This window comes from Scleropages formosus, chromosome 1 (assembly GCF_900964775.1).
Source record: "Scleropages formosus chromosome 1, fSclFor1.1, whole genome shotgun sequence".
NCBI classification, from domain to species: Eukaryota; Metazoa; Chordata; class Actinopteri; order Osteoglossiformes; family Osteoglossidae; genus Scleropages; species Scleropages formosus.
Window position 1 is genome coordinate 53,944,646 of NC_041806.1, and position 70,455 is coordinate 54,015,100.

The 70,455-nt window shown below is 50.7% G+C and overlaps 2 protein-coding genes and 2 long non-coding RNA genes across 6 annotated transcripts in view; 2 read left to right on the forward strand and 2 right to left on the reverse strand.

Annotated features, from left to right (window-relative positions):
* Positions 1-213: 213 nt before the first annotated feature.
* Positions 214-5,115, forward strand: haus3 (HAUS augmin-like complex, subunit 3). Of its 2 annotated transcripts, XM_018729922.2 has the most exons (6): positions 214-292; positions 803-870; positions 1,251-2,333; positions 2,724-3,139; positions 3,437-3,713; positions 4,410-5,115. In XM_018729922.2, exons 3-6 carry the CDS (start codon positions 1,383-1,385, stop codon positions 4,635-4,637), a joined length of 1,872 nt encoding a protein of 623 aa, XP_018585438.2. In that variant the 5' UTR covers positions 214-292; positions 803-870; positions 1,251-1,382; the 3' UTR covers positions 4,638-5,115. The 2 variants fall into 2 exon arrangements, with proteins under 2 accessions (XP_018585438.2, XP_018585446.2); XM_018729930.2 differs by lacking the exon at positions 214-292 and having other exon boundaries at positions 797-870.
* A 14,018-nt stretch (positions 5,116-19,133) lies between these two features.
* On the reverse strand, positions 19,134-29,169 carry LOC108932922 (uncharacterized). Of its 2 annotated transcripts, none has more exons than XR_001966029.2 (4): positions 28,559-29,169; positions 23,393-23,547; positions 21,113-21,232; positions 19,134-20,219 (listed from the first exon to the last, which is right to left on the reverse strand). It is a non-coding gene; the product is annotated as an uncharacterized LOC108932922 (long non-coding RNA). The 2 variants fall into 2 exon arrangements; XR_001966028.2 differs by having other exon boundaries at positions 23,095-23,547.
* A 24,002-nt stretch (positions 29,170-53,171) lies between these two features.
* Positions 53,172-68,611, reverse strand: nat8l (N-acetyltransferase 8-like). Its single transcript, XM_018749649.2, has 3 exons — positions 67,135-68,611; positions 65,777-65,941; positions 53,172-59,413 (listed from the first exon to the last, which is right to left on the reverse strand). The coding sequence occupies exons 1-3, from the start codon at positions 67,481-67,483 to the stop codon at positions 59,046-59,048; spliced, it is 882 nt and encodes a 293-aa protein (XP_018605165.1). The 5' UTR covers positions 67,484-68,611; the 3' UTR covers positions 53,172-59,045.
* LOC114910449 (uncharacterized) overlaps positions 67,340-70,455 on the forward strand; it is a 4,792-nt gene continuing 1,676 nt past the window's right edge. The window contains exons 1-2 of the long non-coding RNA XR_003797641.1: positions 67,340-67,416; positions 68,869-70,455. The exon at positions 68,869-70,455 is cut by the window's right edge and continues 1,676 nt beyond it. This is a non-coding gene — a long non-coding RNA (uncharacterized LOC114910449). The remainder of the gene's footprint in view (positions 67,417-68,868) is intronic.

Consider the following 70,455-nt stretch of genomic DNA (forward strand, 5'->3'; position numbering starts at 1 on the left):
TTTACACTAGTCTAGTAAGTCCTTCAAAAAAACACTTTAACAGATATTGTGATCAAAATTGTGATCTGTAGTGGTATTTCCCTGGCTTTTGTATTTTTGCATGATTGTTCTCTTTTCATTGTTTCTAAGGTCGTTCTCAATACTCTACCGCATGAACAATTAGAAAAGATCACAAAAGGAAAAGGTTTACGTGGCGCTCTTTGATGACGTCACCGACATTCGCTCACTGTGGCAAATTAGCAGTAGTTGAAAACGGCGTCGGGGCAACTACCGGCTTCCTAACGATTTTAAGGTATGTCGGCGCGTTCCGTATTTATCTAAACGTCAGTGACCTTTGCATCGTTTGTCCCTGAAGTTTTGAACAGTTTAATTTCTTAAAATGGGACCTAAAAAGGCATCTTATGCTATTTGCTTCATCATGTCATGAGCAGTCCAGTGAGTGGCGCTAACACAGCTTAACTTCGTTATAACTTATACTCCGGCGTTAGCTAATGTCTGAGGAAATTCAAAATGATACCATAATAATGAGACACTGTTTGTTCATATTTAAATTTAAGTACACAACCTTCTCGGTTAACCCAGAATTGACTTTAATTGAATAAAATACAGTATCCGTTTAGATTTTTTTTAATGTTACGCGCCACTGCTGTCCAGCCAATGAAAAAAGCGCACGTTCCGGGGCGTGAACATGTGCCGGATGACGTCTGTGGCGCTCGTGGCGCTCGTGGCCCTCGTGGAGGAACGTGACAGTACCGTAGTCACATTCGCGTAGCGTCTGACGTCACGATCTACGTTTTTCCAGCCAATGACTGCAGCCGTGGGCTCAAAGGCGGGAAGATCCGGCCGTCGTGGAGCTCGGAGGCAGTGAAGGTAGAACACAGCGGAAAATATTAAGTGTTATTATCAGCCTTTATATCTTTACATTTTGTTTCTTTACGCGTGAGTGCTGTCCAGTCATCCGATTCCCTGCCGATATTATTTGAACCTTATGTTAAACTTAATGGTTCTTCAGATTAAAAAAAAACAAAAAAACATTCTACGTTACATTTCATCTGAAGTCTGATCATCATTTTTTTTAAAATAACGTTTTCTTCTGGATGTACAGTACAGCACCAATGATTTTGAGAAAGACGAAGTTTCTTCGCAGTCGGCTGTTTTTTCACTTCAGCTAATTGTAAATACTAAGTTCAGTTACAATCTTTCTTATTTGTTTGCCGAAATTTTAATATAACCTTTTTTGCCTTCTTTAGAAACCTTGGTCTGTGGTGCGTTTTGGTAGGCTCTCTCAGCCTGTCTGTGTGACTCTCTCCCTCTGGCTCTCTGGAGAGAGAGAGAGAACTGACAAGAGCCCTTCGCTCTGTGTCTGTGGTGCCTGCGAGGGGATGTTGGACGGCTGCCGCTTCGTGGAGGCTGTGGCCCATCTGGGCTACCCTGGTGCCTCCACTCTGAAGGGTGAGGATTTCGACTGGCTCTTCGATACACCCGAGCACCAGCAGTTCCTGCGCTTCTTCTGCAGCGGTTTGACCAGGAGCAATGTACTCAGTCCGGAGGAGGCGCGGTCCTTCCGTGCCCTACGCGATGCTGGGAAACCCATCCTGGATGAGGCATCCCTGGGGAAGGTGCTGAAGACTTGCCAGACGGCCTCTGCCACGGACGTGCGCGCTCTGCCTGCGGGGCTGGACGAGGTCAACGTGGCGCAGCTGGAACAGGAGCTGCAAGCGTTGCGCAGGGAGAGGAATCTGAAGGTGCGACGGCACCGGAAGCTCCAGGTCTTGCTGACTGCACGCACCGATGCAGCTATGCGTCTGTCCTTGCGGCGGGACGAGGCCTCTCGGCAGCTGAAGGATGCTGTTGCTTCCCTGGGAGCTGAGAATGCAGAGATGAATGCTGGGCTGCAGATGTTGACTGAGGAGGTGAAGCGGCTCGCAACGTTCCTCCGTGTTGCGCCTTGCAGGTCTGAACAGGACCTTTCTGAGCCCCCTTGCACCTTGCCCCCGGGACACGCTGTCTTCCTTTCCCAGTTGTCTCTGAGGCCCTACCTATGCCAGGAGGAAGCCAACACCAAAGCCCTTGCGCTCCTCACTCAGAAGCAGTTCTTCCAAGGCATTTCAGATATTGTTGAGAGCTCAACTGCAGACAACTTCCAGCTGCTAGAGCTTAGCACCTGTGAAGAGGAAGATGAACAGGTAGTGGAAGCCCGCCGAACAGAGATGGCACGGCTGCAGTGGGCCCACATTGTGGCCCAGCACGAGCTCTTCCTCGCCCGTGCCGAGGAGCGTGCAGCCTGTGCCGGCCTGCAGTGTATCGCAGAAAACATGCGCAGCAAGGCCAAGGTGAGGGATTGTGTTGCCAGTATGGGATTCTCCATTTCCTTAGATAATTCTATATTAGATTGCACAGAGCACAGTAGTTAATGAACTGGACTTTTGTTAAATGATTGCTGGTTGAAATCCCACTTTTACCCATAACATCATGTGAGTTAATAAAAAAAATCTGTTACATGGAAGAGATTTAAATTTTTCATTTAAACTACTTTGAATAAAAACTTTACATGTGCTACATAAGTCTGTTTTAAATATATCAGTGAGTCCTTCAAAAACATGATTAATCCCCCCCCCCCCCCCCCCCCATATTCCCTGACCTATGTCATTTCCATTGCTATCCTGCTCACTCAAACTCTACACTCCCTGGATGTTTTTGGCTCTTGATCTCTGGCTCTTCAGCAATGCAGGGTGGAACTGGAGCCGGAGTTGCGTGGGCTGGTGGCCGAGCTACAAGCTCTGCTCTGCAAACGTGTTCCGAGTGCCCTGCGGGAGAGTGCTCAGTTGCTTAATGTATCTGTGGTGCGTGGTGACTTCAACCTGCAAGTGGCTCGGCAGGACTACTACACCTCTCGTCAGGACCAGGTGTGCAGCTACCTGTTGCGACAGAAGGCCAGCTTTGAGCTGCTGCAGTTGGCCCATGAGCTGGAGCTTCGGAAGGAGCGCCACCTGCAGCGGCAGTTGGGGGACGCGGTCGGGCATCTGAATAATGCCCGAACCATTCTGAATCAGCGCCTCCATACCTTCTCTCAGCCTAAGGTGGCTCTGATTCCCAGGCCATGTGACATCATTGGGCCCAGTGATTCTGCCTTAAGCAGGTGGGTCCTCGGGGTGGTGATGTAGTTCTTTGTATACCTTGTCTCACATTTAACTTTTGGTTATGCTTAAATAGAGGTTTATGTAAGGTGATTACTGCGGGTAAACAGAATTTATATTTCTCCCAATTCTGTGGTCCTCTGTTTTTGTCTCCAATCTAATTTAAATCCATTGCCTCCCATATATGTGTGATGCGGCAGCAGGAACATTATAGAAGATGGTTAGCCTGAATATAACCTGTAACATGGGAGCCATATTGTTATAGTTCAGTCATTTTATGTGCTGTGTTTTTCCTCCAGGCTGTACCGGGTTCTAGAGTCTGTTGGTGGTCTTGAGCAGGAGCAGCCTTACCAGACATATGAGGGCTTGATGCAGGCTGCTCAGAGCCTTCAGGATTTGTTGCGCTCAACACTGGAGGCGTTGGCAGCTGCCTCTCAAGAAGAGGCCTTCAGCTCTGCCTGCCTGGAAGGCGAATGCAGTGTACTTCGTGGGGCCACACACTGTGGGCTGCAGCAGCCAGTTTTGGCACCACAGATATGTGCCACTCTTGGCCAGGAACTCTGCCCCAGCTCACAGGTAAGTTCCCCTTTTCATGGTCCCATTTTGGGCCTCCTTTCTATATGTGCATATTTGTGAAATCCAGGTAGAGCTGAGCCCTTTTGATCAACCACAATTAAATGGTAAAGTATTGGCACAAATTTCGTGGCTAATCCATTAGTAACAGTTGAATTCCTTTTTTTGGTTTCACTAAAAGGACAGCCACTCCTAAAACAAGTTTGAAACTCCTTTGTTTCTTTTCAGTTTTTATTGTTGGCATAAGCTTTCTCACCAACCATTCAGTGTTTGCAGTGATATGCAGTGTTTGTGTGGTCTTATCTCCAGTTTAGCAGTAATGTGCTTTTATTCCCACTTACTGTTTTATTTGGTGGCAGCATTCTTTTTACTTTCTGGTTTGTAGTGATATCTTAATTTGTTTAAAATATTTTACTTTTTTGGGGATTATGCAAGGGCCTTCATGTGAAAACTAATGAGGCTTTGTGTTTTTTTTTTTTTTTGCCACGTGTGTAATTAACTAAGTACATTCATGAATTGAAGTTTGACACATTCTTGGATTTTTCTGTTCATAGTTCATGCAAAGCTGAAAAATATGTATTGTAGATGATTTTATCATTTATGAAAGTGTAGAACTACTTGGTAATTAAAAGAGGCAGTATTCTAGATTCAGTGTTCCATACCTCCTGGTGACTCATCTCACCCTGGTACTTCTCACAGGAGCTCAGAGGTGGGTTGCAGGGCCTGGAGGCCCAGCTGGACTGCTTCAACAAGATGATGAAGGAAATCCTGATGGACATCCGAGGCAAGCGAGCCCAGCTGGAGCGAAGCCCGACCCTGAGATGCGAGCGGGAGTTCTACGTTTACTTCCATCTTGATGTTAAGCTGCTGAGGAAGATGGTGGAAGATTTGGAGGCCCGGGTGGGCAGTTTAGAAAGCCGGCCATAGGAGACAAGCAAGTCAAACATCCCCTCTCTCAGTACTCTGGAATGTTCCTGGTTCGGCCCTGACAAGTGACATCCTGCGGATGTGCTCGACTCTTTGTGGTTGTATGACATCCCAGAGATCTACTCGCCTTGATAACAGCACTCTGAGCTTTCTCCATTGCACATGCACTTACTTTAACAACGCTCTGGCGTCCACTTACTTTGCTGTTTGACATCAGCCGGGGGGGTGTTCTCTCTGCATTTTCTGTGCCCATAACTTAATGTGTGGTGACTTCTGCGACCAAGAGTTCTGAATCTTCAGCCTAGCATAGGATGGCCTTTGGAGCTACAAAGGATTTTATTCGTCGCTGAATTCTCTCAAATGTTGACAGACCAGGATGTAATGTGTCCGAAAAGCACCAATGCACTCCTGACAAAATCCTTGCATGACAAAGTAACTGCTTATTGGAGCCACATATGGTAAAATCACTGAAGCTGCCACAGGGACTTGTTACACAGTAAAATACTGAACTTGAAGATGGTTATGATATTTTTCCAAAGTACAGCATAATTTGGCAATATTCTTTGTGGTCTTTATTTTTTATTGTTGCATTTCTTTGTCTTTTAATTACTTGTTGACTTCTGCAACCAAGAGTTCTGAGTCTTCAGCCTAACAGAGGATGGCCTTTGGAGCTACAAAGGATTTTTTTTTCTTTGAATGTGGTAACATCATTCCCCTGTGTGTTCATGTGTTGTTTTGGAAATTTGCTAGCACTTACAGTTGTGCATTTTGAATTTAGGATTAATGCACATAAATATGACTGTAGCTTAGTGGTTCTGCTTTTCAAAAGAGCATGTCATTTAACTTCCATATACAAGCAGTAATATGAATTTTGTCAGCTGGCTTTTAGTGGGTTTTTTTTTTTTTTTTTTAAATTTTTTTAAAATTTCATAATGTAGTACCCTGCCACACTAATTTACTTTTTCAGCCAGTGTTTTGAATTACTGACTATCTGGGTAGAAAATAGTTTCTATATTTTTCTAATTAACAAATTAACTGAATGGCACAATAAGTGGGCCTTCTTATTATTTTTCAAGATACCTGAATTTGTATTATTTCTCCTTAAACAGGTTAAAGTGGTTGCTTTCCATTCAGAATAAGTGCAAAATAACTTGACACAATCACTTTCATTTCTTTCCAAAACAGTTTTAAATCTGATGCATGTGCTACAGGGCATTGTTTAACAATAAAGTACAAATGATATGTTGCAAGCCCAGCCTATTTGTAGCAAGAGCTCAGATTTAAATAGCCAGTGTTCGAAGTTATTGACTGTATTACTTAGAACTTGATAGAAATGGCATTTTTATTTTCAGAAGGTACATTCTGATTTATGGAAATCAGGTACATGTAAATGTGGAAATAGAAAGGTATTATCTTTCTTTAGGAATGAAGCAGAGGAAGGTATGTTTTCCATCAGCTTCTCCCTCAAGAGACTCCAAGGAGATCAGGCTGTGCTCAGGAGGAGCATCCCCACAGCTGCAAGGGGTCACCAGATCTACCAGGCTGAGGGCGGCAATGAGGGACCCAGGGTTGTGAGAGGACAGTGGTGTAAGCAGATTGAAAGCAATAATGAGGTACCCTTAGCTGTGAGAAGTCCATGGTGCTCACAGGCTGAGAGATGAAATAAAGGATCAATGGCTGTTGGGTGGCCCCAAGTTGAGAAGGGCCTTGCTGGTGGGATTGAAACAGAACTCCAGAGCTTCAGGATAATACTTCCACAGCATGCTGACTATGATGCAAGCTTTAACAGTCTCTGCAGACACAGGATGGACAAAGAGGAGGAATGGATCGTGGAAATGCAGGAGAAAGTTGATGCTTATGAAGTGGTGCCCAGTGCGCCTCTTAAGTACCAGATGGGGCTGGAGCTGAGAGCCTTTCACTTTTTCACTTACTTACATGTGCACTTGAGATATTCAGTGTTAGAAAGAACCTTTGAGCAGTCTTGAAGACACAAATGAACAGGCATATTAAAATGTGTGGAACCCCTTATGGTTGACAAGCTTCCGCTAGATTTTTCCATTTGTCCTTTGGCTTCTAAACAAGAAAAAACTTTCTTGTTGTGTAGGTACAATTATATATGGTGCTAATGAGTTTGAATGTTTTGTCTGTTACTGCAGTGTCTTCAGTCCTTCTTAGCCTTGCTTGAGGCTCAGGAAAGCAGTATTGTCATTGGCTGACAAGTTTGTTTGCAGAACACAGACACATCTTGACCTCATAGCCAATCAGTGTGCTACTCCTGCTATGCATCCTGTCCTGCTTGGTTACAGCCTGCCTCCTCTGACATTACTGTATCTTTGTGCTCTGATTACACTGCTGTGTTTGAGATGTTTTTGGAGCATGGAAGCATCTGAGAAATAGCTCTGAGAGGGATGTATTACAACTGTTCCATCTTCCACATTCACATGACAAAGTTTTACGCAGCTTTGCTATTCACTATTTCAGAGAAAACATGATTCAAGAAAGGGAATAAGTCTCTGGGCAACTGACAGCTGAAGCATGGTTAGTTGTGTGGGGAAAGGGCTGCAATCTTCTAGTCCATTAGTTGTAATCCTTGAGTACCAGGCTAACAGGACCAAAAAAATGTGTGTGTGGGAAGCAGGAACTACCCGGGTGCTGATTCTACGTGGCAGGATTTCTACTGCTGGATTGTTCTAGCTTTTGAAACCACTGCCTACTCATTTTCCTGTGCATGTAACATGTTTCACAACGCATTTACTCCACTTGTGCAGAGATTCCTCAGAGCAGTCTTATACTGCTTGCGTGGAAATAGACGCAGTATGAGAGTTTTACTGTTGGTTCAATGACAGTGCATAGGATGGGGATCAAGCACCAAGTGACAATGCAGTGGAAGGTTCATGTCAGAAATTCTCACATAGGTTTCCTTCTCCTTTAACCAAATTTGTATGAAACCTGCTCACCTGTCGCCACTCTGCGTACGATGTATTAAGTATTACCATTGGTTTTTGGAGTTCATCTGCATACACACTTGCATTTGAATTGATGCTCTCTTGATGAAAGTATTTCGTTTGGAGAAAATTGGTGAATCGAGGCACTTTTAATAACGTTTGTTGTAGTTAACTTCATATATTAAAATAACACTCTGTGTACTGGGGGAAAAAACAATGGAAATGCAAAACATATAAATATTAGTAAGCTTCAGTGTGACACAAGATGCCAGAGACCTCAGGTGTGTGTGTTCTTGTGTCTGTTTATTGGTCCCCTGAGACAGACCGACAGGACCCTGGGTCATGGGGAAGGAAGGGGAGGAAAGGGGGAAACCGGGAAGTGGTGTGGCGGGGAATCTACATTTACATTGATTCATTTAGCAGACGTTTTTGTCCAAATGGACGTACATCTCAGCAAAAGTACAATTTATGCATTACATTAAGAGAAGGAGACATAGCTGCAGACATGAAAGTCTCAAGCAAACCTAGTTTCGGGTTTGTTTGGGGCTGGGTGAGGTGTCGCTGTCTCGTGCTCGGTGCACGTGCTCTATGTCTCCTCCTCCGTCTCTCTCCCTCACTGTCGGGCACGGGTAGAAATAGGGTTCATTATTATCCCCAGGTGTGGCAACTCCTTCCCCGTCCGCCCCAGCGTGTCACACTCAGTACTTGGGAGGTGGTTTATATATGTGTTTCTGACCTTACCATAAAGGTTTGTGATATTTCAATCACTTTATCAGAGAGACGGTGCGAGGCATTTAACTATATCCATTCTTGAATCCATTTAACTGTGTGCATTTTGGTGTTATTTTGAAATTAGTCTTTGCACCACAATGTGTATCTAGTCATTTAAAATGGATTCGTACTTCTTGGCTGTCATATGAAGAGCAATCATCAGACGCAATAACCTCTGTGCAATGGCTGCACGTACCGCTGCGGCTCTTCTGCTGTGTTACAGAGTGGAACAGCGTGTGTTGAAACAATTTGGATCTCTTCAAATGTGAACCCACCCAGATACAGGTGAAAAAAGGATGAAGATGACTAATCAGACCATTTGGGTTCTTCTGCTGCTCAGAGCTCCTGGTTGTGCTCTTATTCATCCAGGGAGGTTTGCATTTTTTCATATTGTCTTTTGATGTAATATCAGTTTTTCTTGACATTCAGTCACGGAGGTATAAATCCCTTCGTAAATTTTTGATGGCCCTTTTGTGGTTTTATTCCTTTCCAGTGCATTTCCCTGGTTAAGATTATGTTGTCTGTGTTTTACACTCTTCCCTTTTCCACATATAATTATTTTGCATTTGTGTGATGGATGCACATGCACTTCAGCTGCAAACTATTTGGCCTCTTTCAAACTGTTGGGTGCATCTGGTTGCATTAGTCAATGTAATAACTTGCAAGTGTATATATGTATATCTGACTGATATAAGTGCTGAATGTCATAACTTACAGCTGATGCATGCTTGTAATTAGTATTAAATTTATGTTGTTCACTTGTGCAGCTACCCGCTTCAAAATTAAGGGCTTTTTTCATGTTGAATTTAAATCCCCTCTGTGGTGACAGTATTAGTAAAGTGGCTGCTCCTTTGACATGTAAAGCTGTTTTAATTATGAGAAATGTTTGCAGCTTGAACTCAGCTCCTCTTTGGTAGTTGTCTGTCTTTTCACGGTAACATCCACTGAACTGACCGTTATGCTGACCGGGAACAGATGTGTCGGGGCAGTGCTCCGGGGACGGCCGCGACGTCTGGGGACTCGAGACCGGGGGCAGGGTCATGATCTGGGGCTGGGATAGGGTCTGGGAATGTCCTTGTCGGTTTCCGTCTCTCTGTCTCTCTCCTCCTCCTCTCTTTCTTCGCTGGCGGACCCGGGGGAAGAAATAGAGGCAGCAATTAGTCCCAGCTGTGGCTGTCTTACCTCGGACTCCGCCCCCCTTCCTCGCCGCCTCGGCATGCTACAGCAGTTCAGCAGCTCCCTGACTGAGCAGTGTGAGACCCACGCACACACGCAAATGCAAAAGCCCTGTCCAGTCCCAGGTTTACACATCCTCCCAAGTGCATTTTTCTGTCAGGCACGTATGTGTGCGCACTCCTCTTTTCTCTGTCTCTCACACACACACAGACACACGCACACAGCTGAAAGGAAGCCTACTGACTCCTCATGGTCTGCCCTGTTGTAATGTATGTCATTAGGAGCAGGGAGAGGGGAGGAAGAGATAGACAAGCAACAGTGCAAGCTCTTTTGTCTCCGAATGGCCATGCTCGAATAAGGCCAACACCTAAAGGTGCTCTCCAGACTTTCGTGTGAAGGGTTACACACGTCTTGGAATGATTTCTTTTGAGGGCTTGGTATTCTGAAATGGCGAAAGTCTCATAGTCACATATGGGTGATGTTGCTTGAAGAAGAGTTCCACTATGTTGTGCCAACAAGGTGCTGTAGGGCACTGGGTTTCCATTCTGGGGTTCAGCTACTGAAAGGCAGTTCCAGGTTTGGGATTGTCCTCACTGGGTCTTTTTCAAATCCAATTTTATAAGTGGGTGATGTACTGAGAGTTACACTTGTGAACTGTGACACAAGTTTTTTATTGTCACTGCACTTGCAGTTTCTTGCCAGATTCGTTCACTTTGTTGCCTGTTTATACAACTGGTTGTATAGCTGGTTGTTGTCATTGTGAGGGAGGTGAATGGACTTTGTTCAAGGATGTGGCAGATGGTCCTCTCCTGCCATTTGACCAGTGTTTCAGCTCCTTGTCCTTAACCGCAATACTTCCACCTGTGTGGTATGTCCCAGAACCCTGGTGGGGAAGGTTCTTCTCCAGCTTGCAGAAGCCATGCGACAGGAACCCCCTGCTTCAGCTGCCCAGGAGAAAAGCCCTCTTCTCTGGGTTTGCAATGAGTAGTTAAAAATTGCCAGCTCTTTCTTTTACTTCTCTTTCTTTTGAAGTTCTGCTGAAACATTGCTTTCTTTAGATTTAAAAGAAGTTAGATTTTGCTGAGAAATTGAAATTTACATGTGTTGAAATTTATAGGGGTGCTTGATACCTATACTGTGATATAAAGAAAATGAAAAGAAGTTGCTGTTCTTCCTTTTCACTGTAGTAAACTGTGTGGTGTGAAGTGCCCTGGGGATAGCTGGGAGAGTATAGATTATACTACAGACTGTTACATAAACAATGTATTGAGAGGATGTGCTGCTCTTTTTGAAGTTTATTTTGCACCAAATGAAGTTAGTCTACTACTCCTACCCTTCTGGGTTGATGGAAACAGTGAGGAGAGATGTTCTATCTAAACCATCTCAGGGTGGTTCCTTTTTCCCACCCAGGGGTGGCAAGAGTGGCCCCTGAAAGGGCTGTTTCCACGAGACATGTGAGATGACACTGCACTGAGGGATAAAGAATTGCATTAACCTCTGACAGCAAGAGGCATCACTTTGTGTAATGATGCAGAAATACAGCACGGAACAGCCTTTGCTAGATAATCATTGCAGCTTTTGTTTCAACAGAAGGTTGACTGAAACACGTAACAGCTATGGTATTCCGACATTAACTGAAAATAAAGGGCCTCGTATCTTCATCTGCCTTCTGAAAAGGGGAAAATGTGGAGAAGTGTGTAATGTGACTCTTAATGGATAAGTGTTGTGTGTCATTCAGCGCAGTGTGACTGTTCTCTCTGTTCAGACCATTCGTGGGAGCAGCAGAGAACGGGACTCCAGGGGTGTAGCTACGTGGTGGCCATGGGTGGCCAGTGCCACCCCTGACTGAAGCTCGGCCACCCCTCTGGCTACCCCTGTTGTGCACTCTGACCACACTGACAGGTGACTTTTTTCGCCGCTCAAAGTTGTCCGACGCACATGTTCCGTGTGGCGCTATTAGGCTGAAGAGCCATGAACCGCCCGCACGGCACAAACCTTTGTGCGTAGGAAGGGGGAGTAGGAGCGGGAAAACTGAGTTTCCAGAGCGTTACTCCAGCCAAGTCCAGCGCAAGTGAGCAACGCAAGGGGATACGTGTTCAGGAGAGTAAAATTGGTGTCGTTTACCTACGTTTAATTTCGTGAAAATTTGTTAAAGTAGAGGTACTGCGATGTTTCATCATGACAAACAAATGTTAGCTTACCAGTATATCGCATAACTTAGCTAGTAGGCTAATGGTAGCTAAAGTTACTGCCGCTGCTAGGCTAGCTAATTTTTAAAAATAATGTTACCGCACATAACGCTACCACATCATAATACGCTTAGATTATGAGTCTGTCACTGTTTTTTGTAAGTAGCTATTCAGTTTAATAATAATAAGTATTTCTTGATAGGTGTGTTTGTCTAAGCTGTAGAGAGCGAAAGGAAAGCAGACTTCATTGAAGAGGAAGTACACTGCACCTTCTCAAAAGACTTCTCCTGTTAATCAGAATCAGAATCGGAACGAGCTTTATTGCCAAGTATGTTCACACATACAAGGAATTTGTCTTGGTGACAGAAACTTCCACAGCACAGACAGACTGACAGTGACAAGACAGATGAGAAGATAGATAGAATATGTGAATAAAGGATAAAAAATATAAAGTACACAATATACAAAAATAGTCACTAGATACAAAAGCAAGGGAGTGTGAGTAAGAGATATGATGTGATAAATAGTTATAAATATAAATAGCATTGTGTATTGCACTGGTTTACTCTCTAGGCGGGGGGGGGGGGAGATTTAGCTGTTCATGAGGTAGATGGCCTGAGGAAAGAAACTTTTCTTGTGCAGGAACTTTTCTTGTGCTGGTAAGATGGTAGGGAGATGGATGCCTCTGCCTTTCCAAGCAATTCAAAGACCAGGGCAAAGGCAGGGGGAGAGCATAAATGTACCTCAAGTTCCCAAACCTCTGGAAACATTGGAGAATGTCCAGAAGGCCCAGTCTGCCCTCGTTGCTGATGGTGAGCCAGGAGGGGGAAGCACAACATCCGAATGCTGGGATTCAGCAGAGCAGGATGAGCCACGTGGGCCCAGTCACCACGAAGGAGCACAGAGGCCTGGAACAGCCATATCTACAACATCCAGTCTCTGGAAAAGTGTTCATTTAGGGCAGCACCAAAGAGAAAGGGCTGCAAGCCAAAAGCAGTGCCCAAAACCCTTCAAGTTTCTGACCTCGGATGCCCAGGTGCAAGAATGGGGTCGACTCAGCAAAGAGGAGCAGTCTCAGGTTCTTGTTGAGCTCTCCCAGGTGCCCATTCTGATCCTCACTGTTGTATATTTATTTATTTATTATTTTTATAGAGCGCTCTTCTCACGCAGTGACACAGAGCGCTTTAACACAGGCATAAAGCAAGAAAAATTGATACAAACAAAGAAGACGGTCAACTAATAGCTACCATAATGAAGAACTTATTACAGAGCTATAAGTATACCTACTGGCCACCGGGGAAAGGAACAAAAACTCCCAACTGAAGGTTGAGGGAGAAAAAAAATCTCTGGGGGTCCACAGGCCAGTGGTTGCCCACCCCTCCTGGGCATTCTAGAAAGTAACAATTTGTAAGCCAGTGTGTAACAAGTAATAATGGTAATGTTGGTAAATGGCATCTTGGATCTCCAGCTCGGCATGGAACGTCTCGATCGTCACGGCAGATGGACATCATCCTGTGCCAGCACGGGATTCGTCTGTCACCACTGGCCGGCCTCCTCAGGTCTTATGTAGCGAGGTAGTGCTCAACGAGAAGATAGAACAGAGTTAGTAATTTGTTAAAGTAAATTTAAAATGCATTTTTGTAAAGGTGATAAATTAAACAACCAAGGCAGGTTGAATTACATTACGAGGTGGAATGCCTGAGTGAACATATTGTAGCGTCCCCCCATAGAGCTACTGGAAACTGGCTCGACAGACGGGGTAAAAGGAACATGCTCTTTATTGAAAGCGTACATGTCTCCAACAGCAGTCTTAACAAAGATGCTTCAGACAGTACAAGACACAGAACGCCTCAGAATCCCCCTGGGTCACTCCCAGCCCCCCAGCTGCACCCTATGGTTAAGGGGTTCCCCCCGGGACTCCCCAGAATCCCACTCTCAAACACTGAACATAAGTAGGACGACAACCAATCGGAAACCACACACAACTATGTACACACACATAAACACTAATGCCAACTATTTACACATTTACTCCCCTCAACGATGTTACATTGCCCCTCCTTTAGCAGTCGGCCGTCCCGGCGACTGTCGACCCCGAAAGTACAAAGTCCCTGAGGTGCAGAGGCAACCGGCGCACCCTCCTGGGTCTGTGCGGGGACGGTGAGCCCGCTGGACCTGGTGGACTCTCTCCGGGAGGCCCCGGTGCGGGTTCCTTGGGATGGTAGGGGGCGAGTCTGTCACGGTGTAGAACCACCGGCCGACGCCCTGGCCCCATCCGCACCCTGTAGACGACATCCAACAGCCGACCCAAAATCACGCAGGGACCCACCCAGCTGTCTGTGAGCTTAGGGCAGAGCCCGCGTTTCCTCCGGGGATTGTATACCCACACCCAGTCTCCTGGGGCCAGTGGGCACCCGTGACACTGCGTGTCGTATGCGCGCTTCTGCCGCCCGCCGGCCTCCGTCAGATGGCGCCTGGCAAAAGCGTGCGCGGACTCCAAACGTCGCCGCAGTTGCCGAAGGTACTCCGGACCCACTTCACCCCCCACCTCGGGCTCCGGCGGGCTGCCGAAAGCCAAGTCCACCGGAGTCCTCAGTTCGCGTCCGAACATGAGCAGGGCAGGGGTGCAGCCCGTGGACTCCTGGACAGCAGAGCGGCACGCCCACAGGACCAGGGGCACATGTCTGTCCCAGTCGCGCTGATGTCGGGAGGTAAGCACAGAGAGCTGCGTGGTGAGTGTCCGGTTGAAACGCTCCACCAGCCCGTCGCTCTGTGGATGAAGGGGCGTGGTGCGCGTCTTCCGCACCCCCAGCCGGTCGCACACCTCTTTCATAACTTGTGACTCAAAGTTCCTGCCCTGGTCACTGTGCAGGTTCTCTGGCGCCCCAAAACGGCAGAATATCTACTCCACCAACCGCTCCGCTGTGGTCGCGGCACTCTGGTCCGGTACCGCGTACGCCTCGGGCCACTTGGTGAAGTAGTCCATGGCCACGAGCACGTAGCGGTTTCCCCGATCAGTGCGGGGAAAGGGTCCAAGCACATCCACGCCCACGCTCTCCATTGGGGCGCCCGACTGAAGTCGTTGCAGGGGGGCATGCGACCGGTCACTGGGACCCTTACGCACCGTGCAGGCATCGCAGCAGTGCACGAACAGCTCCACGTCTTGGCGACACCCCGCCCAGTGAAACCGCTGGCGCAGCCGGTGCAGCGTCTTCGCCACACCGAAGTGCCCAATGCCAGCAGGACCATGCACTCCCTGCAACACGTCTTCCTTGAGGCTACGGGGGACGAGAAGCTGCCACAGGACTTGGCCGGGCACTGGCCCCTCCCAACGCCGATACAGCAGCCCCCCCCTCACCTCAAGGCTGTCCCACTGTGAGCAGTACGACTTGACGGTGGGTCCGTGTGGGACCACAGCAGTCCAGGGTGGGTGCTGCCCCGACTGCAGGAAGCCCCGCACCACCGCCAGCTCTGGATCGGCTTCCTGGGACCGGCGGAACAGCTCTGTGTCGTCAGCGGATCCCCCATCGCTCGCCGCATCTGCCGCCAGCACAGCGCAGGTCTCTTCTGCAGTCGCTCGCCGCTCCTCCAGCCGAACGCAGTGCCTGCACGAGCCTGCACTGCAAGGGCGCCGAGAAAGTGCGTCGGCGTTGGCGTGCAGGCGTCCTGGCCGGTGTTGGACCTCAAAGTCATACCCCTGCAGCAGCTCCAGCCACCGTGCTATCTGCCCCTCTGGCTCCTTGAAGTTTAGGAGCCATGTGAGCGAGGTGTGGTCAGTCCGCAACAGGAACCTGGTCCCGTAGAGGTAGGGATGAAAATGTTTAATCCCTGTCGCCATGGCCAGGAGCTCTCGCCGCGTGACACAGTAGTTCTTCTCTGGGCGACTCAGCTGGCGGCTGTAGAATGCAACCACCCTCTCACCTCCATCTCCCGCCTGCGACAACACAGCTCCGAGGCCTTGATCGCTGGCGTCCGTGTCCACGATGAAAGTCCTCCCAGGGATCGGGAGAGCCAGGACGGGGGCAGACGCCAGAGCCTCCCTCAGGCGGTGAAAGGCGGCTGTGCACTCAGGGGTCCACTCGAACGGGGTGCCCTTAGCAGTGAGGCGGTGCAGTGGTGCTGCGATGTCTGCAAAACCACGCACAAAGCGGCGATAATACGACGCCAGCCCCAGGAAACTCTGCAACTCCGACACGTTCTCTGGGGCTGGCCAGTCTCGCACCTGCCGCACCTTGTCAGGGTCCGTGGACACTCCATTCGCGTCCACAACGTGGCCCAGGAATTTCACCTGCCGCTGGAGGAGGTTGCACTTCGCGGGGTGCAGTTTCAGCCCGGCCGCACGGATGGCAGCAAACACCTCCTTCAGATTTGCCAGCGCAGACTCAAAGGAGGAGGCGTGTACCAGCAGGTCGTCCAGGTAGACGATGCACCGGCTCCTGGGCACATCTGACAGGACCCGCTCCATCAGCCGTTCAAAGGTGGCGGCCGCGTTACACAGGCCAAAAGGCATGACCGTGAAGTGCCAGAGGCCCCGCCCCAGGGTGAATGCTGTCTTCTCCCGGGCCTCCGGCGCCAAAGCGACTTGCCAGTAGCCACTCCTCAGATCTAGAGAGCTGAACCACTGTGACCCCGCGATGCAGTCCAACGCATCGTCAATGCGTGGCAGGGGATAGGAGTCCTGTTTGGTTACCGCATTCAGGCGACGATAATCCACGCAGAACCGCCAGCTGCCGTCCTTCTTTTGCACCAGGACCGCCGGCGCTGACCAGGGGCTGCTGGAGGGCTCAATGATGCCAGCTGCCGCCATCTCTCTCACCTTTTCCTCCGCAATCTGCCTCTTCGCCAGCGCTAGGCGATGCGGCCGCAGGCGGATGGGGGCTGCGCCACCTGTCTCAGTGTGGTGCCGCACCAGGTCCGTTTTGGTGCAGTCTTCATCCCGGGCTGCGAAGATGTCCATGAAGGCGTTCAGGAGCTCCCTCAACTGCTCTCGCTGACCCTCTTCTAACTCTGCCCCGCTGCGCTGCCACAGCATCTGCACCGCTTCACGAGTCGTTGCCGAGGGCTGCGTGACGCACCCTGCACCAGAGGAGCCCCCGCTGTGTGCCTCGGGCTCTCCCTCAACTGCCATTTGGTGCACAGCCCCAGTCCCCTCTACTCATGAACTGGCGGAGAGGGCGCGTGTTTTGAGGTTCTTTTGCCGCCGCCGCATGTGAGTGAGTGCAATGTTCTCACCTGCCAGCTGTAGCGACCGTCTACCCAGGTCCAGCACCGCCCCCGCCTTGGCCAGGAGATCCATTCCTACGATGCACGGATCCTGGATCTCCGCGAGCCAGAACTCGTGCTCCAGCAGCTGGTTGCCCACAGCCACGCGCAAACGTCTTTTTCCCCACATCGCCACGGTCTCTCCTGTGACCGTGCGCAGGCTCGCTGACGCCTCGGTCCATCCCTTGGGCGGATGGCGCGCCGTTCCAGGCAGCACCCCGGTGCGGACGATCGAGACTGTAGACCCCGTGTCCACAAGGGCTTCGCAGGGCACGCCCTCTATTAGGCAGGGCAGCCGCAGGCAGCGGAGTTTCCCCAGGCGTCCCACCGGGAACGAGGGTACGCCCCAAGAAGGGGCGGACTCACAGGGCGAAACCCCCCTCACGGCGTCGCCCCTCTGCCGTTTCCCTGAGGTGACGCGGGGGTGGGCTCTCTGCAGTGGCGCGCCTGGTGACCTTGCTTCCGACAACGCCAGCAGATAATAGGGGGCCGTTGGCGCGCAGGCGGTGCCTCGACTTGGCGCGCAGCTTCTCCCTCCACCTCGTCATCAGTGACGTCCTCCAGGGAGCGGCAAGAATGCGCGGGCTCCTTCGCCTCCCGTAGGACGACTTCTGCTGCGCCGCCTCCAGGTTAGCCAGGGCAGCAAGCCTAACGTGCTGCTGCAGGCGTTCTGGGGCGAGCGCTCGGAGGAATGCCTGCAGTGCCAAGTCTTCTTGGATAGCTGCGGGGTATTGCGGGTACGCCCGCTGCGCCAGGAGCTGGATATCCGCGGCCAGCGCTCCCAGGGCTTCGCCTTTGCCGCGTCATCTCGCTGTGAGCTGTCTGCGATAATAGTCCGCTGTTTCGTGTTGGCTGAAACGGCGTCTCAGGGCGTGCTCCGTCCCACTTCTGACACCAATGTAGCGTTCCCCCATAGAGCTACTGGAAACTGGCTCGACAGACGGGGTAAAAGGAACGTGCTCTTTATTGAAAGCGTACATGTCTCCAACAGCAGTCTTAACAAAGATGCTTCAGACAGTACAAGACACAGAACGCCTCAGAATCCCCCTGGGTCACTCCCAGCCCCCCAGCTGCACCCTATGGTTAAGGGGTTCCCCCCGGGACTCCCCAGAATCCCACTCTCAAACACTGAACATAAGTAGGACGACAACCAATCGGAAACCACACACAACTATGTACACACACATAAACACTAATGCCAACTATTTACACATTTACTCCCCTCAACGATGTTACATTATAAGTCTTAAATCGGGATTTGAAAACAGAAACAGACGGGCATTTCTGACAGTAACTGGTAGACTATTCCACAGTTTAGGTGCTCTGTAACTAAAGGCGTGACCTCCTACTGAGGTCTTATTGATCACAGGTACTTTAAGGTAACCTGCATCTAATGAACGGATATATCGTCCTGGGATATAAAAATTAATGATCTCACAAAGGTAAGTCAGAGCAATGCCATGCATTGCCTTATAGGTCAAAATGAGGATTTTATAATCAGGATGGAACCACACAGTTGGACCCAGATCAGCCAAGCAATGTCCCATTCTAGTACACCTTTTTTTCACTGCCCACTGTTGCTTGCTTTAATGAAGTTACATTTCCACGTATTTAGTTAGAAGACGCTTTTCTCCAAAGCGACATACATCTCATAGAAAATACAATTTGTGCATTAGATTAGGCGAAAGAGACCAAGCTGCAGATGTGATTAAGTACGGTTAGTTTCCTTCAGCCTGTGCACCTATGTTCATCATGCAAGGAGCTGTGTAAAACTATTACAGAATGTTGCCGATTCCTAATCACCTTCCTAGTAGTTTTTTTTTAAAAGATATATATATATATATATAAACATTTATGTTACATTGCAGGAGTGGCTGATGTAAAGGATTGATCTGAGCATGCTCATGTATACCTTACGGACATGAACATTTCTACCTTATTTATAACCTTGAATTGTCATAGTGCTAGTGTTTTTTGTGTTAGCATTCCAGTCATGCAGTGGCTGCTCACACACATTGACTGAAACCACTTGTCCCAAGTGGGGTCATGGCAAGCTGGAGCCTAGCCTGGCAACACAGGGCGCAAGGCTGGAGGGGGAGGGGAAACACCAAGGGCAGGATTCCAGTCTGCTGCAAGGCACCCCCAATGGGACTCAAACCCCAGACCCACCAGAGAGCAGGCACAGGCCAAACCTGCTGTGCCACCACACCCTCTTTGTGTTGGCATCTGTAGTTTTCAATTGTGTTGTTCTAAACTGTACAGAACTGTTCCGTCTTTGTCCGTCACCCAGCAGGCATTGCGCCTGGCCCCTATACCTCACCTTATGGCTGTGTGCATCAACCAGTTGCCAAGTGCGTCTCCTATAACGAACAACACCATGTTGAAGCACAAAGTAGTTTACAGGTATGTTTGGAATCACGGAACTCAGAACTCTTTAGACACTTTGTAAACATACAGAAATTGGTTATGGTTTGTTGCCAAACATAAAAATACACAGAGTGATAGCAATATACAAAGCAATAAATAAGAAGACAAACTATATGAGCAGTGCAAACACGAGCGATGCACAAACAAGTGCAATACTTGCGTAAATATGCACTGTAGGTCATATTATCAGATGTAGTGTAAGATGACCAGTAGCGGCTGATGTAAGGGGGTGGCACCTGTGTGAGTAATGTACCTTACTACAGCACCCTATATCCAAATTTGACATGGTGTAGAAAGGGTCAGTTCCAGATGAGGGACAGAGCAGGCGGAATGGCCAAGTTGACCACTGGCTTAGTGCAGTAGCTTCAGTATCGCAGACGTTGTATCGAACTGTAGTGGTGAAGCAGGAGATGAATTCTTGGAGAGACCTTGCAATTTATCTCTCAGTCTGCAGTCCTATCGTCATCTATGGTCTAAAACTTTGGGTACTGACTGAAAGACCAAGATTAAAGGTAAGAGGCGGTTACTCCAGCGGGTTGTGGGATTTATACGCCAAGTGGAGACTCGGCAGTTAGGTAGGCCGCTTGGAATAGAGTCCCTGACTTCTAGATCGAGAAGAGCCAGTTAAGGTGGGTTGAGCATCTGCTTAAAATGCCCATATAATGCATGGGGGTAATAGACATGTCCTACTGCTGGGAGATCGAGGACATGGGGGGGGAATCTCCCAACTCACATGTGCCAGCTGGCCTTGTAGACTCTTGTGTCACAAAAGGAAGTGTAGTGCATCCTTCTCAGCATGTGGACCCTGTAGCCTTTACCAGGACAAGCAGCAAGAAGATGGATATGAATGGATGGTTTTGACAGTGACAGGGTCAGTGGCTTCATTTGTTTTGCACTGCAGCATTGGCAGAAAAAGCTAATAAATCCAGCGTATGATTGACAGCTAAAATTCTCAAGCAGGAGGTTGACGAGACAATACACTATGGACTGTCTCTAGTGAGTCTCTGTCATTGATGGTTTTGTGTGTATGTCAGTCAGCGTTGCTGTTTTTGTAGATATTGGTGTCAGTTTTAATCACAGTTAATGTTGGTGCTTGTTTCAGTGTAAGCATAACAGTTGAGCATAATGCCAATCACGGTGACGCCGGCTTTCATGGAGATTTTAACGCTTAAACTTTTATGCAGCTACTCGTGTGATGTATACTGGTTCATATGGTAGAATGTGACAAATTGACTGTACTCTAGAATCATGCATCTGTATCCAAAATTGCTCCTTCCGTTAATATGATGCAGTTCAACACCAGCTGAAACCTGGTGCTCAGAGCTTAGCGCACTTGAGAAGAGTCTTTGCAGTTATTCTTGCCTCTCCCACAAGACCAGAGTCGTGCCCTTTTTAAAGAGGCATCATCCCACATAAGAAGTCTCACACCAACGGACACACACACTGGCAAGAGGTACGTGTGTCCTGTGTGGTCACTCACCCTCTGGCCTTCTGCTAGGAGTGGAACGTCTGGACTGATTGAGCACTGTGCACTGTGACAGCAGCACACAAAACACACTCAAAATAGTCTTATAAACACACACACACACACACACACACATATATGTGGACACATACACATAACAGCACATGCATGAGCTGTCCTCCAATTTTGTGTGTCGACAAGTCAACAGCCAGAGGACAAAAAATGCCGCTGTGGACTGACCTGTAAATATGAGCAACGCTGGTCCAGCTCACCAGTTCCAGCTGCATCAAACACCATACTTCCTTGGCTTTTGGTGCTGTTCTACTCCTTCTGATTCGAAGATATTTTCTTGATATGGTTCTGTTTGAATTTTTGTATAAAGGCAGAATATCACCAGCATGTGCAGTATTATCACTAGTAATGGGCAAATCATATTTTATCAACCTTTCATGAGTGGATCAAAGTTTTAGATGTAATGACCCTCAACCCTTTAGGAGATCCTTGTTTACAATCAGATACAATTTGTACCTTAAGTTTGATTTTGAAGCTATTTCTTGCAATCATTACAAAGCCTTAAGAGCAAAAAGAAAATTATAACTGGAAGGCTGTGCTCTTTCGTGATGTTGCAGGAACTGATAAAAAGTATGGACAGCAAGAGCACGCTTTCAGAACACGGAGGAAGAGGCAAATGTAGGGCCCACACACAGCGCTCCTTAACCATACACAGGACACAAGCCACTCTGTTAAAAAAAAATAAGCGAAAGATTTTGTGTGTTTTCATTTATTGTCTTAATTAGATTTTCCACCGATTCTTCTTCAGCAACGCTCGAGCCAGAGTCCACACCCACAAAAAGGGCCAAATAGCTTATTTAAATAAGTCAGAGGCTGGTTTTAACCAATGTGCACATGAAGAGGAGGTGAGGTGAACTTCAGAAAATGCAAGACAGCGAAGAAGCATCACTGGCAGCAGTGGCATTAAGATTTCTTTTTGGTTTGTGTTTGGAAATCTAAGTTCATGTGTTTATTTGTATTTCATCTTATTGTGTAAAGTTTTGTTTTTATTATAGTTTCACTGCGCTCCAGATCTCCTGCAGGATTTGTCCAAGACAAAAAGGCTTTTTCTGCTTCCCCAGTGAACCTTTGCAGGATTGCCTGTGTTCTCTTACAAGTACAACTGAAGTAATGGGGGGTGTGGTAGTGCGGTGGGTTGAACCAGGTCCTGCTCTCCAGTGGGTCTGGGGTTCGAGTCCCGCTTGGGGTGCCTTGCGACGGACTGGCGTCCCGTCCTGGGTGTGTCCCCTCCCCCTCCAGCCTTACGCCCCGAGTTGCCGGGTTAGGCTCTGGTTCTCCGCTACCCCGTATGGGACAAGCGGTTCAGACTGTGTGTGCGTGCGTGCGTGCGCTCAAGTAATATTGACCCTATAATTGTGCCTTTTTTCAGAACCACTCGGGGTTTTCCGGTAGGCCCCTGTGACCTGCATGGTGACAGGGTTCAGCATGTGTTATGTAGGATGTGCTCATTAAGGACATGAATGCTGTTAGTGTGTGCCTATGGTCCAGTCTCACTGGCACATTTGAGGTCACAGAGCCCTGCATCGAAGGCCTTGACAGGGTTGGGATGGGGAGCTAGAGGCCAAGGACATGGGCACAATTAACTGCTGCGCCCTTGCATGGGGGTGCAAACTGTACCATGAGCTACTGGAAGTGTCCTGGAAAATGTTGCAATAATCCACCAAATGAAGCTTTCCCCTTGCTCTTTCTTTAGGGATTATGAGTCTTTAAGCCTTGACTTTAAGTGCTGCACTGCACTGAAGTCGACTGAAAGGAGAGAGTCAAACTTCACTCTGTCCTCTTGCAGTTTGAAGGTTTAGAAGCTGCTTGACACTCTGTGTGTGTGTGTGTGTGTGCGTGCGTGCGTGCGTGCATGCGTGCGTGCGCGTGCGTGTGTGCCTGCGTCTGTGTTCGTGTGCTGTCCAAGCAGGAAATGTTTACACTGCATAACATTCTGTCCAGTTATTGAAAAGCAACTGAAAGTGTTCAGCAAATCATACATAATGATTTGCGCTTTCACTAGTTCTAGCAGGACCAGAGTTTACCTCTGTCTTCTGGCCTCAGTCATGAAACTGAACAGCAATGCTGGCCTTTGCTCATAATTAGTGGAAGCAGATAGGGAGAGAAATCCTGCTATTTGAATGAAGCTGTACGTGTTCATCCTCATGTACCTCTTGTTTGCAGACCAGACTGAAGCAGCAGGAACAGGAAGCCCATGAGGCGGCAGGGCAGCGGTTCCTGGTGTCCAGCAGTGCCCAGTTGCGAGTGATCGGTCCCCCGTTGTCACACAGCGGAGGACTGATCCGTTACCTCCAGGCCCTCAGCTGCAGCTCCATTGCACTGTCTTGCTGTTTGGCAGCTCACCTGCTCCTCTTTTGCTCCAGATTCAGCTCCGCATGTAGCCTCATGCTGAGTGTGGAGTCATGGGTTACAGGTCTGGGTGTAGCCAGACTCTGATTGCGGTGATACCTGTGCTTAGGTCCTGTTTGAGAAGCTCCGCCTGCAAGAGCGCTGCGAGGGCCGGACGCTTCCGAGGACACTCCTCGCACAGCAGCGGTCCACGTCGGAGGCCACGGTGAGTGTCGTGGCCCAGCCCGGGGCCAGATGTCACAGCCAGCTTCCACCTGCACAGATGGGACCCGCAGCCTCGTGTATCAGCCCGTAACCAGCAGGCTCTGGTAGCGCTCCTACGAGTACACCCATGGAGTGTGGTCTGTTTGCCCCAGTTTGACAACATTCGCTTTGCATCTCCGCAGCCACGCGGCAACACATGGGATGCCAGCGAGTAGTGCTGCTGTCTCAGCGCCTGGGTGATGCGAGACGACGTGGGTTCGATCCCTGCTCAGTCTGTGTGGAGTTTGCATGTTCTCTGCGTGGGTTTTCTCTGGGTGCTCTGGTTTCCTCCCACAGTCCAAAGACATGCTGTTCAGCTTCACCCATAGTGTGTGACACACACACACACACAGAGAGGGTGTTTCACTGATGTATGGATGAGTAACCCAGTGTAAGTAGTGTATCCAGCAGTGTGAGTCACCATGCTGAATAAGGTGTGTGGGCTGGTAACACACGTAGAGTTCATTGGAAGTTGTTTTGGAGAAAAACATCTGCTAAATGAAGTAACGTAAATGCAATCACGGCTCGGACAGGTCTCAGCTGAGACCTCTGGCTGGTTGGTCTAACTGCATCCGGGGCATCGGCTTCTTTCTGCACCTCGCTGCCTTAGTGTCCTGAGACAGAGCTGTTCGTCTTCCGGCCCCTCGCTCTCATACACCGTGTTTGCACTGAGGTGTGTTGCTTGCTGGAGTGTACAAGAACATGTTGAAAACAAAGAAGGAAGGAAGGAAATGCTGGTTCTATGCCAGTGCACGACTGCCAGCCCATAGGAAGAGTTTCCTGTGTCCCAAAATGTGTCGAAGACAACAAAGTGCCAGCGATACACACTGAAAGCTGCCCAGTAAGGTTGTGCAGCGTGCCATTCCGGCCCGCTGTGTCGGAGAACCCCCCGGAACATGGTGCTGAAAGTGAACAGTGCAGATGAAAGTCTTGACAGACATGTAGGCGGAGAAGTGTGAGAAGACAAGGTGAGAAGCGTATTTATACTGTATGTCCGTATGATGTGCGCGTCGCTCAGGGGTTGTATTTGTGTGAATAGGAGGATGAGGAGAGTGAGCAAAGCAGTCTGTTGTCAGTAGGAAGCCGTCTGTGTGTGTCCTGTGTGCGTCTTGCGCGTGCTGTAGTTGTCACGTCCACGCCCACAACACAAGCAACAACACCTGACTCCGCACTAGCTCATGAGTAATCGCTCACCCTATAAAGACCCTCTTCAGCTCCCGCACCGTTGCGGAATCTCATTTGGGACAACTGCCCTTCCTCGTGTTACTACACTCTTGCTCCGTCCACGATCTCCGGCTTTTTGACTCCTTGCTTCGTTCTCCGACCACGTCCATGGATCCTCGTTCCTGTCCTGTTCGCCGATCGACCGACCCTTCGGCTGTCCCTGGTTTTGAGACCTTGCCTCTTCCCTCAACGTCTAACGAACAACAACGCTGCACTTGGGTTCAGCCGTCTTGGCTCCCTGTGTTCCGCGTGACAGTAGTGCTCTCCTTCTCTCACTATCTCTCCCTCCCCCTGCCTCCACCCACCATCATTCACACATTCACAAGGGTTTTGCAAATGTTCTGCAAGACAGGATGACAGTAATAACGGTGGTAAATTTAATTATAATTTAGACAGTAATCCGAAGTGCTGGGAGATTGGGAATGACGAATCATCTCATCTCATCTCATCTTCCTCCACTATCCGGGGCCGGGTCGCGGGGGCAGCAGTCTGAGCAGAGTCCTCCAGACTTCCCTCTTCCCGCACACCTCCTCCAGTTCCTCTGGGGAAACCCCAAGGCGTTCCCAGGCCAGCCGGGAGACATAGTCTCTCCAACGTGTCCTGGGTCTGCCACGAGGCCTCCTCCCAGTGGGACAAGCCCGGAACACCTCCTCAGGGAGGCACCCAGGAGGCATCCGGAACAGATGCCTGAGCCACCTCAATTGGCTCCTCTCGATGCGGAGGAGCAGCGACTCTACTCCGAACTCCTCCCGGGTGACTGAGCTCCTCACCCTATCCCTAAGGGTGCGCCCAGCCACTCTGCGGAGGAAACTCATTTCTGCTGCTTGTATCCGCGATCTCATTCTTTCGGTCATGATCCAGAGTTCATGACCATAGGTGAGGGTAGGAACGTAGATCGACCGGTAAATTGAGAGCTTCGTCTTACGACTCAGCTCCCTCTTCATCACAACAGACCGGTACAATGACCACATTACTGCGGACGCCGCACCGATCCGTCCGTCAACCTGCCGCTCCATTTTTCCCTCACTCGTGAACAAGACCCCGAGATATTTAAACTCCTCCACTTGAGGGAGCAACTCCCCCCTAACCCGGAGGGGGCAATCCACCTTTTTCCGACTGAGAACCATGGCCTCGGATTTGGAGGTGCTGATTCTCATCCCCGCCGCTTCGCACTCGGCTGCAAACCTCCCCAGTGCACGCTGCAAGTCTTGACCTGATGAAGCCAACAGGACCACATAGTCCGCAAAAGCAGAGACGAGATCTCGCGGCCACCAACAGAACACTCTCCGTTCCCTGGCTGCGCCTAGAAATTCTGTCCATGAAGATAATGAACAGAATCGGTGACAAAGGGCAGCCCTGGCGGAGTCCAACATGCACTGGGAACAGGTCTGACTTACTGCCGGCAATGCGAACCAAGCTCCTGCTCCGGTCATACAGGGAACGAACAGCCTGTAGCAGTGAGCCCTGAACCCCATAATCCCGAAGTACCTCCCACAGGATGCCACGAGGGACACGGTCGAATGCCTTCTCCAGGTCCACAAAACACATATGGACTGGTTGGGCAAACTCCCACGAACCCTCCAGCACCCTAGTGAGGGTATAGAGCTGGTCTAGTGTTCCACGGCCAGGGCGAAAACCGCATTGCTCCTCCTGAATCCGAGGTTCGACTATCGGTCGGATTCTCCTTTCCAGTACCCCGGCATAGACTTTCCCAGGGAGGCTAAGGAGTGTGATCCCCCTGTAGTTGGAACACAATCTCCGGTCCCCCTTCTTAAAAAGAGGGACCACCACCCCGGTCTGCCAGTCCAGAGGCACCGTTCCCGATCTCCACGCGATGTTGCAGAGGCGTGTCAGCCAAGACAGCCCCACAACATCCAGAGACCTGAGAAACTCGGGGCGGATCTCATCCACCCCGGGAGCCTTGTCATCGAGGAGTTTTATGACTCCCTCAGCAACTTCAGCCAGGGTAATGGACGAGTCCCCCTCCAAGTCCCCAGCCTCAGCTTCCTCTACGGAAGGCGTGTTGGAGGGATTGAGGAGATCCTCAAAGTACTCCTTCCACCGCCCGAGGACATCCTCAGCTGAGGTCAGTAGCGCACCACTTCCACTGTAAACAGTGTTTGTGGAACACCGCTTCCCCCCTCTGAGTCGCCGGACGGTTTGCCAGAATCTCTTTGAGGCCGACCGAAAGTCTTCCTCCATGGCCTCACCGAACTCCTCCCAAGCCCGAGTTTTTGCCACGGCGACTGCCAGAGCCGTGCTCCGTTTGGCCCGTCGGTACCTGTCAGCTGCTTCAGGAGTCCCATGAGCCAGCCAGGCCCGATAGAACTCCTTCTTCAGCTTGACGGCATCCCTTACCTCCGGTGTCCACCACCGTCTTCGGGGATTGCCGCCGCGACAGGCGCCGGAGACCTTGTGGCCGCTGCTCCGAACCGCCGCCCCGACAATGGAGGCGTGGAACATAGTGCATTCAGACTCAATGTCCCCCACCTCCCTCGGGACCTGGTTGAAGCTCTGTCGGAGGTGGGAGTTGAATACCTCTCTGACAGGGGCCTCCGCCGAACGTTCCCAACAGACACTCACTATGCGTTTGGGCCTGCCAGGTCTGTCCAGCTTTTTCCCCTGCCATCGAATCCAACTCACCACCAGGTGGTGATCAGTTGACAGCTCAGCCCCTCTCTTCACCCGAGTGTCCAAGACATATGGCGGAAGGTCAGAAGAAACGACTTCAAAGTTGATCATCGACCTCCGACCTAGGGTGTCCTGGTGCCAAGTGCACTGATGGACACCCTTATGCATGAACATGGTGTTCGTTATGGATAAACAGTGACTAGCACAGAAATCCAATAACAACTCACCGCTCGGGTTCAGATCAGGGAGGCCGTTCCTCCCAATCATGCCCCTCCAGGTGTCACTGTTGCTACCCACGTGGGCATTAAAGTCCCCCAGTAGAACGACAGAGTCCCCAGTGGGAGTGCTTTCCAGCACGCCCTCCAGGGACTCCAAGAAGGCTGGGTACTCTACACTGCCACTCGGCGCATAAGCATAAACGACAGTGAGAGACCATTCCCTGACCCGAATGCGCAGGGAGACGACTATCTCATTCACCGGGGTAGACTCCAACACATGGCGGCTGAACTGGGGGGCTATTAATAAGCCCACACCTGCCCGCCGTCTCTCACCCTGGGCAACACCAGAATAGTGGAGAGTCCACCCTTGGTCAAGAAGAGTGGTTCCAGAACCCAAGCTGTGAGTGGAAGTGAGCCCGACTATATCTAGACGGTATCTCTCAACTTCTCGCACCAGCTCAGGCTCCTTCCCCACCAGTGAGGTGACATTCCAAGTCCCAAAAACCAGAGTTGGCGCCCGAGGTTTGGGTCGGCTGGGCACTCGGCCCTGACCACCGCCGAAATCACAATGCACCGGCCCCTTACGGGCTCTCCGGCAGGTGGTGAGCCCACCGAAGAATGACGAATCATTACAGATTAAAATAGAGAAATTAATACTTCACAGCCAGTTATTGGGAAATAGTTACTGCTGTAATAATTGTATCTGATTACAGGTACACAAGTTGAAGTCCACCTACGTCGATGGAGTGCTGTCGTGCGCAAGCAAGGTATCATCTCTAACCCCAACCCTAACCATTGTAAGTAGTGTATTTCCATTCTAAGTAGTGTATCTAGCAGTGTAAGTCACGCGGTGAATAACGTGTGTGGGCTCATAACACTACACAGTATCCACTGGAAGTCCCTTTGGAGAAAAGCATCTGCTAAATAAATTAATGCAAATGTAACTTACTCAGGGCCCACAGCTGCCACACATCCATACGGCAGAGCGCGGACCACACCGTGCGCTTCCTGTGCTCAGGGTCCAGCAGCGCTGCAGCCTAGAGCGTTTCATTTCAGTTAAGAGCAGAAGCATTCTTGAGTGAATTTACATTAATCGGCCTCATCGGACTGATTCAGCGCTGCTCGTCAGCTCTTTGATTGAAGGAGAGCCGAGAAAGCTTTGGACACCGCAGGCCTCGAGGACTGGCGCTGGAGACCGGTGCTCTAAGGCAGTGGTTCTGCGCTTCTCGGCTCGACTGTCTCATTCGAGTTGCTCATCCTTTTCTGTGCTCTTGCTGCCGCAATAAGAGACGAAGACCTACTGAATCTGTGTCTCCCGAACCGGAGCGGAATAGTCCGGCCGTAAAGGTTCATCATCACGAGAGCACTTCCTTTCCTTTGTTCTGCTGCTTCACCTTCTTTGCAACTCTTGCGTGTTTGCATGCAGCCAACAGAAGCCTGTCTGATGGCAGGCAGTGCCTCCCACAGCTTGTCTCGCAGTGTGCATCCCACAGAACGTATCACAGCCCGTTCCAAAATGCGTGCCACAGCGCGTCCCACAGTGCTTCCATGCTCCCTGCTTTTTTTTGTTTTCTCTTCGGTACTTCAGTACTTATCACAAACACTAGATGGCAGGAGTGAGCCTAACACATTCTTGGAGTAAATGGCACAACAAAGTTTTTGAAACTTCTTAGTTTAATTGATTATGATTGGTTAAAGTTAACTGATGACAAAAATACCATTAGTTATTCTAGGGTGTCAGTTTTAGTTTGGTACTTTACAGACATTGGGAGATTCTCAAAGGCACCAGAACATTCTAGAAAGCATCACATCCTAAAAGTTACTCGAATATTTGATGCTTGGAACGCGATGCCAAAATTCACCAAAACGTGCTAATTTCAAGAATGTTGGAATATTTTTCTACAAACGGACATATAGTGTGTGAACTAACACTGGCAATATGCGTAATCTATCAAAACAGAATGGAAAATGCAAAAAATGGACACGATAAAATTTCAGTTCCATTGTGCAATCACACTGATTCTTCTGGTTTTAAATGTATTTCCTCTGTGAAACAATTTCTGTGCATAGACAGTCAAAACATGTTTGCTGTCATTTTTCATACCTGAAATTCGTCACTCTTTGACTGACTATTAAGTGTCGAGATATTGGAGGAAAACAACAGAGTAGCATTCCTGGTGACCTGGACTCCGTGAGTCACGCTGTCAAGGGGAGCTCAGCAGGAGGTGGGATTCAGCACTGCAACCTCCAGCTCCAGAGAGAGCAGCAATATCCCGTGTGTTGGTTTCTTATTTGAACTTAACCTGGTGAACGTGGTGGCCCCTGTAATTCAGCGTACTTTGCTGCTGTGGCAGTGCTGTTTTTACGAACGCTGCTCGGTGTTACTGCCGGGTCGGGACACACGTTCATATCGCATTTACTCTATTTATGTACTTCATGCTTTTGCTCAAAAGCAATTTGCAACGTTAAGCTGCTTGCACCGGTTTGCCCATTAAAATAGCAGGGGATTTTCTTATTTTTTTATTGTAGCATAGCTGGTCGTGTAGCGGTGACAGCTGCTGCCTTTGGACCTCCAAGGCTGCAGGTTCGAATCTCGCCTCCAGCTGTAGTACCCTTGATCAAGGCACTTATCAGGAGTTGCTCCAGTACAAATCATCCAATTGTATGAATTGTATTTTAACAGTGTCAGTTTCTTTGAAGAGAAGCGCCATCTAAATGAACAAGTCTGAATGTGTCACTCCAGGGTGAGTGCATTGATCACGGGCTCTAGGGCAGGAGGTGGAATTTGACCCTGGGTCCCTTGCACTGCGCCACCTGCTGCCCCAGCGTGAGCGTTGACGGTAACCAGGCTGCGTGCCTCCTGAGAGGGATTCCCCCCAGCTGCTCAGTGACGCACCCCTCACGCCTGTCTTGTTGCGGCTCACCCGCAGGCCTTCGTGTCGCCCGCCTGGAACCGGACGGGCACCGTGAGCAGCCAGCTGTCTGCCAAGCACCCCGTGAGTCCGAGTGCTGCGTCCCCCCGGGGCCTCCTTTCATCACCTTGCGCCTCTTCACTCCTTTCTCCTCTGTCTCTGTCATTGATCCAGCTGCTGTTCCTCCAAACTCTTCGCTCTCCTTCCTTTCCCTCCTCGCTCGCTCGCTCACACTTTGTCCTCCTCCTCCCCACGTCTACAAAGCAACGTGTGTGTCTGTGTGAGTGTGCGGTTAGGGTTAGGGAATGTTTTTATTCCCAACTCTTTGTGACTCTTGGCAAGATGTCATTTGACTGTCACTTGAGGCGCCTCTTCAGATTTTACGGCACAGCACTCAGCACTACGGACTTTCCTTTCCAAGCGGGGACAAGTGACGAAGAACCGTGTCTGAGAGGCCTCTGTCATACATCTGGTAGAGCCACCAGTGGCCGACCTCTGGGACGAGTGCGTGTGTGTGCGTGTGTGTGTGAGACAAGGAAGTCCACGGTCTTGAGTCTGCATGTGTGCTCTGCTCTGGATCTGATCTTAGCGCCATGCTGAATGATGGATGAGCTTCATTTGTATCCCCCATCTGCTAAAAGAGAGGAGAGTTCGGTGCCTAAATATTTAAAAGTCCCACGAGGGAGAAATTTAAATGACTCGCATGGCACTGAGGTGAGAGTGGACATGTGCACTTGAGTGAAGAAGAGAAGGAGGTGAATGAAGCAGGAAAGAAGGTCTGAGGTGGTCGGGGGGGCGAGTTGAGCCAGCAGTGCAAGGGTGACAGTGAGACTTCGAGGCTCGTGGGACTGGACCCCACTACGGGATACTGTTACTGATACCGATATGGAATTATCTCTTGGCTGAACTGCTAAAGACACACAGTGGGACTAGAAGCCAGCACTTTGCTGCGAGGCTCCAGACTCAAGGTTTACACTTTATACTGGCACTTGATACCAGGGTTTCACACCACAAATGTGACATCGGCGTTCGGGGCAGAGACGTGACGCTCGGCCGGACAACACTTCTGTGGTTGTGGTCCAGGGTGTCGTGTGACAGTCCCTGTGCAGGGTCACCGTTACTCGTGTGCGTGTGTACGTGTGTACGTGTGTACGTGTGTGTTTGTTGTGACTCGGAGTGCGCGGGGAGTGGCCCGGCCACACGGTTTTGCACCAGGACCCAGCATATGCCACGGAGGTGCCGGGCCACAGGGAGCCCTGGGGGGGGCTAGCCGTCTGTCAGCCTGGCACTTCTCCCCATGCTGCTCACAACACACTCGCTCCTCACTACTGTGTGTGTCAACACACATGGCTCACAGCTTTGTGTGTGTCTGCGAGCGCTCTGTTTACACATGCGGCTGTTATTTGGTGTGTGTGTGAGAGAAGCTCTGAAAATGTGGGTGATGAGGTGCTTCTGTGGTCATGAGAGCTTCTAGGCAGGAGGTGCCCAGTGCATGATGGGAGTGCTGACCAAGCAGACCTGACACGATGAATCACGGCACAGAGGGGGAATGTGCCGCTCACTGCAGAGAGCTCTTTCCTTCGGCCGTCCCCCATCACACTCATTGCGCTCACTCTGCAACAGAGCACAGACACACCGCAGCGCACACTGCCCTTCAGCTGCATGGAATCTCTTTCAATCTCTGTATATTGTCTGTATTATTCGCACACACACACACACACACACACACACACTCATACCTTTATACGTGTGAGAGTAATTATCTCTTTTTCTGCAAGCATGAGACACTGTGTACTTTTATGTCGGTTTGTCATGTTTAACTTCATTTTATAAGCTGTGTGTGCACGTCTTTGTATCATTAGTGTGTCTCTGGAGGTGTGTGTGTGTGAGAGAGAGAGAGAGAGAGAGAGAGAGAGAGAGAGAGAGAGAGAGAGAGAGAGAACACAGGCCCCGTCGCCTCCCTGCTCTGCCGCAGTTTCACCCTCACTGCCAGACTACATGAATAATTGATATGCTTTACGTGCAGATATGACCGTTGTCGAAATTAGTGGCAGGAAAAAAATTAGTGCGGCAGCGATACTTATCGGTCAATAACTAAGCAATCAATGGACGACCGACCGATCGACAAGCGCTGAGAGAAAAAGTGGCAGGAGGAGCAGCGTGGCAAGAGTTTCAACTGCTACTCCCTGGTGTTCACGGACGGTCGGGTGGGGCAGCATCGCCGATGAACAACGCTGCCTGCAGGGGGTGCTATTAGCCGCTCGCTCCTCGGCCTCTGCATTTCTCCGCATCGGAGACTGCGGCCGGGCGCTGGAGGAAGCCGCTGTAGTGCTGTGTGAGCGCGAGTCCAGCACAGACTCCCCACACCACCCTGGGGCCAAACAGCTGAGCCAGCAGTGCAGCCGAGCGCTTTGTTCTGCTGCCTTTTTGTGCCACGTTCTCCGTGTGGCCTGGACGATAGACGCAGCGGTACAGGTTCCGGAGCCCTGCAGCGATTCCCCTCAAAGGTTTACCGCCATCGTCGCCCACCCTTACCCCTGGCCCGAGACGCAGGACGTTTTCAACCTGCAGCTGGTCCGCAGTTAATTCGCTGCGAGGCCATAGAGAGTCCACAGCCTATACACGGTGGCCCGCTGTCGGCGTACTCTCGGGCCATGGTCGTCCTGGGAGGTCTGTCCGCTGCTCAGGTTCTTTGCTGTGGAGATCTTAGCAGCGGCTCCATGCATCACATCCCCCTTGAATTGGTACGTTAAGAGCTGTGTGCTGTTCCAGGAGGCGCTATTTCCCCTTAAATCACTGGAAGCCTGCAGCCTGTCTCTGCTCTCCCTGCCTCGCTTTGGGAGACGCAGCTCCGGGGATCCGAAGGAGCGGCGGGGCGGAAGAGAACGGTGCCCACGACGGGTGGCCCAAGGAGACCGAGCTGTTCGAGGATTTGTTTGCGTCAAATACTGTTCGTTTCCAACGGCAGCAGACCTGTCGCACACGATGCTGCGCCAACAGCCTCGGTGTCAGCAGTGCATCACGGAAGACTGGTTTGAGCATCCTGCTAGCCTTGGTGCTGGTGGGAATGAAGGAATGACTGCTGGTGATGCGATGACGATGATGATGATGATGATGATAGTGACAATGTCAGCATGGAGCTCAAAATGGTGGTGGACACTAGCCCTCGTTGTGTGAGTGTGTGTGTGTGTGGGCACTCGTGCTGCTTTCCATGCTCCTCATTGGTTTGTGAGCGAAGAGATGTGAGGTCTGTCAGAGGTGGACCCCCCGCAAGGCCCCGCTCTCCCCTCTGTTGACACGCGTGTTTGGGACCGGCTCGGGTAACCGGCTCGGGTGACCGGCGCTGCCGCGGCTTTGGGCGTCGGTGCCACATCTCACGCTTTATTGTATGCTTCCCTTGCTCTCTTCCGGCTGCTGGCAGATGTTTTATAGAACTTTATCTTAATAGAACTTGCGGCTCTCAAGAGCTTTTCAGGTCCTCCAAGCATTTGTATTACTCATCATTTTGCCTCCCGACTCCGTGGTGCGTTTTTTTCCTTTGCGTTTCACTCTTTTCAGGCTCATATGTTTTTACTTGGCTCTCTGGATCGTGCAAAATGTACCCAAAGTCCACACTGTCTGTAAATTGTGCTCCATGACTTGCGACAAACCAACGCCGAGGGATCGGCACTAGGAATGTTGATCAAGTGCGATGCTTTAGGCATCCGTGTCTCTCCATCCGTGTATCTCCCCTGAGATCTGTACTACCGTTTTCCTCATTTCAGAACTTGCAGGCCTGTGCGGATCTCCCAGTGCCGGGAAGTCCGAGGTAAAGCGGTTGTCCTCGTGAGCAGCTCACACGTGAACTTGGCCTGTCGCACACAGAGGACACCGGGAGCAGGGCCCCCTCTGCTGCACAACATTCTGCTCAGCCTTTGTTGCTGACCTCCTTTTCATGGCAGTATACACACACACACACACACACATTTTCAGAACCGCTTGTCCCGTACGGGGTCACGGGGAACCGGAGCCTACCCGGCAACACAGGGCGTAAGGCCGGAGGGGGAAGGGGACACACCCGGGACGGGACGCCAGTCCGTCGCAAGGCACCCCAAGCGGGACTCAAACCCCAGACCCACCGGAGAGCAGGACTGCGGTCCAACCCACTGCCATGGCAGTATATTTGCCCTAAATTATGTATTTCCCGTGATCCCAATGTCAAGTGTTTCCATTTCTGCCCTTGACCCCCATCCATATCTGCCAGTCAGTATTTAGTGGCGACCCCCCCCCCCCCCCCCCCCCAAAAAAAAAAAGAAAAAAAAAACAAAATATTTACCAAGAGTCACAAGTGTTTCTCACACACACACACACACACACACACACACACACACACACACACTGTCTGAAACCACTCATCCCAAGTGGGGTCGTGGCGGCCCGGAGCCTAACCGCCCCAGACGCACCCAGGACAGGAAACAAGTCTGTCGCAAGGCACCCCAAGCGGGGCTCGAACCCCAGACCCACCAGAAAGCAGGCACAGGCCAAACCCGCTGCGCCCCCCCCCCCCCCGCCAGCGTTTCGGTGAATGGGAAACGTATAGTACTGTAATTGTGGTGTTTCTTTCTTTCGTGCTCGGCGTGTCAGACAACGTAAAGAAGCATCTCTAACCTGACATTACCGCATAAAAATGACATTTCTCCTCGTATTTCTCTGTAGATGCTGCTGCTCAGAGTTTTGTCATTTATGTACTTACTTATCTTTTTATTCGTCGAGCCATATTAAAATATAATCCATTTTCAATACAGGTCTGGCCTTCCTACGATGAATTCACTGAATTTGTCAGTGTGGTAAAACAGTGCAACGTGGACCGGAGTAACTATGGTACGTAACTGGGTGTTACTCATAGCGTGAGAAGTTACTTGCAGTGCTGCCACTTGTGGCGGAGGAACTGAGATCCTCAGTTCGCTACCCTTGTCCAGCACGTACTCCTACCACGGTGTACCGTGTAGTGTAGTGTATTTCACTCTTCTGTAGCCCACGTTTGATGTTCAACATTTCGTCAACCCTCTCGGCACTCCTTTTTTGTATCAGCAAAGTATTCAACCTTCATTTTTACAGAATGCTTTTTGTACAGTAGCTGCTGCTGAAGGACGTGTTTGTTCCGTTTCGGCGAGCTCGCTGCCGTGTGCTCCCTTGGGGCCAGCGCTGGAGGTGCTCACGGTTCACCCGCGCTCCTGCCCCAGGATGGCTGGAGCTTCCTTGCTGCAGGTGGGTCACACCTGGGTGTGCTTCCCGCTCCACAGACAGGGGGCAGCACTGGGCCGTCATTACTGCTCAGCTCTGTGAACAGGGACACTCGGGGACTGTGGGCGAAGGGATGGGGGGGGCTCATTCTACGCCGGGTGTGCGTGTGTGTGTGTGTGTGTGTGTGTGTGTGTGTGGAGAATGCCTCCCTTGTCAAGTGGCTTATCATCCACTTCCCTAATGGTCTGAGATGTAAAAGGACAAAACAAATATTTCAGGACTGCTTTTTGATCTTTTATGTAGGACATTTTCTCTTCTACATTTATTGCCTCTATCAAAGTCTACCTGTCCTTTCCTTTTCTTCATTTCATTTTTGCTAGTTTGGAGTCAATCACTGACTTGACTCTCATTCTGTCTGCTGCAGCTGAGACTATTGAACAGGTTTGGTGTTTTTCCGACTTTTTTTTTTTTAATAATGTAACTTAACTTTCTCGGACTACCTGAAACGTACCATCGGTCCCAGAGAATGTGGTGTGTGTTTGCGTGGCATTCTTAACCAAACATACTGTTTCATCACGTGCGCCACCGCTAAACACTGCGTGAAACTTTGGGCATGCTTGTGCTCTTTTCTGTCTTTGATGTTTATCTAGAAACACTTCTGTACTTGTACGAAAAGGGGACACTTTATCTCTATTGGACTCTGAAGTTAAAGTGCTTCATCAAGAAAAAGCAAACGGAAATTCCCTGAAGAAAATACAGTGAAGTTTAAAGCCTGTAACCTGTGTGAGATGAAACCGAGCGGTTTCCGTAGCACTTTTACGAGGAACCATACTGAGGATGAGGAGCAATAACAGTGATTTGATGACGACAATAATTTGAGACGGAAGCCTGCAGCGGGATCCCATCCTCTGCGGGTGAAAGTGTCAAACCGACAGGTCCGCTGCACACACTCTTCTTCGGTGCATGATTGTCTGCAAAGACCTTTTTCATGCACAGACACATGTTGCACGTGTGGTGGTGAAGTGTGTGAGCAATTCCATGAGCCATGTAGGAAAATCCGTAACGTCTCTTTGGGATCATTTTTAATTAGTCAGGACACATTATTACACTTGTTTGACACAGAAAGCTGCGGCAAAGAACCCGTATTGGAGAGTTCCAGTGTTCCAGCGTTGGGAATCTGCTCTGAAATGTGATATGACTTATAAAATATTGATAGAGATATCTTTAGAAACGCTCTTCATCAAAAAATAAGTCGAGCCTTCCGTTCCCTTTCCATGTATGGCAGCAAACTGGAGCGTACGCTCACATGCACGCATGCACGCACGCACACGTTCTACAGGCCCTTACATTCACTCCAAAAGTTAAGCTGTGAAGCTGACGAGGATCACTGGACACGCGTTTCACACACCGTTAGCCAAGTCGCCTGTTGCACGTTGCTACTGAGAATGTAGCGCTGGCCTGGCTGCTCTGTGGACCTCCGTGAGTCCAGGAGGCCGGGACTGGAGCACACCAACACCTCAAGACGTGTGTTTCAACGCTCAGCTCAGCCCTGCTTCTTTTATGTACAGTGCTGGGAATATGAAGTACTTTGCAGTACTCTATATCCTCACAGTACCACTTGCTGTATGTCCTGTTCTCGTCCAGGTGTTACATGTGCAACTGTAAAATGTCTTTGCAAAGTCCGTCACTTAAGCTGTGAAGGAAACAGAAGGGAAGCTGAACTGTGTATTTTAGGCAATTATCACTTACATCACTTACATTTACTGCACCTGATCCCCCCCTTGCTCCCTAAACAGGAGAATACTTTAATCATGGTAAAGGCACTCACTTGGGAAGGACTGTTACTGAGTGACTAGATGTCTAGTTGAGAGGAGTAAAAATACAGAGTACAACTGCACACCTTTTTCATTGGTTTATGACTGATTAGAAGAGCTGTTTTGACGGAATCGGAAGTTGCTGTGCTGATGGGGACGTGGTGACGGGAAAGGACTCGGCGTGTGCCGTGTTACCTGAAACGAGGAGGAGTCTCCGCCGAGACCCCGGGGTTCAGCTGCTGGGCCCCAACATCCCCTTTCGTGCGTGTTGTTGCCTGCAGCCTGGGGTTAATTTTCAAAAACACTCTTACATTGTGCTCAAGTCCACAAAGATTCTGAACCCATGAGTACTGTGGTTGGGATCCAATCGCCTTCCAAAGTTATCTGGAAGTTGGAAGATTTGCAACATAAACAGAAAAGAAAACACATTCAGATCAATTATGATCTTGAAAGCAAAGGAAGCACAGGAAGTGTCTTGAAAAATGTTGTGGAAATAGGTGTGACTGTGGTGTAGAAAGTGGTGATGGTGGTGATGATGATGACGATGACGAAAAATATGTGCCTCTCCCTGTGGCCCAGACTTTTGCCAAGTGAAGCTGTGCCTCCTGGCCCACCTGTCTTGGGACCCTGAGCTGCTGCACATGTTCCATGGTCCTGCTGCCGATGTCTTCGCCGTGCTGGCCTCCAAATGGTGAGCACCCCCACCCGTCCGCTACTGTCACTCATACTGGGGAGCCGGCAGGGCCTAGCGATGATGAGAACGCAGAGGGAGGACTAACAAGGGATGGGAAGAGCGAGGGTCCATCAGGAGCCACAAGGAACAGCCTTCATAAATAGCGAAACCTGTGTGTGTGTGTTTGCCTCGCGTGGACCGAGTGAGTCGTTTCAGCACGATAGGAGATAATGGCTGTTTTGTCCCCTAATGGGGTTTACGTCCGGTCTGGCAGTCGGCACTTGTGTTTTCTCTCGCCTGTGTTGAGACGACGTGGAGCCATGGGGGCCGAAAAGTCATTTTCTGAGCCCTGTAGTGGGGGCCCCCCGATGAAACAAGTTCCTTTCAGGTGCACCGGTTTGCTTCTTTGCACCGCTGCTTTTTTCATTCCATGAAGTGCGAGTCATTAATGTTTGCATTTTCCCCTTTAGATGAAGGAAGCAATAGCTTCTGAATCTCCCTGGAGAAATATAATCAAAGAACATTAAGAAGACTGGTTGACCATCGGGGATGGATATGATTTGTTACAGTGTCAGTTAAGAAGGCAGCATATTTAAAACAGGATGTTGCCATGACAACCTGTGCTACATCTGCCAGAGCGTGTGCTTTCTGAACCACTTCTTTTGTCTTGCTGTTATAATAACCCGAGGCTGGGCTCCTCTGTGGTAATTTCGTGCTGCTGAGCACTTGGATGTGGGAGGCACCAGACAGCAATCTGCTGCATCTTCCGCTGCATCGACCTCCAGCCGAGTCCTGTCCGCCGCCGCTCCCCCTGTCAACTTGCTGAAGGCCGTGGGAATTGGAGATTCCAGCGAGCGACCGTCAGCATGCAGTCGTAACCACGTTCTGGTTACGACTGCATGCGGACGGTCGCTCGCTGGAATCACTTGGCTGCTTAACTGATGCTCACGTGTGCACTTTGGTTCACGAAGTCAGACACTATACGTTGTTCCATTAGTGAGCCTTCATCTGGAGCGCCATGTTCTGTAGGTGGAACGGTTTCCGTTGTTCCCAGAGATGGTTCTGCCTGCTTTGGGATGTTCCAGAAGTCCATGTGGACCCCGCCATCATGATGACATCCACGCCGTTGTCTTCAGACTTCATAAATATAGCCCATCACACAACAATGGAGGCTCTGTTAGTGTGTTGTTAGCATGGAACCTTTTCCCCAGCACCCCATGGGCTTCGGGCATCTGGAGCACCACAGCGAGACTGTCTCACTGGTCCACCTCGGTGAAGGTCACAGACAAAAAGGCTGATCCAAACCGTTTCTCCAGCTCCATCTTCTCTCAGCCGACAAGAGATGGGCCAAACGCCACAATGCTCACGCTGCATGGCAACACCTCGTTTTTAGGGCCTCTTCTTACTGCCCTCTGAACGCAGAGCAGACTGTGCCGTAGGAGCAAGCTGGCCAAACAGAGGGCAAATGCAATCGCCTGGCGAGAGCGCAAGTGAACCCGAGCGTCCTGGTAGATGCGCCTCAAACGACGGTAATAAAGAGCGACTCTGCGACATGCAGCCCCCGGTGCCGCCACATTGCATTAATGGGCACAGGCCGCTGACACGGCGATTTGGGTGCAGCCAGATGGCCTACGTTCCCCGGGACACCGTGCAGCCCCGCACTCCTGCGGTGCCCTGAACGTTTGTACCGCTGCATCTCTGCACAAGGTTACGGTTTTCTGTGTCCGGAAAGAGCTTCCCGTGTTTGACACACACATTCCTACAGAGCACATCTGCCTATGTGCGCAGTTGGCTCGCTTCGCAGCTGTATGTGTGTATATTTCCAGATGAAGGAATTACAATGTGGGCAGCTGCGTACTCGGTAATACGGGACGCATTATCAGCAGATACGTAGAGACGCAAAGGATGAATTGGATGGAGAAGAAGAAAGTGAAGGAAAAGTGCAGGACAGGCCCGGTGCACCAGAGCACGGGACACCCCGTCTGTACACCATGCTGTCCTCGGCCTATGAGGGATCGGATGTCAGAGGTAACTCTCTTAAGGTCTTTCTCTTGGTTTTCTACACATATTTTATTTATTGATGGCCTTAATGAAGTAATAAACATGGTGCTGGATATAATGTTACTTGTGTTCTCTGTTCTTTTGCCTCGACATTAATCTACAGCCCCAGCCACTATCCATCTGAGTGTGGGATGTTATTAATGTGATTGTGTACAGGAATAAAGAGGCAGATAAAGGTGCATACACACACACACACACGTTTTTGTCCTCCTTCCTCTGCATTTGTCCTCCCAGTGTGTCACAGGCTACTCCGTGAACTCTTACTGTCCAGCTGCAGCAGGGCCGCACTGGGCTGCTCACGGTTTAGCTCTTGTTCCAAGGACAGACATTGCTCTGCTGCTGCTGCTGCTCCCCCCTCCTGCTGGCGGCACTCCTGCGAAGCACTCACATCAGCTTTGTGTCACTCGGGAGCCGCCAGACAGCAAGGGCCACGCAGCACACATTGAATTAGCCGACCCAACGCAAAAATGCCTCCTGGACACTTTGACATGTTGAGTGCCATCGCCTCTGCTGTACATGACGCTTATAAAGTTGGGTCGACCACAAGCAGAAGTACAGCACCGTGGGCCTTCGAGACAAAGTGACCACCGCAGAGTGCGTGGCTGCACAGCAGTGCGAGCGCCTTCATTCGGACGGCGCTTACGGACGCACGGCGCTCGGCTTTGTCGGGGCTGCGGCCTGTAGTCTGAAGGTCCTCCTGAGAGGGACGTCAGCATGTCGCCGTGCCCCTGGAAAGCTGCAGCCTAGCGTTTGTGGCTCCGCCCCACTGTTGCACGGCTACTGTATGCAACCCAAGTAATTCACTGTGTTCTTTTCAAATTTCCTCACTGCTCTGTTAGGGGACCAAATGCTACAAAGGTAAAAGCCACAGATCCATGATGCTGTGACCTCTGTGCCACAGCAGCTTCCACACAAAAGCGGGCCACAGTTAAACTTGGAAGCGCACGGTCGTTACGTAGCGGAGTCCCAGGCAGCGGCACAGGGCACCCTGGGGGGCAGTGGAGGTGCTGGTGCGTAACATAGCGCTTCCTGTCGCAACCTGGCGACACCAAATGTGCGGATTTTGTGTGGACCCTAACGCTGACCCAGGCGCTAGCAAACGCACCTTCCCATTGGTTGCTTAAATGGTGCCCATAAGGCTGGATCCCACGACTGAAGAAGCTGAGGAAAACATTAATTTCTTCATAGGGCTGACGCAAGTTCAGCCAAAAACGTCTCAAAATATGTACAACATGTAGAACCGTTAGTAGCTTCATGTCACCCTTATGTTCTTTTTATTTTATGTCATTCTTCTGTAAAGAATTTTCTCCTTATCCAAGTAGTTGTCGTTTTCCAGGTTTCCCACCAGCGCAGGACAAGTTCCATCACGACTTTGCGTTCCCCAGAAGCAGCGGTGAACGGCGAATTTGTCGGCTCCGTAAGGCACGTCTTGGTGCAGTACGATCGGCTCAGACGGAACATGTTCCCCATGGCCGGAGTGGCGACTGTGGCCACGGTACAATGTGCTGGACAGCGGGGGGACAGCAGCCCTGGGCTCTTACTGCGGTACATTACGGTCATGGTGCGTGCTGCCCTGCGTTGCACCGCTGAACGCAGGAGTGTGTGTATGAGGTCCGTTTCCTGCTTCCTCAGTCGGTTGAACTGGGCCCGTGTGTCACCTCGTGAGTCGTGTTACCGGCAGAATGCCAAAGGAAACTTACCAGCCCACTTACTGACTCTGACATTTCCATCTCATTGGGGTGTAAGCAGTACCCCGGCTTTACCGCGGGCCGTACCTAGCCGCTGTCTCTTTTTCCTCATGCACACAGACACACTTACAGGCAGCACCTCCGCTGTACTTCCAGGGCCGTTTGTGGATCTTCATTCAGTGCTTCTGCTGCTCTTATGACGGCGTTAAGGTCTTTCATTGAAACGCACTCCAGACATATTACCTAGTAGCCTACTGTTGCTAGCACATGAATGACACGTGAATTATGACATTATGAATGCGATATTGCTCGTTGCGTAGAAGGCGGCTCTTCGCCCGGTTCCTCTCCTTTTGCAGGAAGGGCGTTCGAGAGGGCCGGCTGAGCGCCGATGACAGAGAGTGCGCCAAGCGCGTTGTGTACTGAGTGGGGTATGGAGCAGGTGAGCCCCAATTTTAACTACAAGAATGAACGTTGTGTGTGTTGATGGGATGTATTACCAAAGTGCTCAGCTGAGTCAGAAGCTACTTGTCCAAAGCAGAACGATGCTCTTGTGCTCAGATGGCTTTTAGTGCACTAATGCAAAAGTAAGAATTATTTTTGCTGCGACCCATTTAACGTGGAGCGGTAGGGAGCCACACGGTGGCACAGAACTGGAGCTTTTTCTTGCTGCATAGACCAGGTCCCATAGCCACAATCTTCCAGTCTTTAACATTTGTTTTCGCTTAACTTGCCTGCCTTTCACATATCAATTGTGCACTTTCCAATTACTTGGAGTTAACGTTGGAGCGTATTTGACGGCCTGGGTGAGATCTCTACGCTGTCGGGGTTGGCATCTCACAGGGTCACCTTCATATCCCCATCATCAGAAGTCAGCCTGAAAGTCAGCAAAGAGGGTTGAGATGCAGCATGTCACACGCCGCAGTGCTCACCGCAAAGGGTGTGCAGTGAACTCGGCTGCTGATCTGTGAGACGGGCGGGCACGCAGACCTGCAGGGGGGCTGCCTCCACCGGGAGTCTCCCAACGCTAAACCCTAACCCTAATGTTGGGAGACTCCCGGTGGAGGCAGCCCCCCTGCAGGTCTCCCAACAGCTGTCACATGTATGCCGTACCAGTGGAGACGCAGCTCAAATCCCGAGGCACTTGCATGCGGTGCGGTGCTGCCCTTGATCACATGATGATTCAACCAGTAAAACCTGCAATATATGATACTCTGATGCACTTCCAGACTTTGTGCTTTGTACTCCTCATACCTTGTTAGTAATTCTACACAGGAGCTTCTCATCTGCCCTCTGCAGTTGGTGCCGTGCTGCGTCAGGGGAAAACGCAATGATCTAGCGCTGATGCAGCATGCAGAGCAGAGGGGCATGTGAGTGCTATGATGCACCATCTCATTTGGCCACGTGGCACTGATCAGTGCCTTGATGTGACACGCACGTCGCATTGTGCGGAGACGGGACTCTCAAACGAAAAGGCAGGACGCTTTGTGACCAGGTCTTTCCATGGCGTCTGCAGGTGTCTCCTCATGGCCTGCAATGAATTTCTTGCGTCACTCCTGTTACACACCAGTCTTGGTCTCTTCCAAATCTTACTGCTTCTCCCAATTCTTGGACCGACTGCAGTTTGGTCACATGCTTTTTTTTTTTTTTTTTTAAATAGCTCACAACTTCACTTCTTACCGCGATGCCGTTTTTTGGAAACTCAAAAGCACCTTGATTAATCCCTTATTTCACTTTGGAAACACATGCGGTCCATTGTGTCACATCCCAGTCCCGTTTAACGCTGCAACGCAGAGGCATGTAGGAGATCGAGGGGTGGGGCGAAGACTGGTGAAAACTAGTATCACACTAAACAGAGTGACGCAGAACCGGTCTTCGGTCTCTTTGGTCATCGAGGACAAAATAGCTAGAGTGATGGAGCTGCCTGTTGCCATGGTTACCGAGTGCTCAACGGGAGACTTAACGGCGGTGTCCTGAGGAGACGTGGTAGATGGAAAGGCTATCTGCATGTGTCTGTGTGGAACCGCATGGGGGCTGGTTTCCCTTCACCATGGACACACACAAGTGGCTTACAAGAATTAAAGAATACATATGTAAAATGAAGACAGTTCCAAGAGCACAATAAAAGTAAACAAATCCGAATGTAAATGAGAGACATGCACTGAGTGAAGGAAGTGATTAGGCACCGCGGTCACAAGAGCTATCGGTTGGTCACACTCGTGAGACTGAGACTGAGGGCACGAAGGGCCAATGGCAGGTTGTCACACTGCACGGCTTCTCGCTGAGATCCAGCACACACGCAACGGCCAGGCCAGGCGGATCACTTACAGAGCACTTTATGTGGAGCCCCAGGGGCAAATGGGTGCCATGCCAGTCTCTTGTGAGTCATTTCCAACTAGCCAGGAAAACACACTGGGTTTACACTATGGAGTAAAGTATGTTGATAAATGAGTGCAAACTCCACTGGCTGGCAGCCTCTAGAGTTCGCTGATGGAGAAGGAGAATCCCTGCAAGATGCAGAGACGCTGGCTGGTGGCCAGTGAATTGTGAGGCATGCGCGCAGACCCGTCGAGCTGCCAAGTCAACCAGGATTACTGTTAAACGACCGTTAAAGAGCCTTTTTCTGGTCAGGAAGATTGGGCGCCGCGTGCTGACGCTCAGCAGGCTGCTGATGCTGATGGGAGGACTCACGATCCCCACATAGAAGCAGCCAGTGCTTCTGCTTCCTCCGTCTGACAGCCGGTCAACAGGTCCCGGCCTGGGGCTGGGGGTTCAGAGCTGCCACCGACAGGCTGCTTCTGTGGGCGACGTGCTGTCTGGTAGCCCGTGGCACATCGGCAGCAGAATGTCCTGCTTCGGAAAGAACTTCGTCCGAGGAGAATTGTTTCATGGGGCCATTTTGATACGTGCATCCAGGCTTAAGAGTGCATTCATGATGTACAGTTTTGTAGGTTTCATCCTCTCACAGGTGGACATTTTCTGAATCAGGTCTGGTCAGAGGGGTCTCCTGCTTCTCAACCAGCAGCCACCAGGAAAGATTATTATCATTAGTACTATTATTATTATTATTGAGGAAGCCTGTTATTTCACGTGCGCAGCCAGCCAGCGGCTTGTCCTGCTTTTCAGTCTCTCAGAGGCTGGTAACGGGTGCGGATGGTGCTCATGGCTTCGTTTGCTCTTCGCCACTGTGCCCAGGAAGGGAGCGTCTCTCCAGGATCCTGGGTGAGAGCACAGCGCAGGCCAGCAGCTTCGTGGACAGCTTCCTGCACACGTACAAGGAGGTGCAGGGTTTCATCCAGAGGACCGATCGGCAGTGTCAGGCACAAGGTGCAGCCCCGCACCCATCTCCGCACAAGCCTAAACGGGCAAAAAGCGTCATGTCGTGCACTTTTCCGTGACTTGTTTTGCACGTGTCCTTAGTCATAGCTTATGGCCAGAATGGCAATAAGTCATACTGTGCCCAGGAGCCACAATGGCAAAAAGAGTGCATGTGCTTCAGCGTTGTAGTTCAGTACTAGTAACTGAAGTGCTTGAACTTCTGAAGCACTTAAATGCATTACTTTTGACCTCTGACTTGCCCTGGGGACGGAGGAAGTCGTGTAAGAGATCCACACGTCAGGGCTGATGGCGTAGTGACTGCCCACGAGCTGCAGAGTCAGCTGTTGGCCATCAAGCTTCCCGACGCTGGTGATGTTCTCAAGCCAGTCATACCAGTCAAGCCAGGTAGCTGCTTCCTATGTGAGGAAGCGGCAAAATGAACTTGGCTCTGGCCACGATACGACGTTTGTGGCGGATGGTCAGAGGAGGAATGGCTTGGAAACTTTTACGTAAGTAGAGCGACAGGCACAGTGCTGCTTTTAGCATCAGAAGATGGTTGCAGGAGTCTGCAGCAGGGAGGACTGACACCTGAAGGACAAGCTTTCTGGGCAACAGACAAATGGCACGCCTCTTTTGTTCTCATGCGTTTTTCTATATACGCTGTCGAAGTCGGTTTAGTGCCTGACAGAACTGCAACTGTTACCGCACAGATTGGATTCCAACCTGCTGCTGGGGTCCCGCTCATCAGGGTGCCTACCCTGCGCTGATCGAAGATGACCCTGCTGTATCAATGGGTATATGAGTGTAAGGAGCTTTGGAGAAAAACCTCAGCTAAGTCAGTGGATGTGTATGCGCACTGTGGTCTCTCTGGCTGGCAAGTGATCCACCTTCATTGGATGGATGAGCTCCTTCACGGTAGTTTGCTCTTTGGCTGCCGGTGACCGAGTTTGGTGCTGCACTCCATCAGTAGAAGGAATGAACTAGTCGCTCTTAATGGCATCTTGCAAGAAAGCGTAATTCAACGAAAGGACATGGCCTTTGTGAAGTGGGCAACAGTGACACAAAGCAGGTCAGTTTCTCAGGCTCCTTGCCACATTATGAAATCATATTATTTGATGCACTTTGTAACGCTTTAAAGAAGGTGGGCAGGAGAACCTGGGCATTAATGTGAACGGAGGTCTAAGGACGGTGGGCAGAGGGATGGCCAGTGTCCTGCGCTCATTGCACTGATGAACGGATGCAATGTGTGACGTAGCAGGTGTCGGGAATTTCATCTAACAGCTGTAGTTCTCCGCTAAGCCCCTTTGGTGAGCAGTTTCAAATGATCCTCAAGGCCATGCAGGTGCATTTGCTTTGGCTGGACAGTATCTCAAGTTAGTGACCCAGCTCCAGGTTGGCCTTCAATGGTCAGCTGAAGTGTGAGGAAAAATGATCCGGTCGACACTTTTCAGGTGAGTGCAGGTGAGCGCTGTTGTGCTGAGCTGCACATGTCGACGCTCAAGACCTCTCTGTGTCACGGTTCGCCGCCGCTTTTGTTCCAGGCTTCACAAGGGTCCTCTGGGCTTGAGGAACGATCCACGATCCGTGATCCCCGAGGGCCGCTTTCCAAACGGAGGACAGAATGGACTCACAAAACGGGCTCTCGCCCCCTTGCGTGAGGCGGCTTGGCAGGAACCCCATCGCACGAGTAGAGCGTTAAGCGCAGACCGGGGACCCTCGAGTTCCTCTCTTGCCCGAAGCTGTCTCAAGAGTCACAGTTGCCCTCCGCATCAGCCGAACTCCCGTGTTGTTGCACAGAAACGTCTCTTTTGCCAAAAGCTTTGCTCTCAGTATGCCAGCACTTTAAGTGTGTGTTGAAGTTTCTGTGGCCTTAATAGGCTGCACATCATTTCACACTTCTGCTCATGGATTCACCAGACTGAGATTCCTCAGTGTGGTCCGACACACAGGGATGAGGAGGGTCTGCTGGAGTCCGGAGCACAGGAAGAAGCAGAAAGATCCAGTGTGGAAAGTGCTCTTTTGGAGATGTATGGATGAGTGACCCAGTGTAACTAGTGTATCTAGCAGTGTAAGTCACCGCAGTGAATAAGGTGTCTGGGCTGACAGTAACACTACATAGAGTTCATTGGAAGTTGCTTTGGAGAAAAGCGTCTGCTAAGTGAATAAGTGTAAGCGTAAGTGGAGAAAGGCGAACAAAGAGCAGGGCTGCGGAGCCTAGCTTTGCACCGGCGCCCGGTGACCTCGCAGGCGACCCTTTATTGTACGAGGGCCTCACTGTGCCATCGCACAGTTTCCTGTCTGTTGTGCTTGCGCATACTCGTTACGCCGTGTGCGTGTTTGCACCCGGGGCCGGTGAGTGCCGACACCACATCGCAGAGTGCTGCCGCAGCGGGATTTGGAAGTAAAGCCTCATCAATTGTGTGCACTGTGGAATGTACCGGCCCAGTCCATTCCTGCTGCAGCCTGTGGGCTCTGGGTACGGAGCAGAGCTGTGTCAAAGTGATGGGGGGCTCTGGCCGCGGCGCTCGCCACAGCCCTTGCGCTGTCCTTCGCCGAGAGCTCTCGCCGCCATGTGGCTCTACATCACGGATCGCTCGACCCGACTGTTTTGAGCGCTTCAGGCACGCAGTGACGCTGCAGATGGAGAGACAGACTACACTGTTAGGGGACCTTCCAAGCTGTGACACCTCCCCCCCGCCTCGCCTGACCTCACCTCACCATCCTGCTCTCATGCCTGTTTCTCTCGCACATTATTTTTTGTCCATGGAATAACGACCACGGTTTAGGAAGATCGTGAAACTCCTGACCTGAACTTCTGCGTTTAGGTGTGGAATTATGGGTGAAATTCGCTCCAGATATGGTTCATACACTACTGCCACGCTGTGTAAAAATGGACTTGAAAACATTTCTGAATGTGATCAAAACAGAGATGGTTTTGCTTTGTCTCTATTTTGACTGAACTGGTGTGGAATCAAAGTGCTGCCTGTGCTTCCTGAAAATTTACTTTATCGCATATTCGGCCTTGTTGTCCTTCTGTTCTTTATGCCTCTGTGATATCGGCTCTTTACAATCTTGCACATTTTACCTGTGTGTATTTTAGCTTATGTTTCCTCATTAATGGGCCGTCAACGTTTTCCGCCCCACATTCACTCTCTGGACCGGAGTCTCCGCAATCAGGCAGAGAGGCAGGCGGTGAACCGTGCTCCAAAGCAGTCCGCTCCTGTCCCACACCGTCCCGCTCTGTTCCGTCCCACCTCTAGGTTCTCTCCGATTGCTCGTCATTGCAACGCTCCCGGGTTCTGCAGCTGACCTGTGCAAGATGGCCATGATGCTCATCTTCTCCAGCGTGTCTTCATCTCCTTCCCTCACAGCCAGATGAGAGCCATGTCCTCCTCATAGTGTCTTCTCCACTTCTCTCTCTAACAACCACTGTAAGGTGGGACAACTGCACCACGTGCTTTCCTGTTACGACGATCACATCGAAAATGTATGCATGTGAGCCTTTTTAAAGTTTACAAGCTAAAGAGATTGTGGTCAGACTTTCACTTTTGCATGATCTGGTGACTGTCTTTTGGGTCTTGTGTCACTTGGCCATTAGAATAAAATTAATGTCATTTAAAAAGTGACTGAATTCAGTGTCGATGTGAATTCTGCCTTGGTTCGGATGCCACGAGCTTTGGAAATATCACTGAAGGAAGAGCTTGACCACCTAGAGGTAACACTTTATATAGTGCTGTATGTAATGCCGAATGAAACGCAGTCTGTAACGTTGCAGCGCTGTATGTAACGTTGTTTATAGCTCTGTCATGCCGTACGTAGGGCTGTATAGCGTTATAGTGCTGTATGTAGCACTGTATGTAACGTTGTATATAGCGCTATAACGCCGAATGTAGTGCTGTATATAACACTGTAGCCTATGTAACACGGTATGTAACACTAGCGCTGTATGTACCGCTCCATATACAGTAACACTGTACGTAGCGCTGTATGTAACAGTTTGTAACACACAGCTTTATTTGCATGCAGAACCCAGACGAAGGTTCGGTCCCTCTACAGGCTTCTCGTCAGGGCTGTGAGCCATGTGGTAGCTGGGAAATAGGGTGTGTAGCTCACGCAGGCCTATTCGCACCTTGAACCCCACACATACCTGGACACGATGCCTCTTGGATGCACGCCTGGATACACGTCCCACACACACCTGAGTGCCCTTTACTGTCAGCGCTCAGCTGTGTTTGTGCTGTGACTTGTGCCGGCATCGCTCCCTCTTTTTCTTTCCTTTTTCTTCTCGTTATTTTACAAAAGTCAGTCAAACAGATAAACTACAAATGCTGAAACGCACATCAACCTAGAATGTGATTTTGACACAAACTGATATAAATGCCTTTTGTCTTTTCCCCTCTCGCTCTTTTTAGTTTCCCTCCCAGCCCTTCACACAAGTCTTTGCTCCGTCTGGAGCAACGCCACCAAGCTGTAACACAGCCACCTAGTACAGTCAAACCCAGGACACGCACACACAGACTCGTGTGTGTGTGTGTGTGTGTGTGTGTGTGTGCGTGTGCGTGTGTACGTACGCGCCAGTGATGGTGTGTGCCTGCTGTTGACGTTCATGCCAGCATCATTGTTTCTTGTGTCCAGGGCTAACTGTTGCTGCAGGAGTCCCACGGTGTGTTTCGAGTAAATGTCGTATTTAGTGAAACGCATTTCGCAGTTGCTGGAGTCCGAGACGTGCCGCTGCGCCTCAGGGAACCGCTTGCAGGAAATTCAGTTAGAGGTGAAATGTGAGCCGCACCCTGTCGGAGAGCCGTGGCACCGTGACGCATTGGGCATCTGGCTGCGGTAGCAACAGCTAGAGGTTCCCCGCAGCTCTGATTTCTTCCCTCTGTACGGTTGGGCTCGCTGTACGCCGGACAGTGTGCAAGCTTTCAGTCGTGTTCGTGTGCGAGCCATTTGCCGTCAGGGAGCGGGGGCCCAAATGCACCGGGGCTGAGTTCGACCGCGATGCATCTTCTGGAGATGGCCTTCGCCGTGCTTCCTGGTGCCTGGGCTGTGAGCTGATGGCCCTCTTACTGATGGCTTTAGCCCTATGAGCCCATGGAGCTGTGAGCGAGGGCCGCAGCAGAGCTCCTTCCTTCCCCTCTCCTCTGTCCTTTGTGTGCTGTTAATGTCTCCCATCCTGTGCTGCGCCAGGCTGATCGCCCGGATCCACGATGAGCTGCTCTTTGAGGTCGAGGACACTCGGCTCACAGAGTCTGCAGCTGAGAGGAACCATCGCTCTCCCATCAGAATCGAAACTGCACAATTCTGTTTTATTCTGTTCTCCAAAACCTAAAGCTGCTCTTTCTCTGTGGGTATGGGTGTGTGTAACAACCGGTGCTGGTAAAGAGCACCACGGAATCGCTCCAGAACGTCGACTCTCTCAGAATTTATCTCAAGGTGGGCAGCAGACCTGGTTCGAGTTGAGAAGGGGGAGACACACAGCTCTGATCCTCATTCTGGTAACACACACCTCAGTGTAGCCGTGACTGATTCTGGGCAGCAGGTAAATGAATCCTCCAGTTGTACACATCACACCTAAAGTGCCCGGTCATGACACCTAACCACTTCACCCCCACCCCCTCGCTTGGACAGCATGCATCACTGAAATGCTCAGTAAAAGCTATGTGTGTGTGAACTGAACCCATGTAGAGAGTCAGCAGAACCCCCCCCGACCCCCCAAATCACACCTTCCCTCCCCCAGGTCCCTCTCAAGGTGGCCCTGTCAGCTGGGAGGTCTTGAGGCTCCGTGTCGGAGCTGTACATCCCCACAGCACCTTCATCCCCGCTCCTCTGAGCCCGCATGCATCTCCATCACTAGGCAACCAGGCAGCCACTGTCTGTAACCGGGGGCAACGGCAGAAGCTTCAAACTGGATTGCTCCAGTTTCTTTTCTTTTTTGAAGCTGTTCTCCATTTTCTTTCCATGCACTATATCTGTCCTGCTTTGGTGCTTTGGCTATCAAAGTTTGACTCAGTTAAACTGAATTAGAGGTTATCAGCAGTTCAGTTTTATTTCAAATTCTGTTTTTTTAAAGCTAAGTTACAGTCGTGGAGTTCACACTAACTTTTACATATTTGACAAAATGTTTATTAGGGTCTCCACTGGTACTACTAAAATTAAATTACAGTGGAAACGGAAATGTATAGTGATATTGTAAGATATTTTCTAATGAATTGTTCATGATAATATTTGTAGTTTTTACCTTGTTCTTTCCTTTTACCAAATTCCATTTATAAGTGTCTTATATATTACATTTTTACTGATAGAGTAAATAGAGAATGTATGTTTTTACTGCTGTGAGGGTCCATTATGGGTTCATGTGGCAGCAACATGTGTTAGCCTTTTATGCACACACACACACACACTCAGAGATGCACTGAATGCTCCCACTCACACACCCACACGCGCAGATTACATTCAGCCCTTTGAACACACACAGATTGTCTTTAGCCCAGTGTACATAAACAAAGAAGCATGAAGACAGAGAGCTCCATGTAGATGGACACACACACACACACACACACACTGTACCCTGGGCTTCGAAAATGCACCCACAGGCACCAGCTGCTGACACAAGGCCTGCTGACCCAGGTTTACAAACGTTTCTTCTTGCTGGAGGTGTTTCATTCTGTGTCGTCTTCTCAATAAAGACAGACGGTCCCAGTTCTAAAATTACTGTTTAATAAACTTAGAACACTGCACTTGCACACTGGCATTGTACGGGCTAGTTTTCTTCCGGCGCACTCTCTGAAACTTGCACCTGCTGCAACTGCATATATAACAATAGTTCCTATTGTTACGGGAGGTGTCAATTCACTGTGCATCGTGGGATTCCCAGCGTCCCGTACCCTCGTTCCTGCCTTTCCAAGACACGGGAGCTGGGATGCTGAGCACCGTTACGAGGAGCTCTGGATGCCTTGAGGGCCATCGACAGCTCACAGCTCTGATGGGGAGCTCCATTTCTCAAGACAGCACAACATGAAATAGCAGCAGCTGCTTTACAAATGCGACACGTTAACAGCCTTTTGTCACATTTTTACTGTTTGGAACTTTTTTGTTGTTTATTTACACGTTGTGTGGTTTGTGCCGAAGGTACCGAAGTTGCTCGCTTGCTCCGTCTGTTTGTCCCGTGTCTTTCAGTGACGCGTGTCCAGGGCTCCTTGTCGCTCTCACCTGTCCAAAGGTGTCTTCTCGTCTCCGCTCAGCCGAGGAACGAAGGTGCCGTGTGGCTCCTCCCACGTCTCTCGTCCCCAGTCTTATTTTCAGTGACTGGGCTGAGACTGCGATGAGTACGTTTACGTTTGCCTCTGCAGAGTATGCCTGCAATATTCATATTTGGTCATGTGTGGTAATGAGTGAAGCAGCCATTGTTTCAGTTTTCACTTTTTAAAACAAAATCTACATGCTGAATACATACAAGCTGTTTCTTTCTTTTTATTGGTACATTATGTACATCCATTTCTCATAATGCAGGTAATCTTTGCTTTACATCTTTACAATGTTCCCTTTTATTACAAATGAAACAAAGGAAGAAAAATCAGGTTTCCTAAGCTGTAAAAAGAAGATGAATGGAACTAAAGCAGAAACCCCAAAGAACCAGGTTATCGCTGCAGAGACACAACTGGAGAGCCGTCGGACGGGACGTCTCTCGGCGCCGGACAGACCACCGTGCCGTGTGGCTGCAAATCATCTAACGGCTTTGCGTGGGTTCATTTCCAGGTGGTCGCACTTTGTAGGAGCACTGCTGCGCTACGCAGCGGATTCTCCCCCCAACATGCACACGCACACAGGGCACTCTGGTCTCATCAGAAACCCACGCGTGTGTGTGTTGTGTGTGTGTGTGTGTGTGTGTGTGTGTGTGTGTGTGTTGGTCACAAAACAAGTTGGTACGAGGACACGTCTTCCCTAAAAGCTGTTCAGGTAACATGTGTGCATACATGTTGTATTTAAACATTATCATGTAAACATTTCCTTTCTTCCTTTTCTTTGTTCTGTACCATCTGTTACAAAAGGATCACAAAATGTCCCAGATACTATTTACAGTAAAATACACTTTACAATTTACATTTATTTAAAATGTGCATAAAAAAGTTATTTTCAAGAAAAATCATAAAAGATTGTTCTCCCACATTCAAGACCTGCGAGTTCTGCCAAAATCCCGGTTTATTAGTCGTTACGATGTTTGCGCTTTGTAGCTGGGGGGGGGGGGCACACCACTGACAGGTGTCACCCATCTGTGCAGTTAACCAATGGGAGCTCAGCAGAGCCAAGTGGGAGGTGACAGCTTTTAGAGAAGACGCAGCGTCCCTTGTTTCTGCCTGAAAACCGATACCGTTCTCCTTTCTTCACGTTCATGTCGTGAGCACATGCTACACCGAACTGCCATTAGCTTCATTTCAATGCAACTGAGAATGTGACGTACCGTAAATACACATGTACAATCGCCTCTCTGTAGGGCACAGCTGGGTAGCGGTGATGCAGCCCGGCCAGCTGTTCTGCAAAACAGCCATCGCATGAGCCCTAAGAAGGACAGCGAAGGGAGCCGGACGTCTTTGCGGCCCGTTCGCAGGTAGCCCACACACTGCTCGTTCATCTGGTGATTTCTTATTGCTACGTAATGTGGTACCTGGGGGGGAGGGGTCATGTCCAAGTAATACTTTTCGAACCTCGAAGACATGCAGCCGATAAGAACGATAGCGCTTCCTTCCCTTTTGCAGGTTTCAGCTTTTGAGTAACACTGCTAGAAATAATACATGTTTCTGCACGGCTCGTGCCGTTTTCCGTGTGGATTTGGTGCATGTGCTCCTCTGTATTGGGAAATGGCGTCAAACAAAAAAAGGCACCGTTGTGCCACAAGTGCTTTGTGCTCTTGGAAGCTGCGCATGAACCGGACGTTGACCACAAAACACAAGCCACAGTCTTGTTTTGCGTCCTGTCTAGCGCCACCTGCCACCCGGCAGCCCAACGGCAGCCCAACGGCAGCCCAACGGCAGCCCAACGGCAGCCCATTGCAACAGCTCCGCTTGGCATTCAGAACTTTTCGTGAAAGTCGCAGTGAAAAAGACTCACAACAAATGTCTTCCTGGAACTAAACACTTCTCGTTATAACTATATACACAGAGTTGACTTGGACGAAGGACACAGTGGTCACTGTAGAAAGTTGCACATTCAGCTGCATTTTCACACTGCTTTTGTGTGTCCTTCTCAACAGCAGGACTGATGTGAGACACCTAAAAGAAAAACTATCTGTGTCTACTATCAATCATGACTATTATGGACTTAATGGATGAAGAAGAAAGAAGCACAGTAGCTCCCTACACGCGAGTGTGGAAACGCTCAGCAGTGTGCTTTTCAAACACATCGAGGCCAACGGATCCGACGTGCTGTTGGCACATGCGCACAGCTGCGGAAAGGCCGGCATGTGGGGTGATGCCAGAAGCAAGTGCACCGCCGTCCGCTTCTCGGTGGTCGTGAACGCACATTCGTATCGCAACGCAGCCGACTCTGGCTCAGACCCTTCCGAACGGGCCGTACAGGAATTGCACAAAATGCTGCTGCGGTTGCACCTCTGCTACAACTCTTCTGAAAGCCTTGTGTGCCGGAGGCCTGTGGACGGCACCTCCGTGGCACCGAACCAGGAGCCTCGCAGAGCGTGAAGCGGCAAAGCACAACAGGTCGGTGACTGGATTTCCCGCTTCGTGCTCTTGCTAGCAACCAAGTCAGCGCCTTCAGTGTTTTTGTAGCACAGTCGGATCTGGTGGCACACTGTTGAGCAGGAGGAGATCAGGAGCGCAAACCGAAGCGAAATTCCAAAGTGCAGCTCCAGCGGTGGCACCCACCGCAAAAGGGACGACAAGTTCCTCGGCATGCAGGGAGAGGCACAACCACCGGTACGCCGAAGAAACTCCCACATTCAGCGCAGAGAAAGTGCACATGATGCGACCGCAGCGAAGACACTGGTACCGCGGGTAACCCAGTCACACGTGATCTCGCCACTGGAGCACTAGCATGTAAACACAACACATAAACATAGGGCTGATCAGAGCTTCGACCTTTTGGGGCAAACGAGGGTACCCTAAGCAGGGTGGGACAATCCCATGACCGTCTCTCCTGAAAATAAAAACAAACTAATTGAAATTAAGGTGAATACAGCAATACTGTGTGTCTAAGGCAGCAATTCTGCCAAACTCTTACAGCCTTGATCCTAGTTGACAGACTCCTCACGTTAAGAGGATCGTGGGTCATCAGGCTGGGGGGTCGGAAGTACCTGTCGCATGACACTTCATTAGGGAACACCATATTTGGTGAAAGCTCTGATCATCACAAAGAGCCCATCCAGAATGGAATGTTGAGACGAACCCGGTTTTACGAAGACCGTTCGACACATTGCCATGTTCTTCTCACGAATTTAGTATCTTGAGCTCTTTCAGAGTATCGCCAACGTTTACATTCAGTTCTGCCAGCTCTACAGCTTCACAGTCCACATGCTGATTCACAAGGACATTTGTGCCGAAAGGTATGTTTGCACTTGGACAGGTCCACGTTTTGTTTCCCATCTTTTTCACGTGTGCTTCCTGGAGCTGCGTGCTCTCACTTGGCTCAGCGGCGCCGTGGTCGTGCGTGAGCGACGTAGCGACGAACACTGACGTCGTGTTTGCCCGCAGCAGCCGGACGACGCTCCCTTTGCTGCGTTGGCCTCGAGGAAGGCGGGTCAGTAAACGGTAAAGGACACAAGCACTTGAGTGTTGTGTTGTGCAAAATAGGGTAAGTTCTTCGAGGTGACATGTTGAGTAGTCACACACAGCTGACCGTTTGCCTGCCAAAGCCGTCCCTTCAGCTACAACATTCGCGGGCCGGTTTCACCGCACAGGAGCGCCACGGTCACTCGCGTCGACTGAGCGAAAGAGTCCCGGCCGAAAGGGCCGATCTGGGTCCGACGGGCCCGGACGGGCCGCGTGCCGTGGAGCCGAACTGCAGGAATTACCGGAGGCTGACGGACGCGACCCGGTTCACGACGCCACGCGCTCCTTCTCGAGCGCACCAAGATGCACACGTGACGCTGCGCATACATTCAATCTGACAGCGTGCCTCACCCGCGTGAGGAGGCGAGACGGAGCTTCCAAACAGCCCGGACCGGTGAGGCTCGTCGTTGGCCCGTTAAAGGCTCTGCGACGAAGCACGTGAAGCACGGAGTGTCCGAGAGCCTCCGATACGCCGCAGCGCGGGTTAACGATCACGGGAAGTGGAACCGTCGAGGCGCTTTTAAGTGCGTTTAAGTGTCGAGTACCTCTGCGCTGCCCCCTGCGGCGGTGCCGAACACCCCAAGAAGGACTTTCTGGCCACGAGGGCAGCGGCTGTGGCTCAGGTTCAGTCATTGCTACATACAGTACACTTTAATTTTCTTCACATTCAGGGAATCTCAGTTCCACTCCGGCTCTCGAACTCGTACAGGGTTCTGGTTCAGTTCCTATGAGTAACAGCAGCAGGAGAAGAGCGCTGTGGAAACCCCGGGGCTTTTTCTCGCTTCCACGAAAAAACTAAAGGCAGGACCACTTGCGATAGAAATGTACGTACGAGACATTAATTTTCACCTAAATTCTCCAGCGCGAATCAAAGGAACAAACTATGAGCTGAAACGAGATGAGCCAATACACGCAACTCCACTGGTTCGGTTTCGACTTGCCGTCGTAGTTTTTGTATTCGTTTCCTTCGAAGACACATTTCATGCAAAATAGTAACTCCTTTGAACAAATGAACACACAAAATATTATATCTTAGTCTAAAAAGAAGCTTACGTTCCATTGTTGTGTAGTTTTTTCAGTTTCACCTTGTTCAGGGCAGGCGCTGACACACCGGGTACGAAGGCATGCCAGGTTTGCGTTGCATTGCTGCTGCATTCAACAGTTTGCAGGCGTAACGTCGCTCGCGCGCACGCACGCACGCACGCGGCGCCACTTTTTGGGCAGGTGCCGCGCTGCGACCCTGACGTCACAGAGAACAAGCTCACACGGAGGATGACGGGGCGGGGCGGGGCGGGGCGGGGCGGCGCGGCAGGCCTCCCGGCGCATGCAGAGAGCTCTGGCCTGGGGTTCGGTCAGAGTCACGGGGGCCACGAGGGGAGACAAGGCCAGGAAAATTAGACATGTTTTTTATGTTTCATTTTTTCGTTTTTAACATTTTTTTCTGCCTTTTAACATTTTCTTTATTACTTTTTACAAGTATTAAACAAATCAGGCTCACTGTACTTTCTCTTTTTGCTGGTTTTCACAAGAGAATGAGTGAGAGCTCTTGGAATTTTTGTGTGTATAATATAAATGTATAAATATATTGTCCACATTGATATATGCTTAAATTGGTTAGGGGCAACATTTGTAACCTGTATTCAGTTTTTTTCTTACAGCCACATTTATCTGAATGACTTGTTACATTGCAGTAATTGTGGTAAATGTCATTAGCAGATATAATAATCTAGTACCTGATTAACCAGGAGAATGTTAACTTGTTTCTTTTTATATTAATAATGCGTATGTACTTACAATTACTTTGTGCTGCAATGTAATTATTGAATTCCAAATTTCTTCTCACATATGAAAACTTTTATGCTTGGACTCAGTTCATTAAAGTAGAAATAATTAAAAATTAACTTCCTCAATGTTATTTCAGGAATTAGCCAGGTGTGTGTGTGTACATACACACCTGAACACATGCATGTACATACACTTCTGCAGAAATAAGTTACGTTTAAATAAATTAGTACAATTTATATTGATCACGTCAATCAATATAATCTTGTAGGTTTCTAATGTGAGTCTGTTACATATTCTACCTCTCCCCATCATGCCAACGCACACCAAGTCTGTCTCACTCACTCACACACACACACACACACACTCACACACACTCGTATGTCATGGGAGGCTGGCAGCACGCTGTGGGCTCTTGCCACCCCACCAGAGGATCCCACGATGGAGAGAGTGGCGTGGGGGATGACACGGGAGGGGGGGATGACACTGCAGGGGGCGCTGTCCTGCACAAGCAGTCCCAGCAAAGAGGCACACACCCACTGCTGTTACCGCCCTGTTCATCCATCACTGTACTCTGTTTTTCTTAAGCTTTTGCTCTTTTTCTGCAGATGCTGGGAGCGCGAGGTGCTCTGCTAACGCCTCTGCAGCCTGGTTCCTGCCTCTGGGAAGCCGTGGTCTCATCACGTGCCTTGGGGGAATGTTGAGCCCCATGCAGCCACACCCCTGCACCACCCAGCCATACCCACGCCCACCCAACCATGCCCTCTCCTCTCCCCTCCTGGTCAACCCAACATCCCATCCCAGTGATCCAAGGTGGTGAGTTAGTAGGAGCAGCATGGCCAAGTGGTGCAGGGTTCAGGGGCTTTGCTGTGGGGTGCAAGATGTGGGTGAAAAATTTAATTTAAAATAAAAAAAAAAAAAAAAAAAAACGGATCAAACAACATCAGGGGCACGAGAAACATTAAGCAGAAGATGTGTGGGCTGTGGGGGTGGCGTGAAGAAAATGCAGAGAAAAATGGCTGCTGAACACAAGGGGGAAAAGGTTGCACAAGAAAATGAAATTATAAAAGAAAAAAATTCAAGAAAAATGCCAGCTACTGGAAATGACACTAGAAACAATAAGAAGAATGGCAGTAACAGAGAGGCGTCACAGAGGGGCGGGGCAAAGCGCAGCACCGCATGCGGCAGCTCTACTCCTCACGCAGCTGCAGCCGGTAGCGGTGGTAGCGGATCTGGAAGAACATCCTCTCGAGCAGCGAGTGGCTCATGCCAGGTAGTGTATGCTCCTCGCTCTCGCCCACATGCCGGAAGCCCAGCGACTCGTACAGCTTGTGGGCGGCCAGCTTGACAGCGGTGGTACCCAGGACCACGGCAGAGTAGTTGTTGAGCATGGCAAACTCCAGCACGCGGCGGCCGAGCGCCTTGGCGATGCCCTTGCCCCGGAAGCGGGAGTCCACTGACATCCGCCGCAGTTCCACGGCGTTGTCGTCCTCGCGGCCCTGCGCCGCCACGATGCCCACCACCTCGCCCTCCAACACCGCCACCCAGAAGCAGGACCCTGGGAGGGGAGACATGGGGTCAGGGGCCAGAGACGAGCCCAAGAGCACAGCTAACCACACCAACTCGGCTGTGCCGCGTCCATGCGGACGATTCACGGAGCAGCATTCGCAGAACTCTCCTGTCTTTTGTTGCACTTTGCCTCTGTGTTGCTATGTGTTGATGTGCGACACCCTGCGTTAGTGTGCTACTGTGTCACTGTGTGTCAAAGTGCGTCACCCCGCGTTACAGTGTGTCGAAGTGCGTGACCCTGCGTTACCATGCGTCGAGGTGTCACGCTGTGCCACTGCGCGTCAATGTACGGCACCCTGTGTTACCGTGTGTCAATGTGCATCGAAGTGCGTCACCCTGTGTTAGTGTGCCACTGTTTGTCACCGTGCATTTGATGCTTCTAGAGGAGCTGCACAGACCCTGAAGGCACCCGCCAGTTCGAGTTAGGAGCTCACTGCCTCCTGGTGCAGCACCTTTGACTCCAAGGACACTGTCACTTTGCCTCTCTGACACGTTACCAGTCGGTGACCCGAATGACCTTCCCCACTGCGAAGGCATTTTAACATTTGTTTGGAAATGAGGAGAGATGCGGAGTGGTGCTGTAATTAAAGGCCCGTTCCCAGTGGAGCTGTCAGAATCAGAACAGCAACACACAGACACAAGCACACACACAGTGATGTTCATCCACCGTAGTATTTCAGAGTATATATACTGCCCGTTGAAACGGACTCTACCATGAGGTGACACCACTGTACCACTCCTGTGACATGGGTGGTAACTTTCCTTGTGTCCCCAGGTACCGTCCCCCTCTCCGAAGATCACTGTCAGTCCAAGAACATCCCGCAACCCAGGACAACGGACTGACTGGGCAGAAGTGCACCACGAACCTGCATTATGCCTCTGGTGCAAATGCGAAGTCTAGTACAACTGCATCTACAGTATTTCCAGGGTTACAACAATGACAACACAGCAGGGCTGCAAATACACAATGTGTATCTACATACTGGACCAGTGTGTTACTCTGAGGAGAGTTCAGACTTTCAACATAATGCTATATTCTGAAACATTAATAGAACTTCCTTCAACTGTCCGCAGCTCTTGACCTGACAGCAGTCTGAGCGAGTGGCAACGGAAGCTGCTGGTCCAGAGTGTGAAGGCTGAGGCCGAGGCCCCGTCGCATCCAGCTGCTGCAGCACGGTCCCTTATACACGGCAGACAGCTTCTCCTAAATTACAAAACAATCCAGAGACGTCTTGACAGTAAAACCATAACGTACAATCAAGATGGTCTAGGACTGCCAAAGGAACGAGTTTTCCACCGTTCAGTTTCTCGACGTTGCGTCAAGAAATATTCTGCTGCACAGCTAGTGACAGCAAGCAGCTCTGAACGAGCAAAGTCACTTTTGGTATCGGGGCATCTGAGAAACAAAATTAAAAACTTAACATCCAGGACAAAGTAGCCCAAAGCCTTTTTGTAACGCCTAAGAAAAACGTGACCCCTTATGGAGATTATGACTCAAACAGAGACTAAGAATGAAATGAGCACATTGTGTGTTCAGATGCTTGGGGACTTATGAGCTTTTCAGGGTTATTTCATTAAGATTCTTTGCCTTCTACTAAATTGAACAAATAACAGTTGGCCTACTTGGACATACAAGTGGCCAAAGAACAATAAATGGCCGAATGCCATATTGTCTCAGCTGTCCATGTCCCTGTAGGCGTCCAGCTGCCTGACGCGAATCACCGAAGGCTTCTCCTTCCGGAAACCACGTCTCATGTTAATTAACCACGTAGCGACGTTGCCTTGTCCCAGAAAGAGAACCACAAGAGAAAAAGCAAAGTGAACTATTCAAAGCCGCTGTCAGACCAAACTGTGCAGTTCTACCTAAAAAGTCACTATTCAAATGCAGCAAAACGTAACGAGAATTGGACACAATCGCACGTTGCCTTGGAACGCGAATCTGCTCCAAAGTGGGGCTACAGCTCATGGCGTCAACGAAGGTGTGCGCTCATGCCAATTCTCCACTCGGTTTCTCCCCGAGCGGCACCGGTACCACCCGGAAGTGGAGCGTAAGGGGTGCACTGCTGGACCCGGGGCCATCTGTCGGAGCAGACGGGACACCTCTTGGGTCGTAGAAGAAGGTCGTCCACCCCTGAGCGCTGGCACTCGCGCTGCTGACGGCACTTAGCAACCCCAGTGAAACTGCCTGTGGCTCTGACCGGTTAAGGTGCCTGTTCTAGAAACTACGTGGAGGTGCTTTGAGCGTACGGCTGGCATCAGGAAAGCTCACCTGTCCCCAGAGCTGCAGTTCAGAACATCACATACAGTGATTTACCTGTGCTTTACACCAGCGAAGCCCTACGCACAGATGGTCTGCGGACACCGGCTGCTCCCACCACTCTGGTCCTACAGCTACTGAGAGACACGAGACACAGTCATTGTCTTCCGCTCACCTGGGTGAACCAGTGAGTCCAGCAGGAAAGCAGGTGGCCACTCAAGGACGAGGGCGGTGGACAGGGGCACGACGGAGGGGTACACTGTCCTCGGTGCTCACACACGGGAGGGAAGGGTTTCGTGACCCGGGCTCACACTGTCCTCGAGGTTCACACGGAGGAAGGAAGGGATTTCGCGACCCTTTCTCAAGTCTGGAGCCTCATGTGTCCTCGGTGCGCGTGGCGAGGGAGGGCTGTGGACAAGGCCCCAGCAGCCCCCTGTCCTGCCGTCCGCGGAGCAGCGGCTCGCAGGAGATGAAGGGATCTGCTGGTTGGAGTCAGATTTGGAGAAGGAGAAGCGCTGGTTAGATGATGAGATCGGAGGACACTCATCCATCTTCAGCCCTCCTCGGGGGGACGGGGCGCCGACAGTGCGGAGGGGACAACCCTGCACTTACAAACACCGGCTGGAGGAGAGCAAAGCAGCGTCTTGTTTTTGCGCCTCGCATCGAGGCCCTCGGTCCATGTGCAGAGCACCGGCCTCGCCTGCAACAAGGGCTCATCTTTCCCCTCTTCATCGAGGCGCCTCCCGCATATGAGGGGGGTCAAATGCAAAGCTGTTACTCAGCCAGGTGTCGAAGACGTTGCCCTGTGCACCTCTACGTCTGTCGCATCATCTCGATTCGGCCCCTTTCCGTGCCGCTCTAATGCCGTGAAGTCAGAAGATGCCCTAAAGCAGAAGCGCCTGGAGTCACTCGTGTGTCTTCTGTGTGACCTCCGCGCTCACACACACATGTCTCACTGCTGCACGGCTCAAGCCGCACCGCACAAGCGCTCGCGTTACAGGGCACTTTCGAAAATGATCTTATGCGCATTTCCCCATCAGCGGGTGCTCGGAGCTCCTTTGTCTACCTGGTCGGTCGGCTCAACCGGGAGGAGCTCAAAGAACGAGAGGTGAAGAAAGTGAAGAGGTCAACAGGATGACCACCACGGTGGACTCTCTCTCTCTCTCTCTCTCTCTCTCTCTCACACACACACACACACACACACACACACACACACACACACACACACCGATGTGTGTTCTAGATCGGCGCTGAGCCGAAGGCTGCAAATCAATACAATTCTTTCTAGAGGCCAATGTGAGGCACGGTTCTGGACAAAGGCCGTGTGGTTCACCTCGTTTTACACAACAAGCTTTCCAGTTCATCATGGTAACTTCACGGAGCACCTCAGTGCTTCTCACGTGGGTTCTTCTTCAAGAGTTGAGTGACTCATCGAGCTTGGTGGCTATTGGTGTGTTCTCACGGAATCCTACGGAAGGGTGAAGGTTTGCTCTATTCGCTGGATCGTAGTAAATAAAGATGCCGTCGAAGTTGTGCCATTTCCGACATTAGTCCTAAGAACAGTGCGGCGCAGCAAGAAGATTATTCTGTCCCGTGAACATGAGTGTATTTCTCTAAAGTCTGTTTCTCACTCATTGTCACTATTCACCTATTTTAATGCAGAATCGCAGCCGGCCAAAGTCTATCCTGGAGGCACCCTGGATGGGACACACACTCACTCTCTCCCTCTCTCTTTATCTCTCTCTCTCTCTCCCTCCCTCCACTGCTGCTCTCCAGGAGGTCGACAGCCTGTACTTGAGCAGCCACATGTTACACTGTTTACGGCTGGACCAAAGCTGGGGCTCTCAACTACAGCAAGGGGCTTCAGTGCAGACCTGCACACTTTACAGCAGTGCCAAACCACAGCTGGACACAGCAGTGAGGACAGCTCTAGCGAAGCGTGTGTTTCACATTTGCTTCATCTTTGTTTCTTCCACAGCCATGGAATGCCAAATAGGTACCAGCACCGCCAGCTAATCCCCGTCATTTGGAGAAACTGAAACTTCTTTGCGAAGTCGCGCAGCAAAAACGCTGCTGGGTCAATTTCAATATGAAAAAATGGCTCCTAGGATGTAATAAAAGCTGTCGCACAACTCATTTCCCCATCGGCGTCATTTAGAGCTGTAAGCCTTAAGCCTTGAGCCTGGGGTTCATGGGATCACATCTGAGGTCAGCCGCAGGAGAAAGACCCTCACTGGACTGCCATCTGGAAGGCTCAGGACCCCCCCACCACTGAGGACATCCTTTCCCAGCAACCGTCCGGCAGCTCGCCGTCACGGGGATGCTGACGTGGTATCCAAGCTCGCAAAGGGCACGGCCCAGAATTATTACTGTGGCAAAACAGATTTTTTGGAGCATTTAAACAAGCATGCACCATCACTGACACTGTCCTGATTGGAGGTGATTTAGTTATAGTGCTGCAACACCAGCAGCTACTAGGAACATCGAAGACGCGATGTCCTCGGTTACCTCTGTTCCAGACGCGTAATCGAAACTGGAGCAGCTGCATGAAAAGTGGCCCTGATTCCTGCCTGGCAAAGAGAGCAGCTGTTGGCGAGAGCGAGCCGAGGGGCTGCTGGGGGTCTTCGTGCTGCTGCTGCTGCTGCTGCTGCTGCTGTTGCTACACACTGCACTCTCACCTGTGTCACTTTGCAAAACAATGTAAACTAAATGAAAACTGTTACCGCTTTTTGCTGCATGAACATGTGTGTAAATACAGAGTTATAAAGAATTATTGTTCATTTCAGTGCGCTCAAATTTACTTTTGTAGAATGCTCTTCTATTGCTGTGTCACTGCTGAGAAGAAGAAAAGCAGAACCGTTACAGAAACACTGACGACGTGGAGTTGAGATGGTCAAGTAAGTCAGCTGGCAACTGAGGAAAGGAAAACAACGAACTCCCACTGAAAGCAAGAGGAGAAAAAATAAACCTCTGGGGGTCCAAGTGCCAGCGGCTGCCTGCTCCTCCTGGGCATTTATGTAGCAGACAGCTCTCATGCACTCCATTTAAGCTCAGTCGCTCGGCAGCGATTACGCACTCCTTTCCACTTTTTTGAGGGTTTCAAAAACCCAGTAATGCAATGGAGTAAACCGGACGGGGCAGGAGGCAGGGCTTCCTACAGCTCCGTCGCCTCGCTGCGTGCGATACCGAGGACTCGAAAGGACTTGCTGTTGCCCATGGCCGCGTGAGCTGTGGCTGCAGCCGTTCGCAGCTCCTTCCCTTCAGAGCGATGCGTTGGGGACGAACAGCAGACATCATCTGTGTCTGGGAAACTCAGGAGCCCCTGGACACAGCGCATCGCCAGCACGCGCCTGCCGGCTCGCGCAACATACGTTACGGTCGTGTCGGTGTGGGAGGTTCTGTTTCTCTGGCGCTGTAGCGTCCCCCTCTGCCCTCATCTGATCCTTTGCAAGGAACACGCTAAGCGTCACGTGATGGAAGAGGACCGAAAGGATGGAGCGTTCATCGAGCACGAGTCACCGCTTCACGTGCAAACGGTGATCGTATGGTGAAGGATTTCATTCAAGTTTTGGCTGTAGCCCATTTTACAGTTTCAAAACGTCTTTCAGATCACATGCAATTAACATTTCTTCATGTCTCCAAAAAAAGAATGCCTGCTGCCTTAATTTAAGCTGGAAAACTTTTTTTCAGGAGAATAATACATAAAATAGTCCTAGTCAAGTCGACAAGTGGCTGCGTTCTGTTTTTGAAACGTACCAGAATACTGGTGCAGATGGTGTTTTGACACGTCTAAAAACAGCGTTTGTGTTTATGCTGCGCGAGGCTCTTTGCCATCAGGTCAAGTGCTATAATATGAGGTGAAAGTGCATTTCTAAAACGTCCCTTTATGACAAGGAATTGCATTCATCAAGCAACTGGTAGGTTGGTGTTTGGATCCTTGTAGCAAATGACCGAGCTGCTTAAACAGCACTGCAGTTTTAAACCGTGAAAATATATACTTAGAACATATCGGTTCGGTGGATGAACATAACCGCGTGAGACCGTGCGTAAATGCAAAGAGAACCGGCAAACGCTCATCCAGCTGCCGCTCCTTACCTGTTCGTTTCATGTAATAGTGCTCAATATCGGCCATGTCTGTGTGCAGAGCGCAGTCCAGGTAGCTGAGGATCACTTTCCTGCTGAAGTAGTAGCGCGCGCCCAGCAGGAGGAAGGGCGTGCAGCACGTCAGCGCCAAGGATTTGCTCACAAGGAAACATACGACTATGGAGATAGATAAGGGAGGAAAACAAACGACAGCTGTCACAAAAGGGGATCGAAGGTTGATTTCGATGGAATGAGCCCAGCGCACGCACGCACGCACGCACGCACGCACGCACGCACGCAATCACGCTGTTGTGTATACCTGCAGGGCAGTAAAAATTAAGGCCGTAGCACAAGAACTCCGTGGAAAACTAAAACGACGTGGGAAAGAAACTCCGAGTGCGATAAGTACGACGCTGCATATCGTTCGCACCTTTTTACGCTCCCTAATCGCGCTTCTACATGCGCTGCTGTTTCTGCCCAGCTTTTACACCTGTCACACGTGGCTTTGCGCAGTGCGCGAATCCGCTGCATGTCGCAGTGCGCTCTGGAGCCGCGCGAGGGCGCCGGAGAGGCGCGCGGACAGGCTGCGCAGCACCGACCGCATGTTTCCCACTTGCAGCCCACGCGTCCAGTGGACCGCGCCACCGTGTGGCGTGTTTACCGTGGACCCCGCTGCGCGCGCATGCACGCTGCACACGGACGGACGGACAATGTAATGTGCCGGTATAATACAACAGAAGAATTAAAATCGGTGCGGCGGATGCGGCTCGTGTGTGTTGTGTCATTTGAGCCGTTTTCGAAAAAGTGTTTTCATTTCATGTTTTCCTGCTCTCGACTCGACCCCCACTCGGGCACCGCTGAAAGACGCAGTCGCACCTGCCGGAAATCACTGTCACGCTGTCGAACAAATGAAAGATATGATGATGCGTTTCCATGTCGCCCCTCGAGCGCCGGACACTGCAGCGCGTGCGCGCGCGCACTGTGGGCACATCCCGGGTTCGTTCGTTGAGTCGCGCGCCGCACACTAACTGAACGAACACACACACACGGAAGCCGGCGGGTTTCCCGTGCAGAGGAGGTACCTCGTCGTGCCTTTTGTGCGCGGGCTCGACGCGTCGGGAAACAAGGGCTGCGGCTCCCACGCGCTCATATTATAGGACCCGAAAGCCGTGACTTTATTTATCCAGCCGACTGCGTAAAGGGCGCGTGGAGGCGCGCCAATAAGTGACAGTGAAAGTTGAACAAAAGCGCGCTGTCAGTGTCGCGCTGGGCGACGAGCGACGCTCCGGACCAGTCCAGTGTCTCACGCGCATTGTTCACATGACACGCGCCACAGACCGGTGCAGCATCGGTGAGCGCGCGCTACTTACGCGTGAGGAGCGCGTACAGGAGCTGCGTGTGGGTCTGGTGTCGCAGCCCCCGGAACGCCGTGTTGGGGATGCGCTCGAGGATGCCCTCGCGGAAAATGCGCCGCACCTCCGCGTGGTCCGCGCGCTCGAACTCGCGGATCAAAAGAGACTCCGCTCGCACGCCTCTGGCCCCCGCTTTGCTCGAGGACGACGCCGGCGACGACGAGGAGGAGGAGGAGGAGGAGGATGAAGATGTCCACAGCTGAGAGGAAGACACGATGATGGAGTCTTTTTTGCTCCCGGGTATGCTGTCATGTTCGTCCGCTACGATTTTTGTCTCGCAAACCATTTCTGGAGGCGAACAATGCATGCAAGTGGCCTCGGCGACACTTCGAGCTGGGAAGGAAACAAAGAAAAATGAATGGATGGAGGGAGGGACAGATGGATGGATGGATGGATGGATGGATGACTGGCGATTTCCCACTTGTTATATAATTACTGCTAGTGAAATTAACGAAAGAAAAAGGGGTGAATGCAGCGCCGCGCGCTCAGCTCTGTCACGACCGGGAGAACGCGCTGCATTTTAAGCGCTACTTATAACGCGGCGCGGCGCTGCCATTCAGGTTCCAGGGCCGCCGTGGTCCGCTCGCTCCGCCGATTGGCTGCGCCGCTCCGCCACGTGACGGCGCGAGGAGGAGAGAGGGTCGTGAGACGGGGAGCCCCGCGCCGTCGCTCCCCCTCCCCCCCCCCCCGCGTAGAACCGCCCGGTTCCTAACGGCGCGTCCTTGCGCGCGCTCCCCCGCGTAGGCGCCCGCAGGGAGTCTCGCGAAAACGGCTTCTTTCGCGGGTTGCAACATTGCAGCGCTGCAGCTGTGACACAGTTGCCGCACGTGTACGAAGGACGAGCTGCGAAACGCTGCACGAATGGCTGCGCTCATGTCGTGTCGTGTCGCGTGCCGGAGCGACTGGGCGACACGACACACGTTTGGTGCAGTGCAGTGATTCCGTGTCACGGCCACATTTCAGCGGCCAGTCCGTCTTCCCTCGTCACGCTCGATGTTCCACGCGCCTTCGTTTCACCTGTGCGCCGTTTCCGTGCCAGCAGCCGCGACACATGTGACACATGTACAAAGACACAAGTCCAAGTGACGTCACTTGCTGATAATCTCCGTTGTGCGGCGTCTGAAATTTAAAAATCAAATAACGTAGCGACCATGTAGCAGTACGGCATTCCTCTGAAGCTCGCACTATCATCACTATTGTTGTTATTATTATTATTATTATTATTTTATTATTATGTTTCGATAGAACCATTGTTTTGTTTATTCCACAAGCTTCGTAGTTTTGTTGCACGCAAAAATTTATGTACAATTGGAGGAAAAAACGCTTTCGCTTCATCACGGCATTGGACAAAACTAGTTTAGACTGGATCGAGCCCCCCCGCAGGAGGCGCCGTAGACGCGCGCGCGCGCACACACACACACACTCACACACACACACACACACACTCACTCACTCACTCACTCACTCACCTCCCCTTGCTTCCTAATCCCCTCCCCCCTACTTGAAAGAAAGCAAAGAAATTTGACGAACGGTACATGAAAAACCCCCGCGACTTGAACAGTGTCGGTGTGTGTGTGTTCGTGCGCGATGTGCTATCAGCGCTCCTGTGTGGCGCACACGTGTGCAGACCGTGCGGACATGAGCATCCCGCTCAGTCTCCAGGAGACGCGATGCTCCTTCTCCATTTCACAGCATCAGCACCTGGGGGGAGGGGGCGCCACTGCGCATGCGCGCGCCGCGCCGCCAGCGTCGGCTGCGGCCGAAGATGGAGCCTCGGCGGTGGGTGTGTCGCAGCCCTCGGAGCTGGGGGGGGGGTGTCCGGACTCCGGCGGTTCAAACCAGAACCAGAGCACGTGAGCTGCGCGCGTTCGGCCGCTTTCGACCGATTTCGGGGCGTTTCCGGCGTCTGCAGTACCTTAGCGCGTAATACCAGGGTATCTTACTGCTCGCACGTGTTCGTTGGGCAGACGCTTGTCTCCCAGGCGACAACATGTCAGGGAGCAGCACAAAGACTGAGTTTCTCACATGATGCTGCCTCTGCTCTGGGACACTCAGTTTCACTCGTACTGTGGTATAAGCAGTGCACATCACAGAGTAGCCGCACATGTGGGCTTTTTCCATATATATAATGTTACTGTTATTCCTGATATGAAACACACACGTTTATCGAACTCTTAAGAGATCAGGAAACTAAGTGAGTCTGAAGGAGGTGAGTTTTGAGACCCTTCTTGAGTTGTTATTGTTATTATTATTATTATCATCATCATTATTTCTATTATTGTTGTTGTTGTTACTGAGGGTTCTGTGTATTTATTGGATATTAAGTATTAATGTTCACACCGGTGTAATTCTGACTTTAACGATATGTTTTGAGCCAAAGAGATGCTGCAGGGTTCACGTTCTCCACCCGAAGGAAGGTCTGCCTGTCCAGTAGAGTTCGTTCCAGGTCACGGGCACTTTGGCTCCAAGTGGAAACTGCTCACACGGCGCAGGACACTTCGCGGCTAGACACGGATTGGTTCGCAGCCCCTGGTTCCTGGCGGGTATGGGAACCCCTCAGCCAGGGCTCCAGCCCGGTGCGGTGCCTGTGGATGAGTCCGAGCCTGAGCTGCGTTCCTCACTTGTGTGTCCGCGGCACCATCAGTGGCAGCATCATCGGTGCTGCCCACTGCAGCTCCCTCCTGTCAGCCCCTGTCGCAAGTGGCCCACCGGCCCAGTCCAACTTGAGTCTCCTTGTCTTTGTTTCTTGCAGAAAAACAGGTCTCCCACAACTTGCCTAAATGGTGCTTCCCCCCCCTCCCTCCCGCCGGTCGCCATGGTGCGACTCCTTCCCTCCCCCCCTTTCCCTGTCCCTGTTTGGCCTCACTCGTCTGGACTGTTCTCTCAATGGTTGATGTGCTGCAGCGAGATCTCTTTCAACACAATGATATTCTGTTCTAAGGATATGTAATTATTTGTTTGTTTTGTCCAAAGTGATATATATGTATATATACATATATACTATACTGTACATCGCCATGTGAAGCAGTGTTATGCTTTTCAGTTATGCTGGATCTTTTGCTGCTCAGTAAGCAGTCTGGACACCTTCTTTACAGAGACCTGGCACCACAAAGCTATTTGTTGGAAACAGTTCCACTGGGGTCGCGGCCCATCACTATCTGTTGAGCTACCTGCTGGCATTAAGAGGTCTTGAGATCGAACCCTTGCACGTGCTGAGACTCCAGGCTCTCTGCTCAAGTGAGAGGAAGCTGTTGACTGAGTGAGTGGCTCGTTGTTGTG

What these genes read in the sequence shown, in the direction of transcription:
- haus3 (XM_018729922.2), top strand. Translation starts at nt 1,383, where the DNA reads ATGTTGGACGGCTGCCGCTTCGTGGAGGCTGTGGCCCATCTGGGCTAC. An exon ending in ACATGCGCAGCAAGGCCAAG is followed by an intron (nt 2,334 to 2,723) that starts GTGAGGGATTGT and finishes CTGGCTCTTCAG; the next exon opens with CAATGCAGGGTGGAACTGGA. An exon ending in AACTCTGCCCCAGCTCACAG is followed by an intron (nt 3,714 to 4,409) that starts GTAAGTTCCCCT and finishes TACTTCTCACAG; the next exon opens with GAGCTCAGAGGTGGGTTGCA.
- nat8l (XM_018749649.2), bottom strand. Translation starts at nt 67,483, where the DNA reads ATGCATTGTTCGCCTCCAGAAATGGTTTGCGAGACAAAAATCGTAGCG. An exon ending in CCTGTACGCGCTCCTCACGC is followed by an intron (nt 65,942 to 67,134) that starts GTAAGTAGCGCG and finishes CTATCTCCATAG; the next exon opens with TCGTATGTTTCCTTGTGAGC. An exon ending in CTATTACATGAAACGAACAG is followed by an intron (nt 59,414 to 65,776) that starts GTAAGGAGCGGC and finishes CTCCCCTCCCAG; the next exon opens with GGTCCTGCTTCTGGGTGGCG.